A 67605-nucleotide genomic window follows, 5' to 3' on the forward strand; every position below is an offset into this window, starting at 1 on the left:
GCATTTTACACCTTGGAAAGTCTTTAGAGTCTGGCCTGGATAGCTGGTCACAAATATCCATCAGCAAAGTGACACACTCTGTCACATGGTTGCCCTCTTATGAAGCTGCTGTCTTTTACTATATAACTATTCCTCTGCCGCTAGTTCGTTCCTCGCAGATTCTTCAGTCTCATCAGCCTCATCCTTCCATCAGTCCCAGTCAACGCCTCCAGCACACTTCCAGTGTCTGACTCCATATTATATTGTCCTGATGCTGTAAGGGTGACGCCCCATGATCACAACATGACCCCTCTAGCGTCTGAGTGCCAACCCCTGCGAAACGTAACCATGGTCACCATGGTATTCCATTGCCAACCATGGTAATACTATGGTTGACCACAAAATACCATGATGGTCACAGTACCATGGGGAAGAAACCATGGTCTACCATGGTGCATGGTTGACCATGGTGGACCATGGTCAGCCTGCCATGGTCACAGTACCATGGGGAAGAAACCATGGTCTACCATGGTCAACCATGGTCAGCCTACCATGGTCACAATGTCATCTCCAGAAACCATGGTCAACCATTTGAATATTTGAATCATGGTCTCAAGAAACCATGGTCTACAGAAACCATGGTCGACAATCATTCTAATGAGGCTCATACAGGCACCGTCACCTGATGAATGTATATAAAATAGTCTTTACATTTTCACCAACTGTTTAATGAGCATTTAATGAGTGTGTGTGCTGTAGATTAAATTAAGTGCAATTAACATGATCTATACAAATATTTTAAAATTAAATGCTTGAAACTATTGAAAAGCTTGTATTAATTTATATTATTTCCAGTATGATGGACCATGGTTTATGTCCATGGTACTGGTGGACCATGGTTTATGTCCATGGTAGACCATGGTTTATGGTGACCATGGTAGACCATGGTTTATATCAGTGCTCTACCATGGTTGACTGTGGTGCCATATCCCAACCATGATCAACCATGGTTATACCATGGTTAAATGAACCATGTTCTACCATGGTAGACCAGTCTACCATGGTCTACAATGGTTAATTTTGCAGGGGAAGGACCTCATATTATGTCTGTCATTAATGTCATGTCAATGTCATGTCATCCCATTATAACAATTTTCTTTCCTTTTTTGCTCTTCTCTTAACTGAATAGTCCTGTCTTTAAGTATAACCCAATGTAAAGCCCTGCACCATTTTAAGGCTTCATAACAGGCATTTGTACATGTGTTTGGAGAAATAACACAATCAATGGCCCAGAATTGTACTTTATAAACTATGAATCTTGTGGTGCTTGAAGAAATACACACTGGTTAAGCCGGCCAGGTTATACTGTATATATGCCTTTTTGAAGCCATTTTTTGCCATATTTATTAAAATGTCACTAGTTATTTGAACAAACCACTATCTGAGGATAACAAACAACGATAAAATGCCCTTTATCTAGAGAACCATTGAAGCCCATGAAGACATTTTTCTTTCCACACATCTGTCCATCTGCTGTATTAATAAAGTTGCCACATGTTTTCAAATTCAAGTTAATGCACTATCTGTGCAGAACATTACAAATATTCTTCATTTTAAAAGTGTTCAGAAAGACTGCATACATTTTATGCTATATATATATCTATATAATATCAATATTATATATAACTTATATGGATGAAGTGCCAAACCGCTTTAATCCGCTTTACCTAGCCAAGACAAGCTGCTGGGGTTCAGATGCGCACACACAGACACACAATGTGTTTTTGGTCTGTTGCTGTATTCTCAAGACGTAAGATTTAAGATACATCTTTAAAGGTGTTTCCGCTGATAAACACGCGTGACACACACCTGAAAGAGATTCACACACACACACACGCGCACACACACACACACACACGCACGCGCACACGCACGCACACACACACACACACACACACACACACACACACCACACACACACACACCACACACCACACACACACACACACACACACACACAACACATTGAAGATTATTATCATCTGATATTTAAGAAGTGTGTTACATTTGAAATGGCAGAAAGTCTTGTTGCAATTTCCAGATATTAAGAGGTCCCTTGAGTTTCTCTGGTAATTATCAATAGTAGCAGTTAAGTGAATACTGTTCAAACAATACCTGTGTTTGTGTTTTATATTGATTTCTCTGTTTTATCCTTTCATAAATGTGAGGACTAAAATGGCTATAAACATTCTGGGCTGGTTGGAGTAAACAGGGTTTTATTGCTCTGTGGGGGAGGTGTAGGTATGCAGGACAGGGGGCTAGGTGGATGAGAGTATATTCTGCTTAAGATCTCTAGCATGTCATGTTTCAGGGAAATCTACATATCTTCAATAGTATATGTGTGGGTTTAATTACTTTGTATTAATAATAAGCAGTCTGTGTAACCAGAAGTTGGAGATATGAGAGATGAAATCTTTGTGTTATCTTTGTGAGCAAGGGAATATCCTTTAGACACAACTGAGGTCTCTGGACTGTGGGGGGATGTGTGTGTGGAGGCTGCAGAAATATGAGACAGCGAATGCCAGATGTGTTTGTTTTGCTTCAAACTGAGACTGTTTGCGGGTCCTCTGCTGGCACGCGCTGATTCACTGTGACACAGCATCTTTTGCATCTCCCAATGAGATGACCTGAAAAGATGACCAGCTGACCCAACCCCTCCTGTTTTATTCTTGTATGTAAGCCTGTTCGGCCTTGGGTTCGCTCTTTTTCCTGCTGCCGTCAAGATGATAAGTTCTCCCGGCATTAGGACCAGAGCAGGGGGAGGCCTGACCCCTTTGAGAAGTGTATTGTATTATTACCGTTTATTATTAAAACAGATTATTGTTTAACCCTCGTCCTGGTTGTTATGAGTTTTCCTTCTTTTAAAGCAAACTCATATAGGATCGGCGCAGAGCAGAGATATCTACTCCAACAACACACACACACACGCACGCACGCACGCACACACACACACACACACACACAGTATCTTACCCTCTGTCACAAACTCACACGTCGCTGTGTGACTCAGCTGTGTCACTTTCACAGTTGAGAGGGAACAGAGCGAGGAGTGCAGAACTAAAGCTCGGCTGTCAGGTTTATTTCTGTCTCAGACTCTCGCCTGGGCCACGCTGCAGCTTCATGCTCTGATCTGCTGCTGTCCCACTTCCTCTACAACCCTGCATGATGGCAAAAATAGAAATAAAGAAAAAGTAGAAAATAACCTGCTGACTGCTGCAGTTTTTAGGTAAGGCATCTACACAGCCTAAAATAATACAGTTAGCATTAACTTTGTCAATCAATGAATTAAAATGCATTTATATCAATCAACAAACAATGCAACATGCAATATAAACCCTGCTTCCCAGTCCATAGATAGAGCAACACATGATTAGGTGATTCATAAAAATATGCATAATGAGCAGCTGGGCTCTCATTAATAAAAAGAAAGACCACCGATGGTGATAAGGATCCTGACGCAAAGCTTATTACACCACTAATACTAAACAGTGTTGGGTGTAACCATAGACTGTATATATAAATGGACGTAGGGTCCGTGACGTCACCCATAGGATTCTGCAGAGTTGCCGTGAAGCCCTTAGTAGGCGGAGTCGGCCACTAACGGCTCAACAGTGACGTCAGAGTTCAACTCCCGCCTTCTCCAGCCTGCTCCAAATAAGGGCAAAGAGGCGGAGCCGAGGCGGGACCTGCTGCCACCCAGCTGGAAGTTCCAGAGCTAGCTGAAGCTACCAAGCTAAGCTAACATGCTCCCCATCTGCACACTGCCGTCGCATTTTACGTTTCTAAGGTAAGCGGCCATGAAACTATTCAGCAAAACTATAAATAATAATCTAAGTTATTGAGTTTTTAGCATAATACTTCAGAATCTTAAAACCCCTTAACGTTTGTATGCAATTGTGCTAAATTCAACTCTGGAATCAAGCAAATATTAATATGTTTGCATGACATTAGTTATTTATATTTTGATATCACTTAACCATACGTTTAATACATTTAAGTCAAGCTAAGGTACATGTGATGGTAGCTAGTTAGTGCTCTTACCTGTGAGGCCAACAGCATAATAACCAGACTATCATTAAAAATAAGTACCAGTTCTAGATCCTTGACTTTAGACAAACAATTCAAAAGACAAAATGTATTTAAAGACCAATCTTTATTTGAATGTGCCTCTTAACCTGAGATATTAGTTATACAGTAATAGTATTGACAATCTAAAAAAACTGAGCAACTCAACCGTCAACTTTATATTTCTTATTGTCTAAAGCATTTATTATTTTCATTTCCCCCTCTCATATTCAGTGTGGACGGATTGAGACAGCATGGTGTCCAGAGGGCTGCAGAGACTTCAGGGAGAAACCTCTGTGATGGACGTCCTGTCTGTTGGTGTGGAGAGGACTGAGGGTCTTTCCTCTGTGAGGAGGACCAGGCCTGATGGAGGAGCCCATGCTGGGCAAAGCTGATACCAACTGCACAGGCCTAGTCTGTCACTTTATTTGACTAAATGTGTTTACTTATACATTTAATAGGTTTACACCTTCTGTCCATATGTGCTTTTATTTAAAACATTTGATTAACTTTTGGTTCACATTTCAATAAACTGTATTTGTATTTGCTCTCCTTTCGTCCATTATTCTTACTGAAAATGTTAAATTACACATTCACATCTGACTGAAGATTGGCCCCATTTATTTGTGACGTTGCAAACTCTGCGGTACAAGGCACAAGCGATGTGAAGCTCATAAAGTGAGGCAAATAGAAATAATCAGCTGATGGAGTGTAGATGTGGAAATAGCTGCATTCGATCAGCTGACTGTTTTTACAATAAAAGTTGTTTATAGTGAATGTCCTGTACTGGTCTTAACATCTCATAGCATCATTACATTACATTACATTGCATTTAGCTGACGCTTTTATCCAAAGCGACTTACAATAAGTACATTCGACCAGGAAGACACAACCTTGAGGAAAACAGAATCATATAAGTACATCAGGTTTCATAGAGCCAAACATTTCAAGTGCTACTCAACTGGCTATAGATAAGCCAGTCCTTTATTAGCATATAAGTGCTCTGTTAGCAGTTCTTTGTTAGTCATTCTATCGCTCTAAGTGGAGTCGAAAGAGATGAGTTTTCAGTCTGTGCCGGAAGGTGTGTAAGCTTTCTGCCGTCCTGATGTCAATGGGGAGCTCATTCCACCATTTTGGAGCCAGGATAGAAAACCCACGTGTTTTTGCTGATGGGAACTTGGGTCCACCTCGCAGTGAGGGTGCAGCGAGTCGTTTGGCTGATGCAGAGCGAAGTGCACGCGCTGGGGTGTACGGTTTAACCATGTTGTTACGTGCCAGGCAGGCTGTACATGTGTGGTTTTCCTTCCCTCCTGTGTTTTTCTCTTCTCCCTGTCTTCTGCACAGCTAATCAGCAGCTGATCGGTATCTGCCTGTGCACCTGAGTCTGATGGCTGATTGGATCCTCTCACCCTCAGCTGGCCTATCAGCAACCAGGGCCGACCATAAAGGAGGCACCCAGGAAGTCTTCTCTCTCTCACTCTGGGCCTGTTGCTGAGGAAGGAACATGGCTGTGTTTAGCAACTAAAGCTCTTTGAATACACTGACCTTTGTTAATGTGTGTGTGTGTGTTGAGAGGTGGAGGAGTTAGGGAAGTCTGGGGTACCCTGTACATTTCTCACCACCGAGCTAACTATTGTTTAGACACACTAGGTAAGCGGATTGTTGCCACCCCTGTATATTGTTTTGTCAAATTCTTTGTAGTTAGTTAGTGAGGGTTTTTGTTTGAGTTTGGTTTCAAAGGATAGATGTAGAGATAGGCCTGGTTTTGTTATGCTTGTTTCTTTTGTTTGGCACAATCCTTTGACTCCTCCTCCTCCTCACCAACAGAGTGTTTCTGTTTAATTGTATGTTATGATAGGTTACAAGGAATAAACCTCTTGTCAACCTTTACTCTGACTCTCTCATAATTATTGGTTGTACGTTATTGTCTCCAGATCCCCTAGACCTTAGTGGGGACGTAACACATGTCCTGGATGTAGGAAGGGCCAGATCCATTCGCAGCATCGTACGCAAGTACCATTGTCTTGAAGTGAATTCTAGCAGTTATCAGCTTTTAATGATCCTCTTGGATGTTCTTCTTGACCCTCAGAGAAGGAGAACATGTCGTGTCTTTCAGGCATGTCCTTTCCTAACAAAAATGACAGGAAACATAAAACATATTATTGCAGAACAAGTGTGTTATTTATGAAAGCGGTGTGTTTGTGTGTTTAGGGGCTGTAGATATCATTATTTTGTAATTGTAATGTTTTTTTTTATTTAAACAATGAGCTACAAAGACAATCAGATTATGAATGAACAGTATGAAGCTCATCAACATTGAAATATATGTTATTATCAAAATAATATTTAACTGTTATCAAAACGTAGTGCAACTGTAGAAGCTTGCTCTGTTGTCTCACTGAAAGAATAACTTTTACCACGTTTTTTACAGACAATATTGAGAGAGAAATCTTTGCCTTCAATACATTACATTAGAAAGCTGACAAAGTCATATTGCTAAATATCTAAATGTAACTTTTTGCATGGAAAAACCCCTCAACTTAACTGATGTGTAGGTGATTTAGTATTATTTATTGGAATGTATATCAGTGTATTCAAGTCAATACTTCATTCATTTAAACCAATATCTTTCTTGATTCTTTGTACAGTATGAAAAAAAGAGTACCTGTGCTGAAGTTCACTGCTGTGAGGAGTCCAGTTCTGTCTCTCACTCTCTGGTCCAGCCTGTCTGCATCACCTGGACACCTTAAACAAACAGATATATATGTAAAGTACCATGTGTACAAACAATATAACTTATTATCTTGTGTTGAACATGTTGGATTGTGTATTGTCCGAGTCAGGGTCCTTTTTATTTTACTGTAACTTTGGAAGTTGTGTTACCAATGCTTACTGTTTATTTTATATCAATTTGTAATACAATTAATAAAAACAACAAGGTTTGGGTTCGTTCTTCAGATGACTGACGTTAACGTGTAAGCTCGATAATGAACTCCAGCTCAACCAACCATATTGTAATATCTAAGTAATCATCTTGAAATATGACATTAATATTTGTAATATACACACATCTTATTGTGAGGTTGATTTCACATAACTACTTCGACATTAACTTGTCTACATACTTGAGCATAGCCAATTTAAATTAACCTTAGCGATGCATACAGTTCCTCCTACATAATAAAATATCTCTAAGTTACAAGGATGTAACCTTATTTTATCAACCTCAAACAGAAGCCGTTTGTTCAACAATTTTATCCCACTTAACACTTGTCTATTTCGTTTTAACCTTTATATATACAGTCTATGATTTTAACTTGGAGGGTACGATTACAATCGTTACCACTAGCTTACATGCTAACCCAAGCCTTACCATTCATTACGTAGCTGATTAAAATCATTAACACAAATAAAGCACTCGAATTTCACTTACCGCATTCATGCACCGTCTGTTTTAACGGCAGAGCGAGTCACAATACTCCGATATATAAGCATGAAGAACAAACAACCACGGCCGGCTACAAGTTGTGTTTCCTGGATGAGTTGAGCAGGCAGAGTCCCTGTAGCTAGCTTCACGGAGCAGCTAGCAGAGAGACGAGAAGCTAACAGCGGCAGGCACTTGACAGAGCCGTCACTCAATGTGACCACGCCCTAATTTATGCACACACTTTAAGGCTGCGGCCACACGAGGACAAAAACGGCTAAACGCATAGGATTAACGTAAACGCAATCGCAAACAAGCTTCCGTCCACACGCAATAGTTATCTGGATAGTGTCCATATCCATAATCATGAAGGTGGAATCTAACTATATCGATAATAAAATGTATGGAGCCAGGGAGAGAAACATGTTTTTTTCTGCTGTAAAGTTGGGCATTTTAACATGGGGGTCTATGGAAATTGCTCCTTTCTGCAGCCATCGCCTATCGGCCAATATATGAACTGCAGTGTGTGACACTTCCGTATTGGCTTCACGGCTCTACCCCACAGTTTGCCGCTTGGGTGTAACGCGTTACAAAAGTAACGGAGTTACAGTAATATATTACTTTTTAATGTAACGAAGTAATGTAACGCATTACTAATGACATTTGGGTAATATATTACCAGTTACAATGCTCACGCAGTTACAACACATTTTAACCCAAAATGACATGAGAGGCTTCTCAATACTCACATTTCCCCTCCTCGACTCCCCTCCTCGACTCCCCTCCTCGATACTTAGACCTGCCCACAGGAGATGCGAGCGGAGGACCAAGGAGGGGAACCGAGGAGAGAGGAGGGGAAGCAGCAGACGTTTAAAGAAATGAGAACTCCTCTCCTCTGAGCGGTCATATTAAAGCGACGTCCGTTCATTATTACGTGGCAACAGCTGCATCAGCTGTCGAGTGTTTTGTCATATTTTATAATCTCTGTTAGATCAGCTGAACATTGTTCCCCCACATATTTACTTTGAATTCATTGAGAGTGCGGTATAATGAGACAATAACAGGCTACAGATGCGGGGACACACAAATATATTTATATAAATATATGCAATTTAAAGTATGAGAGCACTCTCATAATAACGTAACACAATCAGAGACTGGATATATCCCCCCCTCTCTCTCTGGTCGCTGAAATGGGGAATTGAAATTACGGGCCAAAAGTTGTATTTGCAAGTATTAAAAGTAAGCAGAGGACACCAAACCAACTGAGACCTGTCTGTCCGCCGCATCTGCGCACTGTACAACACACACCTACACACTGTACAACACGCACCTACACAGTACCACACACACCTACAGCTCCTAACGCATAATCAGGCTTCAGCCGTTGTGTATTTTATTATGTGAAGCACTAAATGGTCTTAGAAAAATATCGACTCTTTGTAGATATCTACTAAACTAAAGCAAATAAAGAGAGTAGGTCTGTTATACTGAGTGATATATATTTTACACACTGCTCTGCTTTCTGCACGGACCTCACAGATGTTGTCACGAGTCGAGGAGTTGAGGAGGGGACATTTGAGTATTGAGAAGCCTCTATGGTGTTTTGTTGAATGTACTAACATAGTGAAACATTCCGACACCAGAGACAAATTGTGCGGGTAGATTAGTAAACCTGGTGTGTTTACCCTTCAGGCTTCGCGTCGGGATCTTCGGGGCAGTTGAATGTTATGCACCCTCTATTCAAAAAAGAGAACGGAGCGAAAAATACAAACAACAAATTGTGTCAGGTGCGCGTGACCTGCTCCGCTGCGCGTGCATCATTTCCAAAGTGCTTCCACAGCAGTGACACACATCTGAGGATAATCATTTATACGAAAATGGTTAAAGCAACCATCACTAAACGCCAGCAACACTGCATCTACTGCAGACAGTAGCAACAGGTCTGATGGGGACATCACGTTACCCTCCGTTGTGGACACTAGCTTACTCCCGCCTGACTTGCCGCCCTCGCCCCCGGAGCAGCAGTCTTCGTCGCTCGAAACTACGCCGCCCCTCTGCGGCCCGCAGGTGCCAGGATACCACGGCAAAACAGAGCCTGCCCAGATATATCTAAACAAGTACCCGCCTGTACAGTGGGGTTAGGCGGCCATTTCCCCCCCACTTTTTAAAATGATTAGTTTAGACCCCCCCACTTTTACTATGCGGAAAGTTCGTGAATCGGTCTATCCACTCGCCGCACTTTGTAGAGCGCTGTGTCAGTGCTTCACTATCAAATCCATTCCACTTGCTTATTGAGAGAATGCCCAAATCAATGAAACTCCATACCATGTTTTCACTGCTACTTTGTACCAAGGCAGATTCTCCCATAGCGTGCGCATGTTCAAGGAGCTTTCATAGTTGGACAGCTCAGATCTGTTGTATGAAGCGATGCCGGTAGCGGAGGTAAGGCACACACACCAAATGTTCAGGAAATGGTTAATACTACGGGATGTAACGATACCAAAAGCTCACGGTACGATAATATTGCCATACTGTATTTATCGCGATATTGAATAATAAAGGGGGGGAAAAATTACTTTTTAAAAAATGTTTGTACTCGGAAAATGTTTCTTTATTAAGTAATACATCTGATTTGTACATCATTTTAGGAGGACAGCAGTATTTTAAAGTGTCAAAAACAAAGTGACAGTAACAGACTGGAACAAGAAAACCAGTGCGTTTGTACCTACTAGTACTACCAAACAAAGTAGGCATTTTCTTTGTGCCACTGCATCTCACAAATAAACAAGGACATTTAAAGGGAAATGGAAACACTTTTCAAACTGCTTTCCATGCGACAATATTACCATTAGGAAATGTATTTATCTAGTCTATTTCCAATGTAAACGATCGAGATACGCGAATTTACTTTTTGAAATACGTGCCTAATGACCATGGGCGCTTCCATTGCTCCGGGACCTTCCCAGTGACGTCACTGATTGGGTACGGCTTCCTGGGCCAAAGCTCAATAACAAACAACATGGCGTGCAATGCACCAGTAGTTTACATTACAAGAAAACGGTCGTCGTCAGGAGTTTATTGTATTGCCCCAGGCTGCACAAATGGATTTTATACAAAGAAGGAAGAAGTACATTTCCATAGGCTGCCACTAAAGGATGAGAAGCTGCTCAAAGTCCAGTCTGGATGCCTGGTTCAATACAAAACATTGGATTTGAAGCCAGGATCTGTTCCCACAATATTCGATTTCTCAACGTATGCAGTCGGGAACACCGACCGTCCCAGCACGTCGGCCGCGCAAGACAATGACAGTGTCAACAAACGTGAAGTTCGAGCCACCAAACGAGTTGCTTCAGCTGCCGAGAGAGAGGTAAATATTGCAGCACTACCAGATTACTAGCTCACACATGTATTTACTGACACAGTGTGACCTTATTAATTAACGCAATCGCGTCCAAACTAAATGGTAGCTATTATTATGACGCACAATAGAGAATTGGGGGTGTTCTATAGCTCAACTAATTAAACTGGCATACACACGCTCATCTGTCGAAAACAGCCCTAAAAGGGCTAGTATTGCTATTGATGGATGGTATTGCAGGACCCAGAGCGCACGGAGCACAGAGCGGACAGCAGATAACGGAATTGCAGTTGTATTGCTTATAGATTATCAGAACATTTCAAAGGGGACACAGCCCCATTGGATATTAACCTATGGATTAACTACATCATCGTTTTTATCGTTGTAATGCCATTGAAGACCAGTTTAGACCAGACAATGAGGAAGGTAAGCCGTTAGCCTGGCGTATGTTAGTACCTAGCGCCACTTGTTTTGATGTACGCTTTTGTGGATAACCTCGCGAGTTTGTATCTTCCAGTGTTGAGGTGGGCACCGTTAGATTCTGTGTCTCCTTGCGATCATAAACGATGTGTTGGATGTGCGGCTAGGATAAGTAATAAGGGAGCTATCGGTGCAGTAATAGGTTAGCATTTTCGCTCGGGGCTAATTCAGAGGCTCACTGTTAGCATTGTGTTTTTTTAATTTTTTTATTCCGGATCGTATGCCACTCTATTCGACCGAATCGGTTCATAAGCATAGGCCATGGGATGCCTGGTAACTGTAGATGCTTCCACATCAATGTCATCTCCCGACGAATAGTCAAATTCATCGTTCAAAACGTCGATCTCATTGCAAAATTCCTCCATCGCTGCCATATCTGCTACGTTGTGTTGACTTCTGGTGGAGCGAAAACACAGCCAGTGACGTCACCATTTGGGACTCCCCTAATGGCGGCGGCCTGGTCCCGGAATTCCCCACCCGGCCGGCGGATAATTAATTTTCTTTTGGCGAGTAATATCATATAATAAATATTACGATCAATATCCATTGTAAAATGAATAAACTACCGGAATATTATAACTGTAATTGGTGTTTCCTTTCCCCTTTAATAATCAGACCCTGCAATAAAATAAATCAAGTTTCACTTTAGTTTTTCAAGTAACTCAACTCAAACTCACTAGTCACTCACTCGGCATCATCAGACAGGTTTTTAGGAATATCAGAATGTCCACATTTCCAGGTATTTATAAGCTGGGATGTTTGGGCATTATATCCCCTGCTCTGGAAAAAACTGTCTCGCTTGGTACAGCAGTGGTCGCGTTAACCGAATATTTTACAATATTTTTTTTTTAACAAACTTGGAACAGCGCCAACGTTTCCCTGCAGCGAGGCTCTGGTGTTATGCCGTGTTATGCATGCCCTCCAAAAGGAAATTATATAGTTTCCAAACCGTACTTTGCCGTACAGATCAATACATGTCTGGGAGGTTTTGCTTTACGCTGTGCGCGCTCCCGCGAGGTGCATGCACACACGGCATAACACCGCCCCCGTTGACAGTTCACGAGCGGGCTCTCTCGTGATCTGTTCAGACCCGACGGGTAATAAGGGATTATGACGGACATTTTCATGGGAGCCTGCCTGCAGACCTCCACTCTCAGGACAGTTCCGGTGCAGACCTCCACACTCAGGACACCTCCACTGTCAGCACAGGAAGTGACGATTCTGACGCGTTTTTTTTCCCGCCCACCGAAGGACTCGTTTGATGGAAGTTTTCAAATCACAATGGAGACTCATCACGGAGGTGATGAGTCCGCCCACCGTGCACTTTGGGTCGGCCTTGGTCAAGCCTTGGTTCTCGTAAAAGTTTTTAGCTCAAATGACACCATGGAGGAATGTAACGGGAGTTGACAGGGGACTCTGCCCGCCTCACGAGAGCCTACTTTTCCCCGGTTTTATTATTTTTTAGGCTATTTCAACCGGTTTCTACCGGGGACATTGCCCGGTCTCGGGTCCCCCCCCACGGCCTGTGTCCAGCCCCCCACTCATCCATATATTAACGGATTTTGACAATTTTTGTTGCATTAATCTCTTCTCCTCTCACTGATCGAATGGCAAACGCGACCCACTGTCGGAGGGCCTCCACGCCGGCCCGGCCTAGTGCCGGTGCTCTGGCAGTCGGTTCCTCCGAACTGCGGGTTCGACTCTGATGGCCGGGAGGGTGTGCTGCGTTGGGGTGGGGGACTTCCCCCACTCTGCGTGTCTCTTCGTTCCCGGGCCGGCCGATATGAAGCGTGACCAAGACGCACCTCCCCACCGGCGGAGGGAGGTACCCAGCTGGAACCTCCCCACCTCCGCCGCGGTGCACCCGGCAAGCACGGTTGTTTCTCGAACCTTCCACTGTTGTCTAGCGGGTGTAACTAAAATACAAGATGTCGTATTTATATAAATAAATATATATCTATATATATAGATAATAAGTGTCAGTACGATTTTATTTTGTATTTGCGTGCATTTCCTGTTTGGAAAGTGGCATTGCACTGATAGTGGTGATTTTATTTTGGAATTCTTAGCGTGCACTTCCTGTCCTGAGAGTGGAGGTGTCCTGAGAGTGGAGGTCTGCACCGGAACTGTCCTGAGAGTGGAGTTCTGCAGGCAGCCCCCTCTCGACACTTTACGATCCTGTCTGTCAAAATGACGGACATCGAAAAAATCTAACGCCACCTCAGTGGGACAGAGAGATATGCTTTGGCCATGGGTGACAGCAGTGGGTCAAACTGTGCATTGTCTCTCCACCACTTCAAAAACAATACAGTTTTTGCCAAGAAGGTGAAGCTTATTGACAGGGCGAGATATAAATATACTGTTGGTACTGTCTCTAGGTGTGTAAATGTAGCCCTGTCAATACGATGTCCTTTTGTGTTCTGTTGTTTTATGTTCATGTTGTAACCCACTTGCTGCCATGTTGGACAGGTCTCTCTTGAGAAAGAGATCGATGATCTCAATGGGACCACCTGGTTAAATAAAGGTTTAATATGTTTAATGTTTACATTTTTTTTTAAATCGCGGTAGATTTGGTCAGTCTCACGACGGTATTGAGACGTTTATTTACCGCGATACCGCGATATTCGGTATATCGTTACATCCCTAGTTAATACAGCGAAAATCAAAGCTGACGATCTCTTGGTTTGATATGTTTTCTCCCCCAGACAACATGGACATAAGAACATTTGTTTCAAAGAAGAGGAAAGTAAGTCATCAGTTGGTAGCAGTTAATCAGTTAACAGTGATGGCGGCGGCGGTGTCTCACTTCTGGAGAGGAGTTTTGTCTTTATGTCATGATAGAGAGATACAAATACTGAATAGTTTAGATGAGAAAAGGCATCGAAATGCCAGGTTACTAGTATTTATCATGTAAACAGGGAACATGAATAACCGATCTCTCTGTGCTCACGTAAACACCATGATGTCCATGTAGAGACGCAGTCAGTGTGTTTTACTGGAGCCTCAGTTCGATATGAGATTATTTTCTGAGTTCTTAGGTACTCTCTCTCAAAATGGTAATGTGCATTATGTTTTAATTATACTTCTTATCATTCAGAAGCTTTTTGTGTGTGTTTATGTTTTACTGAGTGCTTATAGGCCATTTCCATCCCAGTATTCAGTTAACTATTTATTTTCTGTGCACATTACATAGATAGCTAATATTCTACCGACTGCTTGGGACTTTGAGTCTTCAAAATGTCCAATGTCACAGACTGGGACTTACTTTAGTGTCAGTTGTATTTACATTCAGTATGACTTGTTATGATTCAATGTGAAACAGTATACTGCTCAATAAATAATGATCACTTCACCACCTCTCTTCCCCTGCGAAATGAACCATGTTCTACCATGGTAGAACATGGTTAATTTAACCATGGTATAACCATGGTAGACCATGGTTGGGATATGGCACCACAGTCAACCATGGTAGAGCACTGATATAAACCATGGTCTACCATGGTCACAATAAACCATGGTCTACCATGGTCATAAACCATGGTCCACCAGTACCATGGACATAAACCATGGTCCACCAGACTGGAAATAATATAAATTAATACAAGCTTTTCAATAGTTTCAAGCATTTAATTTAAAAATATTTGTATAGATCATGTTAATTGCACTTAATTTCATCTACAGTATACTGTCACTCTATAGTTGCACACACACTCATTACATGCTCATTAAACAGTTGGTGAAAATGTAAAGACTATTTTATATACATTCATCAGGTGACGGTGCCTGCATGAGCCTCATTAGAATGATTGTCGACCATGGTTTCTGTAGACCATGGCAGGCTGACCATGGTGGACCATGGTGGACCATGGTTTCCGGAGTTGACATTGTGACCATGGTAGGCTGACCATGGTAGACCATGGTTTCTTCCCCATGGTACTGTGACCATCATGGTATTTTGTGGTCAACCATGGTATTAGCTGTTTAATCTCTATTTTAAGAATGTTGCAAACTAGTTAAAACCTCCTACCAGAGGAGAACCCTCAGAATTGATTTGGCATCTCAACCTGTGTCAACTCGTTGCTCATGACATGTCTTGTGAATTCTCCGGCCAAAGCTCCAAATAAACCGTCAGTGTTTGCCATCAGATTTCCAGCTATCCTCGTGTCTCTCTGAGTCCTGTTTCCAATTGCTTCAGAAGTTTCCATCAAAATCATGATTTACAATGATTTAAAAATGATCGTATTGTTACCGCTAAGAAGAGAAAGTGCATACCTCTGCGTACAAGGGGCTGGAGCTGCGATAACAACAGCGTAACTTAAAATGACGGCAGCACTGATCGAGGTTTTCTGTAACTGTCCAATTACAGATGAAGCACCTAATTTCGCGCGTCCCTACCGCAGTGGGGCCGTGACCGGCACGGCGTCGGCCCTCGCTGAAAGGAAAAACCCCCGCATGACATAGTGAATACGTTTCAGACTTGATACGCCCCTTGATAAATTATAATGAAACCAGCTGCAATGGATCATGGATCCACCAGGTGGAGCAGTGATTAAAAAGCTGCCACACTGGCTCTCATGTGAAATAAACAGCTGATAGATTTATGTCTGATTACTAGCAGATCTTTGTTAAGATCCATATGTCACGGATAGGATCATATTATGTGCTAAATAAGAGACATGTAATTATTTACAAAACATCACCATGTTTTTATTTAACAAAATAATGTTGTTTAATCCACGTTGACGTTTACAAAGCTACAACTACAAAAACAATCAGTTAGTTTTTTCATCAGGAAATGCAGCCCGGCTCAAACAAATAACTTGTAATAATCATCGTCACGATCATTTAGTGTGTCATATGTTCGGCGAATTGACATGAAAGCACTAACAAATATGAATTTGCTGTAGTCAACTTCATTACAACTTATTATTATTATTAACATGCCTGAACTCAGTAATTCACCAAAAAGAGGTTTCTTTTTAATGGAGCCTCGTCATCTCACCACGGGCAAACAATAATATTTACAGTGTTAATAGTTTACTGAATTATTACTGTTTAATATTACTGCTATAACAATCACACATAGAGTTCATTGTTGTGCAATGATACAATCAGACCGTTGTTTTTACAAATAGTCTGAATGAAACTCGGCAGATCTAAGGCCCCGGTCACACGAGGACGAAAACGGCTAAACGCATAGGATTAACGCAAACGCAAAAAAGCTTCCGTCCACACGCAATATTTACCGGATAGTGTCTGTCCACACGAGACCGCTCCGTTTAGCTCCACCGCTGGAGAAGCTGCAGTACATATGCAGGAGCCTGTACGTGGCGCTGTAACTTCCTCCACAAAAGCATCGAAGAAGCATGGTTGTCATGGTTGCCCTACTGTTTATTCTCCGCGGTGGGGGCATGGATGTATAATAAGAACTGGATACAGCGTGGGAGGCGGGGCCTCATTCATTCCTATGAGAGTTGCTCATTGGCGCATTATGATAAAATTGCCCAACTTTTGAGAGAGTGAAACGTCACAGAATACCCGGCATGCCTGAGAAGTACCCGTATGTGAACTCATAGAGCATGCGCAACTTTAACCAAAATGCTCGTTCACATCAAGCACGTCAATTTGCGTACACGTAACAGCACCGTGCGTTCATGACAGCATGGTAATGATTTGTTATTATGATGGATTTGATATTAACGAGGCAGCAGTTAGCAGCTAGCTAGTCATTATGCTAATGTGCACATCAATCGTTATGTACTTATATTACGCTCTAGCAGGATCTAGTGATATCCAAGCAACAGAGCTTCATTTAGCATGAAATAATTATTGCACCGTATATATATATATATATATATATATATATATATATATATATATATATACACACAGTGCAATACGAAGCTACAGGGACGTTAATAACGTCGGTAATATTAACTTTATTTAATACAACATTTACGGTACAAGATTTAATCATACAGCCCATGTAGTATGATAATGAATTACAGCAAAAATGTGCAATATATCCATTATTACAGCTCTGTGGGATGGCAGTAAGGCGATATGGGTCCGTCCTTATTGTGCATCCATGGGTAAAGATAAACGCAACTCACATTGGTTTTTCAAACAGCATCTCTGTAATGGCAATTTCCTGTTCCTATGTCCTATGTATTGTTGCCATTACTTCACAGAAGGGCTGAAGAGTGATCCAGACGCAGACACATACAGATGACTTTCCGGTCCTTTGTTGCAGTTTATAATGAGGTTTATTCAGCGTTTAATTGTACAGTTTTGGTTGTTATGATGAGCATCTGCCGGGCTGGCGGAATCGGTATGCTCTCTCCTTCCGTGTCCCTCCCTCCCCTGTCACCTATGACCTCTTTATATACACCCGGTGCAGCTAAACCCCGCCACCCAGTGTTCATAAATAATATTGCACTATACATATAACTTAAATAAACTGACACACCAACAACACCCATAAAATGGCTCCTACACACCGGCCCTCTAATTGGCTTTAGTATAAAACAAAAACAATTACCAATAAATAATAAAGGAGCTATATAAATGGTGTGTATGTGTTGGCATGTCATTCTTAAAGAATGTTTCCTTTCCTTTCTTCTCCCTTATTTTAAGGGTCATCAGTCTTTGCTGTTCTTAGGTTGAAGCAGTCGTGTTGCCATCCCGTCCAGCGCTTAGAGAACCTGTGGGTTTTATTTTCACCCAATTCCAAGCTTCTCCTTATAGGGCTCCTGCATTGATGAGTCAGTCACTTCTTCAGGTCTGTCACTTGGATTCAGTCGCTGCCCTGGTACCATAACTGCAACATCGCAGATGAGCTGCTCGGTAAGGTGTTTGTTGGGCAAGCTTGGATTTTCTTGTCTGAATGGCAAGTCTAGGCAGTAGTGTCCATCTGACATTTCCACTTCTGGTTCGGTCTCCACTTTCACTTCTGGCTCGGTCTCCACTTTCACTTCTGGCTCGGTCTCCACTTTCACTTCTGGCTCGGTCTCCACTTTCACTTCTAGCTCGGTCTCCACTTTCACTTCTGGCTCGGTCTCCACTTTCACTTCTGGCTCGGTATCTGCTACAACATGTCCATCCTCTTTGGCGTCTGCTACAACATCGCCATCCTCTTTGGCGTCTGCTACAACATCGCCATCCTCTTTGGCGTCTGCTACAACATCGCCATCCTCTTTGGCATCTAACATTTTTTCAGAGTGATTCATAATGTTCAGTAATTGTTTGTCTTCTCTGGACATTTCCTCTGTTTCCTTGCTTGTATTTTCCTTGAAGTCATGATTGTATTGTTTGACCAATAGCTCCTCTAGGCGTACAATGGTTATCCGATTGACAGCAACAGCAGGGTGGCCATTAGCATCTCTGCTGTCGTTGCTTCCTTTTAGGGGACCATAGAAGACCCACCCCAGTAGGGTCTTTGCAGCATACGGTCCTTCTCCTTGGCTATTGATCAGCTCCCAAGGTTCCAATACCTTCGGAGAATTTGTCCCAATGAGTAGGTCAATGCCAGAAGCAATGTCATTAATTTTGATGTCCTTTAAGTAAGGCCATTTTTCCAGATCTTCTTGTAGAGGAATATTGTGCTTGGACACAGGCATGGTTTTATGTGTGAAGACATCGGATAGTTGCAGGAAATTGTTTTCGTTCAGACTCGATATTTCCAAACCTGAGATATGATGACTTGACACAATTTGTTTCTGATTCATTGTCTTTAAGAGAATGTTAGTCCTTTGTCCTGTAAGGTTTAGCCTCCTCATTAAACTTTCTGTGCAAAAGGTAGATGAACTTCCATGGTCCAGAAAGGCATAAGTTTGTAACACTTTGTCTCCTTTGTGGCTCTTTACTTGTACTGGTACAATGGAGAAGATGGAGTTTTCATCACCGGCCCCAATGTGCCCACATGTATGAGGTGAGGTGACACTATTACTTTCCATTGGCTTCTCATTCTGTTTTGTGTGTTCTGCTTCCTCTCTTTTGCCTTTCTGTTCAATGTGGAGTATTTCAGGATGACTTTGATTGCACACATAACATGTCAAACGACTGTGGCAGTGTTTGCTCATGTGTCCTATTTTTAAGCATCCAAAACACACCCCTTTTCCTTTCAAGAAGTCCATTTTTTCTCTGTGTGTTTTCTTCAGGATGTGTGGACACTGCTCCAATGAGTGACCACTTCTTCTGCAGAACAAACACAAATGTAGGGAGTTGGTGGTTGATGGAGGTATTTTCATTCCATTCGTTGTTGCATGTTCTAGCACTGGTGTTCTTGGGCGTGTAATACTTGTTGCAAAACTACTTCCTCTTCGGCTTGGTTTTCCCCTTGAAAAGGTAGAGATAACAGTTTTGATAGCTGCAGTTGGTTTATCATCCTGGATGCTTCCAAACAGAGGATCTGACAGTATCTTCACTTGCTTTTCTATAAAGTTGACCAGGTCAGGAAATGTAGCTCGATGCCCACGCTCTTCCTGTAGCTGACATGCTCTATTCCTCCACTTGTCTCTGAGTTTGTAGGGTAGTTTCTGAAGTATGTGTTTCATGTTTGAAACAACATTCATTTCATCCATATAGGTGAGATGTTCCATTGCATTGCAACAACCTCTTAGGAATAAAGAGAAGGCTTGCAGTGCTTTCACATCTTCGGCTTTCACCATTGTCCAGGTAAATGCTTTGTTCATGTATGCAGTGGCAATCTTGTGTTCATTACCAAAGTGCTCTTTAAGCAGCTGTTTTGCCCTTTGGTAACCTTGAGCTGGAGGCAGATGTTGGCAGCTGCGCACTAGGTCCTTTGGTTGTCCTCTAGTGTATTGCTCTAGGTAATGCAGGCAGTCACTTTCATCGTCAGTTTTCCGCTCTACTCCTCTTTCAAATGCACGGATGAAGGCTTCTAACTGCAATGGGTCACCGTCATAAACAGGAATGTCTCTTGGAGGTAAAGTAGAAGTGAGATGTTGTTGAGCCAGCATAGCAGTGATGTCATTTTGCCTCTGGATTAGGTTATAGATGTCACCTTGATTACCATTGTTGATTCCAGGTGGTGTGATGTCAACATGTCCCTGCACATGTGTCTGCATACTTTGTCTGGGAATAGAGGTTTCGGCTTGATGAGGCAAGAATTCAGTTGCATGTAGGTTAAATCTTGCTGTAGGGTTTCTGAAGTAAGAGCTCATCCCATCTGATGCTCTAGAGGTGTGTCTTGATCCCATACTGAGCACATTTAGCCTGGCATTGGCTTCTGCCAGTTTAGTTTGTATATCCGATTGTTCCTTTTTCCGTTTCACCTGTTCTTCCTGTTGCTCCAACTGTTGTTTCTGTTGCTCCAACTGTTGTTCCTGTTGTTGTTTCTGTTGCTCCAACTGTTGTTCCAACTGTTGTTTCTGGTGTTTTAATTGTTCCCCTTGTACATCAAGCTCATGTTGACTGTTCAGTGCTGCCGCCCTTTCGATTAAAGCCGCCCTTTCTGCCTGGGCTTTAATTCGAGCAGAAGAGGTAGATGATGCATGTGATGAACCAGTGTTGTGTTTTGACTGAGGGTGTGATGCCTTTGAAACGCTGTCATCAGGTCCGATGTCATCTGAGCTGACACTTTGTTCTATGGCACGTCCCACAATAGACTGTCTACTCTCAGATAACCACACATTTGCATCTTGTATAAATCCATCAAATATATGCATCTTTTCTTGCAGCCACTGCTTTTGCCTTCCCATTTCTTCTCCAGGCAGTTGAAGGTCGGTTAATGATTTGTGATTTGCTTTTAATTCATCACACAGCTTCATAAAGTCAACCAGTTTCAACTGTATTTCCTTTGCATTGTCCTTTGAGCTCATACGCTCTTTCAGTCTTTCCATTAACTTCTTTACTTGCTTGTAGCTGAAGTTTCTTGCTTTTTGACAGTTTGCAATAAACAATTCCAATCCTTTGGCAGTGTGAGTGATAATCCTTTTTTCTCTCACAGATTGCAGTCCAACAGCGCCATCTTGTGACGTGACGTCAGATTTCACAGACATGATTAATGTTCACTGTCCCTTTAAGTTTCGTTTTCAGGAATTGTCCGTTAGCGACAGCGCGCTGTTTCAAACAGCTGACATCGTTGCAGCATTACATCCATTTACTAAGCCATTGTCCAATACAGCTTAATATCTCCAATACAATCCTCTTATCCTGCTGCACAGAGCACATACCTGGCCGCTTTCCCAATCTTGGCTCTCCGCCTCCCCGGTGAGCGCAGGTGGGAACAATCTCCAGCTGATTGTGGCGTGTGCAGCTGATCCGTGATGACGATGTCGATTGTGCAATAATCCAATTGTTTGTTTCCGGTGAAAACGATCCTTAATCCATGGTGAAGTGATTCTTACTGTCCAGTTTTACTCCGAGAGTACGATTCCACTTAATGTAATGGCAATTTCCTGTTCCTATGTCCTATGTATTGTTGCCATTACTTCACAGAAGGGCTGAAGAGTGATCCAGACGCAGACACATACAGATGACTTTCCGGTCCTTTGTTGCAGTTTATAATGAGGTTTATTCAGCGTTTACATACCAGGGTTTAATTGTACAGTTTTGGTTGTTATGATGAGCATCTGCCGGGCTGGCGGAATCGGTATGACCTCTTTATATACACCCGGTGCAGCTAAACCCCGCCACCCAGTGTTCATAAATAATATTGCACTATACATATAACTTAAATAAACTGACACACCAACAACACCCATAAAATGGCTCCTACATCTCTGTAAACTACGTGTATTCACTGAATTTCACTCTCTGCCTTTAACGGCTCGTCGTAGCTCCAATAGCTCCAGCCCCCACCCTTCCTGTGAGCACAGTGTGCTCTGATTGGTCGGGACAAATAGTCGGTACACGTAACATGAACGTGCCGGGCGGCGCGGTCCCGTGGGTTGGATGCGCGTTCATAATGCAGAGGGAAATAACTCTCAGAATAACGTTATTAGCACATTTGTACAACTTGAGGAACGAATGTTTTTAATATGGGCTATACAAACGTTCATACTGGGTAGTTTATTTAGTTTAAAAAAAATGATCCAACAATTTACAGACCACTCTTTCCCCATGTTAGTCAATGGGAAAAGTGTTTCCGGGCCTGGCAACCAAACGGAAGTGTAGTACCGCCGTTTGGCCTGCACGAATATTTTCATCTGAGTCCGGCGCACTTCCTGGGGGCTTGGGTGGGGGCCGAGGCAACCGGGCAGAGTTTTTCGCCTGTCAACGTGTATTAAAGTTGAAATCTTCCGACAAAATTATAAAAGTGCCGGTCAAAGGTCTTCTTTGTTATTTATTGAGCTTTAAAATAAATGAATAACGAATCTATATAATATAATAATAAAATACACGGAGCCTCTCTTTTTCCTCCCTCTCTTCGGACAGCGTCAGTTTCATGCAGCAGCTGATCCAGTAATGAGTGACCCGGCCGACAGTAAAAATAAACATATTTATAACTAGTTTAGGTAGTTTGAGAGGTGTCTCCGTCCTGTCAGATTAGACTTCACTCGCGTTTATGTCCATATCGAGAAAAAGATAAATAATCTGAATTCAGTGTGCAGTTTACTTTGACGCGGGGGTGAGCAGCAGAGGTGGGGAGAGGCGGGGCTATTGCCTCATCATTATCAGAAAATGGTCGTATAGGGCGTACACACGGAGCCGTTGGACCCCCCAGAGCGTTGCGTATGCCGTTCTATCCACCTTGGGACCCGTTATTATTAAGAAGTCGAAAATAATAATATTATACATGTTAACCCCGTTCACAGGTGTTTGTGTACTTGGTAGCTTAGCTTGTTACTTATTAGCCAGCTAAGGACATAACCCTTTATACATACATATACATTTTAGTTTATGATTCAGCCTTGGGTAGACTTGTATAGTCTATGGCTATGACGCCCATAATGCTAAACAGGAACAAATGTTAATAGGGACCCAATTATCCCAGTGGTGGCCGCCGGAGCTAACGGAGCCGCAGGGGGCTAGCTCCAGCCGGTGTCCCGGAGCTAGCCCACTGCGGCTCCGTTAGGTCCGGGCGGTGGAGTCCGTCGTTATAACTGGAGATCAAGGAATGCAGCGAAACGCAGACTTGGTTCCCCTGCTGTAGTATTAGCTAAATAAATTATGTTGAATAAGGCTTATTAAGCTGAACATCGCCACAATTTCTCTGCTATGTATCGGTACTTCTTTTCTTAACGTGTGAATGACAAGCATTAAGAACAACAAAATAAAGCTAATTCTCTTGCAGATTGTCTCATTTGATTATGAATGTAACGTTTATATAGGGGAACTACACTGGTTAACTTAGCAGTAACTTGGTATGCATGTATTTCATGTTTAGCTTAGCTTCTTAGCCTGAGCTAGCTCTGTTTTACTTCCAGTTCGGAGGCAGCAGGTCCCGCCTCGGCTCCGCCTCTTGGCCCTTATTTGGATCCGGCTGGAGCAGGCGGGAGTTGAACTCTGCTGTCGCTGTCAAGTCGTTATGGCCCGTCCACACAGCGGCGTGCGTTGAAGCTTCCAACGCTTCTGCCATTCACTTTGAATGGGTGACGTCACTTTTAGCAGAACTGCATTTTGGGAAGCGACGTGGAGCGTTGCTGGCGTTGCTCGCTTCAAAAGTTGAGCAATGTTCAACTTTTGGCGCCTCGGGAGAAGCGTCAGCCAATGAAATCCCGTTTATGCAAATCTGCCAGTACAAGCGCTAGCCAATCAAACAGCGTGTATGCTGGGAGAGACTACGCAGGTCATTTCCTCATATTCCAAAAAATGGAAGGAAAATTCATTATAGCGGTAGTGAATCACCCGGTGCTGATATGATCAGTCTCTGTTCATCTACCGGGATACAAACCGGAGGAGCGAGGCATGGAGGGAGGTGGCAGAGACAGTGGGATGAAACTGGTAGGGTTTTCGCCTGTTTGGGATTTTATATCCAGTTACTTCGTTTTACATTGCTAGCTATTGCTTTGTATGTCGGGGGCGGGAGATTCAGGTGATTGGTTGTTGGTCCCCAAATCCCCAAGCTTCAGACACGCCAAGCGTCAACGCACGCTGCTGTGTGGACGCTCCCTTAGTGGCCGACTCTCCTACTAAGGGCTTCTCGGCAACTCTGCAGAATCCTATGGGTGACGTCACGGACACTACATCCATTTATATATACAGTCTATGGCTGTGACTCTCTGTTTCAAATCTAGTACCCAGCTGAAAAAACCAGCATCGACCAGCATATGTTGTGTTTTGGTGCTGGTCTATGCTGGTGATGGATGGATGACCAGTATTCTATGCTGGTCATCCATCTATCACCAGTTTATGTTAAATAATAGTATTAAATATACCATGCTGGAAGCTTACCAGGATTCCAGGTGACCAGCATATATATAAAATACTGGTATGACTATTTAAACCAGAGAACATAAATATATTACAAAGATTCATTGTGTCATGCATTCTGGTACCAAAATAAGACATTGTGCAGGGTTGCCAACTCTCACGCATCTAGTGTGTGACACACGCTTTCACTCTCAATCTCACGCTGCCCAAACTATTCTCACGCCAAAAACAAGATGAACCGGCGATCGTTTTTGGTTGGTTATTTACAATGTTGAGTTGCCAGCTGCTCAATCTGTCGATCCGCTCCCTCCCCGCCCCAACCACTCTTAACAACGTTAACAGACAGCAGAGCGGTGGGAGCCGGTTGGTCAATCCCCGACCCGTATTGCGCATGCACAGATCTAAGATCCAGTAGAAATTATAAAAAAGTAAAAGTCTGCTGTTTATTGTTCTACTAGGCCAAAATAGAGTCAAAGAGTATATGAGAGTAAGAGTGTGTTAATTAATATATTTGGCAATTTGGAGTAAGTCTGTAGATTTGTTTGTGTGTGTGTGTTTCAAGGCCTCTCACGATAATTAATTTTGTTGGATACATTTTCCCGTAAATTATTGCGATAAACGATAATATTGCCGGCACCGTTGTATGACCATTTTAGACCACTGACATAATGACAATATATAATAATAATTCAAGTACATCCTTTCAAACTGCTAGTCACATCCTCATGTAAATGGAAATGTATCGAGGTCAGAAAAGTTATCGAGTTCATTTTTATTTATCGTACGATAAGTCAATTAATTGCTTATTGCGAAAGGCACACAATAAAACAGTGGAAACAAACATGTGTTTGACTTTCATTAGTGAATACAACTTTTTTCTTGTTTATGTCCATCATTTTTCTGTTGTGTAGCGTCCAGCCTTTCCCAATCTGGCCTGCATTTATGTCTGTTGAAGCAAACTGAAAATGAATGTACAGATATAAGAACACTGTAAAAAAAGACACATCGAGTTTACGTTAAAATTCGGGCAGCTGTGGTTGCCGGAACTTGATGTTAAAAGTAGAGTAAAATACATTACAAATTACAGTTGGTTGGCATAGACGTTACAGTCAACAATTGCTTATGGTGAATTACAATGGCAAAAACCAATAGAACTAGTGTACACGGTGCAGCTGAGCTGTATTATCTGGGAAATAGAAGAATCGGATCAGGATTCGGTATTGGCAGACAATCAATATCAAATGACTCGGATCGTTATTAGCATCAGCATTTGATCACCTTTGTCGACTTGCAGCCTAAATACAAAGATAACTCCACTCCTCTCCTACCACTCTTACCTCTAATAAGCCTTGGTTGAACTAGACATGTCCTGTAATGGTCTTAAAATCTCATAACATTGGCTTTTAATGTTCCTCTTGGATGTTCTTCTTGACCCTCAGAGAAAGAGAAAATGTCCTGTCTTTCAGGCATGTCCTTTCGTAACAAAAATGACAGGAAACATAAAACATATTATTGCAGAACAAGTGTGTTATTTATCAAAGCGGTGTGTTTGTGTGTAGGGGCTGTAGATATAATTATTTTGTAATTGTAATTTTTTTTTTCAACAGTGAGCTACAAAGACAATCAGATTATGAATGAACAGTATGAAGTTCATCAACATTGAAATATTTTATTATCAAAATAATATTTAACTGTTATCAAAACGTAGTGCAACTGTAGAAGCTTGCTCTGTTTTCTCACTGAAAGAATAACTTTTACCACGTTTTTTCAGACAATATTGAGAGATAAATAGTAGCAGTTCTCACTATGTGTTAAATATCTTTGCCTTCAATACATTAAATTAGAAAGCTGACAAAATCATATTGCTAAATCTCTACAGTAAATGTAACTTTTTGCATGGAAAAAACCCTCAACTTAACTGATGTGTAGGTGATCTAGTATTTAGTATTGTTTAATGGAATGTATATCAGTGTATTCAAGTCAATACTTCATTCATTTAAACCAATATCTTTCTTGATTCTTTGTACAGTAAGAAAAAAGAGTCTTTGTACCTGTGCTGAAGTTCACTGCTGTGAGGAGTCCAGTTCTGTCTCTCACTCTCTGGTCCAGCCTGTCTGCATCACCTGGACACCTTAACAAACAGATATATGTAAAGTACCATGTGTACAAACAATATAACTTATTATCTTGTGTTGAACATGTTGGATTGTGTATTGTCCGAGTCAGGGTCCTTTTTATTTTACTGTAACTTTGGAAGTTGTGTTACCAATGCTTACTGTTTATTTGATACCCATTTGGTAATGCCATTAATAAAAACAACAAGGTTTGGGTTCGTTCTTCAGATGACTGTGACGTTAACGTGTAAGCTCAATAATGCTCCAGCTCAACCAACCATATTGTAATATCTAAGTAATCATCTTGAAATATGACATTATTATTTTTAATATACATGCATCTTATTGTGAGGTTGATTTCACATACACTACTTCAACGTTAACTTGTCTACATACTTGAGCATAGCCAATTTAAGTTAACCTTAGCGATGCATACAGTTCCTCCTACATAATAAAATATCTCTCTAAGTTACAAGGATGATTAACCCCAATTACAATTTATTTTATTTCAACTAAATTCTTTTTCTTATTATTATTATTATTATTATTATTATTATTACTGATATCATTATCGTTATTATATATGTAATATGTTTCACTTTTTATTACAAACATTTTTTTTCACTTTTACATTTTTTCCCCCCGCTTTTAATTCAAATGAGAGTGCATAACGACTCAACTGAGGGTGCAATGCACCCTTATGCACCCCCGTAGAACCGGGCCTTGGCTGCAGTGAAACAGGCCACATCACAGACTGGCCCACAGAGCAGCGTCCATGGCAGTGAATGCGACATACCCTTTTTTTAGGAATCTGGTGCCGCTATCTGTCTCAGTGTACACAGGAAATAAAAGCACACATGTGCATCACACACAGTCGGATGCATGTGAGTGAAACAGTATACTGCTCAATAAATAATGATCACTTCACCACCTCTCTTCCCCTGCGAAATGAACCATGTTCTACCATGGTAGAACATGGTTAATTTAACCATGGTATAACCATGGTAGACCATGGTTGGGATATGGCACCACAGTCAACCATGGTAGAGCACTGATATAAACCATGGTCTACCATGGTCACAATAAACCATGGTCTACCATGGTCATAAACCATGGTCCACCAGTACCATGGACATAAACCATGGTCCACCAGACTGGAAATAATATAAATTAATACAAGCTTTTCAATAGTTTCAAGCATTTAATTTAAAAATATTTGTATAGATCATGTTAATTGCACTTAATTTCATCTACAGTATACTGTCACTCTATAGTTGCACACACACTCATTACATGCTCATTAAACAGTTGGTGAAAATGTAAAGACTATTTTATATACATTCATCAGGTGACGGTGCCTGCATGAGCCTCATTAGAATGATTGTCGACCATGGTTTCTGTAGACCATGGCAGGCTGACCATGGTGGACCATGGTGGACCATGGTTTCCGGAGTTGACATTGTGACCATGGTAGGCTGACCATGGTAGACCATGGTTTCTTCCCCATGGTACTGTGACCATCATGGTATTTTGTGGTCAACCATGGTATTAGCTGTTTAATCTCTATTTTAAGAATGTTGCAAACTAGTTAAAACCTCCTACCAGAGGAGAACCCCTCAGAATTTGATTTGGCATCTCAACCTGTGTCAACTCGTTGCTCATGACATGTCTTGTGAATTCTCCGGCCAAAGCTCCAAATAAACGTCAGTGTTTTGCCATCAGATTTCCAGCTATCCTCGTGTCTCTCTGAGTCCTGTTTCCAATTGCTTCAGAAGTTTTCCATCAAAATCATGATTTACACTGATTTTAAAAAATGATCGTATTGTTACCCGCCTAAGAAGAGAAAGTGCATACCTTGCGTACAAGGGGGCTGGAGCTGCGATAACAACAGCGTAACTTAAAATGACGGCAGCACTGATCGAGGTTTTCTTGTAACTGTCCATTACAGATGAAGCACCTAATTTTCGCGCCGTTCCCCTACCGCAGTGGGGCCGTGACAGGCACGGCGTTCGGCCCTCGCTGAAAGGAAAAACCCCCGATGACATAGTGAATACGTTTCAGACTTGATACGTCCCCTTGATAAATTATAATGAAACCAGCTGCAATGGATCATGGATCCACCAGGTGGAGCAGTGATTAAAAAGCTGCCACACTGGCTCTCATGTGAAATAAACAGCTGATAGATTTATGTCTGATTACTAGCAGATCTTTGTTAAGATCCATATGTCACGGATAGGATCATATTATGTGCTAAATAAGAGACATGTTATTTACAAAACATCACCATGTTTTTATTTAACAAAATAATGTTGTTTAATCCACGTTGACGTTTACAAAGCTACAACTACAAAAACAATCAGTTAGTTTTTTCATCAGGAAATGCAGCCCGGCTCAAACAAATAACTTGTAATAATCATCGTCACGATCATTTAGTGTGTCATATGTTCGGCGAATTGACATGAAAGCACTAACAAATATGAATTTGCTGTAGTCAACTTCATTACAACTTATTATTATTATTAACATGCCTGAACTCAGTAATTCACCAAAAAGAGGTTTCTTTTTAATGGAGCCTCGTCATCTCACCACGGGCAAACAATATATTTACAGTGTTAATAGTTTACTGAATTATTACTGTTTAATATTACTGCTATAACAATCACACATAGAGTTCATTGTTGTGCAATGATACAATCAGACCGTTGTTTTTACAAATAGTCCTGAATGAAACTCGGCAGATCTAAGGCCCCGGTCACACAGAGGAACGAAAACGGCTAAACGCATAGGATTAACCGCAAACGCAAAAAAGCTTCCGTCCACACGCATATTTACCGGATAGTGTCTGTCCACACGAGACCGCTCCGTTTAGCTCCACCGCTGGAGAAGCTGCAGTACATATGCAGGAGCCTGTACGTGGCGCTGTAACTTCCTCCACAAAAGCATCGAAGAAGCATGGTTGTCATGGTTGCCCTACTGTTTTATTCTCCGCGGTGGGGGGCATGGATGTATAATAAGAACTGGATACAGCGTGGGAGGCGGGGCCTCATTCATTCCTATGAGAGTTGCTCATTGGCGCATTATGATAAAATTGCCCAACTTTTGAGAGAGTGAAACGTCACAGAATACCCGGCATGCCTGAGAAGTACCCGTATGTGAACTCATAGAGCATGCGCAACTTTAACCAAAAATGCTCGTTCACATCAAGCACGTCAATTTGCGTACACGTAACAGCACCGTGCGTTCATGACAGCATGGTAATGATTTGTTATTATGATGGATTTGATATTAACGAGGCAGCAGTTAGCAGCTAGCTAGTCATTATGCTAATGTGCACATCAATCGTTATGTACTTATATTACGCTCTAGCAGGATCTAGTGATATCCAAGCAACAGAGCTTCATTTAGCATGAAATAATTATTGCACCCGTATATATATATATATATATATATATATATATATATATATATATACACACAGTGCAATACGAAGCTACAGGGACGTTAATAACGTCGGTAATATTAACTTTATTTAATACAACATTTACGGTACAAGATTTAATCATACAGCCCATGTAGTATGATAATGAATACAGCAAAAATGTGCAATATATCCATTATTACAGCTCTGTGGGATGGCAGTAAGGCGATATGGGTCCGTCCTTATTGTGCATCCATGGGTAAAGATAAACGCAACTCACATTGGTTTTTCAAACAGCATCTCTGTAATGGCAATTTTCCTGTTCCTATGTCCTATGTATTGTTGCCATTACTTCACAGAAGGGCTGAAGAGTGATCCAGACGCAGACACATATAGATAACTTTCCGGTCCTTTGTTGCAGTTTATAATGAGGTTTATTCAGCGTTTAATTGTACAGTTTTGGTTGTTATGATGAGCATCTGCCGGGCTGGCGGAATCGGTATGCCTCTCTCCTTCCGTGTCCCTCCCTCCCCTGTCACCTATGACCTCTTTATATACACCCGGTGCAGCTAAACCCCGCCACCCAGTGTTCATAAATAATATTGCACTATACATATAACTTAAATAAACTGACACACCAACAACACCCATAAAATGGCTCCTACACACCGGCCCCTAATTGGCTTTAGTATAAAACAAAAACAATTACCAATAAATAATAAAGGAGCTATATAAATGGTGTGTATGTGTTGGCATGTCATTCTTAAAGAATGTTTCCTTTCCTTTCTTCTCCCTTATTTTAAGGGTCATCAGTCTTTGCTGTTCTTAGGTTGAAGCAGTCGTGTTGCCATCCCGTCCAGCGCTTAGAGAACCTGTGGGTTTTATTTTCACCCAATTCCAAGCTTCTCCTTATAGGGCTCCTGCATTGATGAGTCAGTCACTTCTTCAGGTCTGTCACTTGGATTCAGTCGCTGCCCTGGTACCATAACTGCAACATCGCAGATGAGCTGCTCGGTAAGGTGTTTGTTGGGCAAGCTTGGATTTTCTTGTCTGAATGGCAAGTCTAGGCAGTAGTGTCCATCTGACATTTCCACTTCTGGTTCGGTCTCCACTTTCACTTCTGGGCTCGGTCTCCACTTTCACCTTCTGGCTCGGTCTCCACTTCCACTTCTGGTTCGGTCTCCACTTTCACTTCTGGCTCGGTCTCCACTTTCACTTCTGGCTCGGTCTCCACTTTCACTTCTGGCTCGGTATCTGCTACAACATGTCCATCCTCTTTGGCGTCTGCTACAACATCGCCATCCTCTTTGGCGTCTGCTACAACATCGCCATCCTCTTTGGCGTCTGCTACAACATCGCCATCCTCTTTGGCATCTAACATTTTTTCAGAGTGATTCATAATGTTCAGTAATTGTTTGTCTTCTCTGGACATTTCCTCTGTTTCCTTGCTTGTATTTTCCTTGAAGTCATGATTGTATTGTTTGACCAATAGCTCCTCTAGGCGTACAATGGTTATCCGATTGACAGCAACAGCAGGGTGGCCATTAGCATCTCTGCTGTCGTTGCTTCCTTTTAGGGGACCATAGAAGACCCACCCCAGTAGGGTCTTTGCAGCATACGGTCCTTCTCCTTGGCTATTGATCAGCTCCCAAGGTTCCAATACCTTCGGAGAATTTGTCCCAATGAGTAGGTCAATGCCAGAAGCAATGTCATTAATTTTGATGTCCTTTAAGTAAGGCCATTTTTCCAGATCTTCTTGTAGAGGAATATTGTGCTTGGACACAGGCATGGTTTTATGTGTGAAGACATCGGATAGTTGCAGGAAATTGTTTTCGTTCAGACTCGATATTTCCAAACCTGAGATATGATGACTTGACACAATTTGTTTCTGATTCATTGTCTTTAAGAGAATGTTAGTCCTTTGTCCTGTAAGGTTTAGCCTCCTCATTAAACTTTCTGTGCAAAAGGTAGATGAACTTCCATGGTCCAGAAAGGCATAAGTTTGTAACACTTTGTCTCCTTTGTGGCTCTTTACTTGTACTGGTACAATGGAGAAGATTGGAGTTTTCATCACCGGCCCCAATGTGCCCACATGTATGAGGTGAGGTGACACTATTACTTTCCATTGGCTTCTCATTCTGTTTTGTGTGTTCTGCTTCCTCTCTTTTGCCTTTCTGTTCAATGTGGAGTATTTCAGGATGACTTTGATTGCACACATAACATGTCAAACGACTGTGGCAGTGTTTGCTCATGTGTCCTATTTTTAAGCATCCAAAACACACCCCTTTTCCTTTCAAGAAGTCCATTTTTCTCTGTGTGTTTTCTTCAGGATGTGTGGACACTGCTCCAATGAGTGACCACTTCTTCTGCAGAACAAACACAAATGTAGGGAGTTGGTGGTTGATGGAGGTATTTGTCATTCCATTCGTTGTTGCATGTTCTAGCACTGGTGTTCTTGGGCGTGTAATACTTGTTGCAAAACTACTTCCTCTTCGGCTTGGTTTTCCCCTTGAAAAGGTAGAGATAACAGTTTTGATAGCTGCAGTTGGTTTATCATCCTGGATGCTTCCAAACAGAGGATCTGACAGTATCTTCACTTGCTTTTCTATAAAGTTGACCAGGTCAGGAAATGTAGCTCGATGCCCACGCTCTTCCTGTAGCTGACATGCTCTATTCCTCCACTTGTCTCTGAGTTTGTAGGGTAGTTTCTGAAGTATGTGTTTCATGTTTGAAACAACATTCATTTCATCCATATAGGTGAGATGTTCCATTGCATTGCAACAACCTCTTAGGAATAAAGAGAAGGCTTGCAGTGCTTTCACATCTTCGGCTTTCACCATTGTCCAGGTAAATGCTTTGTCATGTATGCAGTGGCAATCTTGTGTTCATTACCAAGTGCTCTTTAAGCAGCTGTTTTGCCCTTTGGTAACCTTGAGCTGGAGGCAGATGTTGGCAGCTGCGCACTAGGTCCTTTGGTTGTCCTCTAGTGTATTGCTCTAGGTAATGCAGGCAGTCACTTTCATCGTCAGTTTTTCCGCTCTACTCCTCTTTCAAATGCACGGATGAAGGCTTCTAACTGCATGGGTCACCGTCATAAACAGGAATGTCCTCTTGGAGGTAAAGTAGAAGTGAGATGTTGTTGAGCCAGCATAGCAGTGATGTCATTTTGCCTCTGGATTAGGTTATAGATGTCACCTTGATTACCATTGTTGATTCCAGGTGGTGTGATGTCAACATTGTCCCTGCACATGTGTCTGCATACTTTGTCTGGGAATAGAGGTTTCGGCTTGATGAGCAAGAATTCAGTTGCATGTAGGTTAAATCTTGCTGTAGGGTTTCTGAAGTAAGAGCTCATCCCATCTGATGCTCTAGAGGTGTGTCTTGATCCATACTGAGCACATTTAGCCTGGCATTGGCTTCTGCCAGTTTAGTTTGTATATCCGATTGTTCCTTTTTCCGTTTCACCTGTTCTTCCTGTTGCTCCAACTGTTGTTTCTGTTGCTCCAACTGTTGTTCCTGTTGTTGTTTTCTGTTGCTCCAACTGTTGTTCCAACTGTTGTTTCTGGTGTTTTAATTGTTCCCCTTGTACATCAAGCTCATGTTGACTGTTCAGTGCTGCCGCCCTTTACGATTAAAGCCGCCCTTTCTGCCTGGGCTTTAATTCGAGCAGAAGAGGTAGATGATGCATGTGATGAACCAGTGTGTGTTTTGCACTGAGGGTGTGATGCCTGTGAAACGCTGTCATCAGGTCCGATGTCATCTGAGCTGACACTTTGTTCTATGGCACGTCCCACAATTAGACTGTCTACTCTCAGATAACCCACACATTTGCATCTGTATAAATCCATCAATATATGCATCTTTTCTTGCAGCCACTGCTTTTGCCCTTCCCATTTCTTCTCCAGGCAGTTGAAGGTCGGTTAATGATTTGTGATTTGCTTTTTAATTCATCACACAGCTTCATAAAGTCAACCAGTTTCAACTGTATTTCCTTTGCATTGGTCCTTTGAGCTCATACGCTCTTTCAGTCTTTCCATTAACTTCTTTACTTGCTTGTAGCTGAAGTTTCTTGCTTTTTGACAGTTTGCAATAAACAATTCCAATCCTTTGGCAGTGTGAGTGATAATCCTTTTTTCTCTCACAGATTGCAGTCCAACAGCGCCATCTTGTGACGTGACGTCAGATTTCACAGACATGATTAATGTTCACTGTCCCTTTAAGTTTCGTTTTCAGGAATTGTCCGTTAGCGACAGCGCGCTGTTTCAAACAGCTGACATCGTTGCAGCATTACATCCATTTACTAAGCCATTGTCCAATACAGCTTAATATCTCCAATACAATCCTCTTATCCTGCTGCACAGAGCACATACCTGGCCGCTTTCCCAATCTTGGCTCTCCGCCTCCCCGGTGAGCGCAGGTGGGAACAATCTCCAGCTGATTGTGGCGTGTGCAGCTGATCCGTGATGACGATGTCGATTGTGCAATAATCCAATTGTTTGTTTCCGGTGAAAACGATCCTTAATCCATGGTGAAGTGATTCTTACTGTCCAGTTTTACTCCGAGAGTACGATTCCACTTAATGTAATGGCAATTTCCTGTTCCTATGTCCTATGTATTGTTGCCATTACTTCACAGAAGGGCTGAAGAGTGATCCAGACGCAGACACATACAGATGACTTTCCGGTCCTTTGTTGCAGTTTATAATGAGGTTTATTCAGCGTTTACATACCAGGGTTTAATTGTACAGTTTTGGTTGTTATGATGAGCATCTGCCGGGCTGGCGGAATCGGTATGACCTCTTTATATACACCCGGTGCAGCTAAACCCCGCCACCCAGTGTTCATAAATAATATTGCACTATACATATAACTTAAATAAACTGACACACCAACAACACCCATAAAATGGCTCCTACATCTCTGTAAACTACGTGTATTCACTGAATTTCACTCTCTGCCTTTAACGGCTCGTCGTAGCTCCAATAGCTCCAGCCCCCACCCTTCCTGTGAGCACAGTGTGCTCTGATTGGTCGGGACAAATAGTCGGTACACGTAACATGAACGTGCCGGGCGGCGCGGTCCCGTGGGTTGGATGCGCGTTCATAATGCAGAGGGAAATAACTCTCAGAATAACGTTATTAGCACATTTGTACAACTTGAGGAACGAATGTTTTTAATATGGGCTATACAAACGTTCATACTGGGTAGTTTATTTAGTTTAAAAAAAATGATCCAACAATTTACAGACCACTCTTTCCCCATGTTAGTCAATGGGAAAAAGTGTTTCCGGGCCTGGCAACCAAACGGAAGTGTAGTACCGCCGTTTGGCCTGCACGAATATTTTCATCTGAGTCCGGCGCACTTCCTGGGGGCTTGGGTGGGGGCCGAGGCAACCGGGCAGAGTTTTTCGCCTGTCAACGTGTATTAAAGTTGAAATCTTCCGACAAAATTATAAAAGTGCCGGTCAAAGGTCTTCTTTGTTATTTATTGAGCTTTAAAATAAATGAATAACGAATCTATATAATATAATAATAAAATACACGGAGCCTCTCTTTTTCCTCCCTCTCTTCGGACAGCGTCAGTTTCATGCAGCAGCTGATCCAGTAATGAGTGACCCGGCCGACAGTAAAAATAAACATATTTATAACTAGTTTAGGTAGTTTGAGAGGTGTCTCCGTCCTGTCAGATTAGACTTCACTCGCGTTTATGTCCATATCGAGAAAAAGATAAATAATCTGAATTCAGTGTGCAGTTTACTTTGACGCGGGGGTGAGCAGCAGAGGTGGGGAGAGGCGGGGCTATTGCCTCATCATTATCAGAAAATGGTCGTATAGGGCGTACACACGGAGCCGTTGGACCCCCCAGAGCGTTGCGTATGCCGTTCTATCCACCTTGGGACCCGTTATTATTAAGAAGTCGAAAATAATAATATTATACATGTTAACCCCGTTCACAGGTGTTTGTGTGCTTGGTAGCTTAGCTTGTTACTTATTAGCCAGCTAAGGACATAACCCTTTATACATACATATACATTTTAGTTTATGATTCAGCCTTGGGTAAGACTTGTATAGTCTATGGCTATGACGCCCATAATGCTAAACAGGAACAAATGTTAATAGGGGACCCAATTATCCCAGTGGTGGCCGCCGGAGCTAACGGAGCCGCAGGGGGCTAGCTCCAGCCGGTGTCCCGGAGCTAGCCCACTGCGGCTCCGTTAGGTCCGGGCGGTGGAGTCCGTCGTTATAACTGGAGATCAAGGAATGCAGCGAAACGCAGACTTGGTTCCCCTGCTGTAGTATTAGCTAAATAAATTATGTTGAATAAGGCTTATTAAGCTGAACATCGCCACAATTTCTCTGCTATGTATCGGTACTTCTTTTCTTAACGTGTGAATGACAAGCATTAAGAACAACAAAATAAAGCTAATTCTCTTGCAGATTGTCTCATTTGATTATGAATGTAACGTTTATATAGGGGAACTACACTGTTAACTTAGCAGTAACTTGGTATGCATGTATTTCATGTTAGCTTAGCTTCTTAGCCTGAGCTAGCTCTGTTTACTTCCAGTTCGGAGGCAGCAGGTCCCGCCTCGGCTCCGCCTCTTTGCCCTTATTTGGATCAGGCTGGAGCAGGCGGGAGTTGAACTCTGATGTCGCTGTCAAGTCGTTATGGCCCGTCCACACAGCGGCGTGCGTTGAAGCTTCCAACGCTTCTGCCCATTCACTTTGAATGGGGTGACGTCACTTTTAGCAGAACTGCATTTTGGGAAGCGACGTGGAGCGTTGCTGGCGTTGCTCGCTTCAAAAGTTGAGCAATGTTCAACTTTTGGCGCCTCGGGAGAAGCGTCAGCCAATGAAATCCCGTTTATGCAAATCTGCCAGTACAAGCGCTAGCCAATCAAACAGCGTGTATGCTGGGAGAGACTACGCAGGTCATTTCCTCATATTCCAAAAAATGGAAGGAAAATTCATTATAGCGGTAGTGAATCACCCGGTGCTGTATGATCAGTCTCTGTTCATCTACCGGGATACAAACCGGAGGAGCGAGGCATGGAGGGAGGTGGCAGAGACAGTGGATGAAACTGGTAGGGTTTCGCCTGTTTGGGGATTTTATATCCAGTTTACTTCGTTTTAACATTGCTAGCTATTGCTTTGTATGTCGGGGGCGGGAGATTCAGGTGATTGGTTGTTGGTCCCCAAATCCCCAAGCTTCAGACACGCCAAGCGTCAACGCACGCTGCTGTGTGGACGCTCCCTTAGTGGCCGACTCCTCCTACTAAGGGCTTCTCGGCAACTCTGCAGAATCCTATGGGTGACGTCACGGACACTACATCCATTTATATATACAGTCTATGGCTGTGACTCTCTGTTTCAAATCTAGTACCCAGCTGAAAAAACCAGCATCGACCAGCATATGTTGTGTTTTGGTGCTGGTCTATGCTGGTGATGGATGGATGACCAGTATTCTATGCTGGTCATCCATCTATCACCAGTTTATGTTAAATAATAGTATTAAATATACCATGCTGGAAGCTTACCAGGATTCCAGGTGACCAGCATATATATAAAATACTGGTATGACTATTTAAACCAGAGAACATAAATATATTACAAAGATTCATTGTGTCATGCATTCTGGTACCAAAATAAAGACATTGTGCAGGGTTGCCAACTCTCACGCATCTAGTGTGTGACACACGCTTTCACTCTCAATCTCACGCTGCCCAAACTATTCTCACGCCAAAAACAAGATGAACCGGCGATCGTTTTTGGTTGGTTATTTACAATGTTGAGTTGCCAGCTGCTCAATCTGTCGATCCGCTCCCTCCCCGCCCCAACCACTCTTAACAACGTTAACAGACAGCAGAGCGGTGGGAGCCGGTTGGTCAATCCCCGACCCGTATTGCGCATGCACAGATCTAAGATCCAGTAGAAATTATAAAAAAGTAAAAGTCTGCTGTTTATTGTTCTACTAGGCCAAAATAGAGTCAAAGAGTATATGAGAGTAAGAGTGTGTTAATTAATATATTTGGCAATTTGGAGTAAGTCTGTAGATTTGTTTGTGTGTGTGTGTTTCAAGGCCTCTCACGATAATTAATTTTGTTGGATACATTTTCCCGTAAATTATTGCGATAAACGATAATATTGCCGGCACCGTTGTATGACCATTTTAGACCACTGACATAATGACAATATATAATAATAATTCAAGTACATCCTTTCAAACTGCTAGTCACATCCTCATGTAAATGGAAATGTATCGAGGTCAGAAAAGTTATCGAGTTCATTTTTATTTATCGTACGATAAGTCAATTAATTGCTTATTGCGAAAGGCACACAATAAAACAGTGGAAACAAACATGTGTTTGACTTTCATTAGTGAATACAACTTTTTTCTTGTTTATGTCCATCATTTTTCTGTTGTGTAGCGTCCAGCCTTTCCCAATCTGGCCTGCATTTATGTCTGTTGAAGCAAACTGAAAATGAATGTACAGATATAAGAACACTGTAAAAAAAAGACACATCGAGTTTACGTTAAAATTCGGGCAGCTGTGGTTGCCGGAACTTGATCGTTAAAAGTAGAGTAAAATACATTACAAATTACAGTTGGTTGGCATAGACGTTACAGTCAACAATTGCTTATGGTGAATTACAATGGCAAAAACCAATAGAACTAGTGTACACGGTGCAGCTGAGCTGTATTATCTGGGAAATAGAAGAATCGGATCAGGATTCGGTATTGGCAGACAATCAATATCAAATGACTCGGATCGTTATTAGCATCAGCATTTGATCACCTTTGTCGACTTGCAGCCTAAATACAAAGATAACTCCACTCCTCTCCTACCACTCTTACCTCTAATAAGCCTTGGTTGAACTAGACATGTCCTGTAATGGTCTTAAAATCTCATAACATTGGCTTTTAATGTTCCTCTTGGATGTTCTTCTTGACCCTCAGAGAAAGAGAAAATGTCCTGTCTTTCAGGCATGTCCTTTCGTAACAAAAATGACAGGAAACATAAAACATATTATTGCAGAACAAGTGTGTTATTTATCAAAGCGGTGTGTTTGTGTGTGTAGGGGCTGTAGATATAATTATTTTGTAATTGTAATTTTTTTTTTTCAACAGTGAGCTACAAAGACAATCAGATTATGAATGAACAGTATGAAGTTCATCAACATTGAAATATATTTTATTATCAAAATAATATTTAACTGTTATCAAAACGTAGTGCAACTGTAGAAGCTTGCTCTGTTTTCTCACTGAAAGAATAACTTTTACCACGTTTTTTCAGACAATATTGAGAGATAAATAGTAGCAGTTCTCACTATGTGTTAAATATCTTTGCCTTCAATACATTAAATTAGAAAGCTGACAAAATCATATTGCTAAATCTCTACAGTAAATGTAACTTTTTGCATGGAAAAAACCCTCAACTTAACTGATGTGTAGGTGATCTAGTATTTAGTATTGTTTAATGGAATGTATATCAGTGTATTCAAGTCAATACTTCATTCATTTAAACCAATATCTTTCTTGATTCTTTGTACAGTAAGAAAAAAAGAGTCTTTGTACCTGTGCTGAAGTTCACTGCTGTGAGGAGTCCAGTTCTGTCTCTCACTCTCTGGTCCAGCCTGTCTGCATCACCTGGACACCTTAAACAAACAGATATATATGTAAAGTACCATGTGTACAAACAATATAACTTATTATCTTGTGTTGAACATGTTGGATTGTGTATTGTCCGAGTCAGGGTCCTTTTTATTTTACTGTAACTTTGGAAGTTGTGTTACCAATGCTTACTGTTTATTTGATACCCATTTGGTAATGCCATTAATAAAAACAACAAGGTTTGGGTTCGTTCTTCAGATGACTGTGACGTTAACGTGTAAGCTCAATAATGCTCCAGCTCAACCAACCATATTGTAATATCTAAGTAATCATCTTGAAATATGACATTATTATTTTTAATATACATGCATCTTATTGTGAGGTTGATTTCACATACACTACTTCAACGTTAACTTGTCTACATACTTGAGCATAGCCAATTTAAGTTAACCTTAGCGATGCATACAGTTCCTCCTACATAATAAAATATCTCTCTAAGTTACAAGGATGATTAACCCCAATTACAATTTATTTTATTTCAACTAAATTCTTTTTCTTATTATTATTATTATTATTATTATTATTATTACTGATATCATTATCGTTATTATATATGTAATATGTTTCACTTTTTATTACAAACATTTTTTTTCACTTTTACATTTTTTCCCCCCGCTTTTAATTCAAATGAGAGTGCATAACGACTCAACTGAGGGTGCAATGCACCCTTATGCACCCCCGTAGAACCGGGCCTTGGCTGCAGTGAAACAGGCCACATCACAGACTGGCCCACAGAGCAGCGTCCATGGCAGTGAATGCGACATACCCTTTTTTTAGGAATCTGGTGCCGCTATCTGTCTCAGTGTACACAGGAAATAAAAGCACACATGTGCATCACACACAGTCGGATGCATGTGAGTGAATTTACTTGACTCCCACAGTAAAGGAAAACTCAGTTTGGTGCCACACTGCTCCCAGAAACCTGCAGGTCCGCTGCAACTCTTACTACTTTTAATTCCAGGCTGAAGACTTTTCTTTTTGTCGCTCCTTTTAATTGAACTATTCATATCTTAGAATGCACTGTAACTTTTATCCATGTATATTTTCTTTTTAAGTTTATTTTATTAGCTTTTATTTTTAATGACTGATTTTAAATGCCATTTTCTTAATGTCTTTCGTTGTTTTTTTTGTAAAGCACTTTGAATTGCCTTGTGTTGAAAAGTGCTATATAAATAAACTTGCCTTGCCTTACAGAGCAACATTTGAAAATGTAGCACGAACACCACCAACAAAAAAACTCTTCTGAACTACTTGCCCCACTGCCACATGTTTTATTCAAAACGGTGCATTTCGCCAGCTGTTAACTAATTTGAATCAACTACTAAACCACTAAGTATTACATGTTGTGTGTGCCTCGTCCATGAAAGTAGGCTAAATTTGCTAGCACGCTAACTAGCTAAATTGCTAAGCTTAAACACTGACGTTAGCTAACGTTTGTTTGATATCCACATTAAGCTGACACGCTAACAGGGATGTACAGAGTTAATAAAGTACAAAAATATTCATACATGATTCAAAATCCACGAGTATTCATATTAGACGAGGGTCCATGCTCTCTCTTCTCTTCAACTGGAACCGTCTGCTTTTTTTTCAAATGTCTGGACCTTGCGCAAACTCCTCTGACGTCATCGGAGGGGTCGCCCACCTTTACTCACATTGCCCAAGTATATTTTACTTGTTTTTCACAGGTTGTAGATCAACCCATTACTTTAGTTACCATTTACTTGGTGCTATGATTTAAATGTACAAATCAAAATGAAGATCCAAAATTACTGAGAGGGGTCTGCCTGCAGACCTCCACTCTCAGGACAGTTCCGGTGCAGGCTGCGCTCTCAGGACACCTCCACTGTCAGTACAGGAAGTGACGATTCTGACGTATGCTAGCTAATAGTGATGCTAAGGCTCCCATGAAATTACTTGCAAATTCAAATTCATTAAATAAAAGGAGAGATTTTGAGTAAAAGAAAATTATTAGTAATTTCTTGTATAATTTAAACCAGGGGTAGCCAACACGATGCCCGCGGGCACTCAGTCGCCCGCAGGGGCAACGTGAGGCGCCCGCCGGGCACGTTCTAAAAATAGCTCACCAAGAAAATCCAAAATGTATAAAATTAAAATAATCTACCCTATGCATAAACAAAACTTAAATCATAGCGAACTCTATCTACTTACTACAACTCTATATCTATCTAACACCCCTCCTCCCCCCACTCCCACAATGAATATCGACCAATCACGTTCTTGCTTGATTTGCGGGACCAGCGTTGCAGTCGGGAAGAAAAGCAATGTGGCACCTCCCCGTTGATTTTCCTTCTGGCAGAATCGACACTACACATCATCCCCATTGAACAGCCTAGTCATGCCAGCCTATACAACACATGAGGGGCAGAGTTTTACTCTGTGGGTTGTAACTTGCATATATTTGTTCCACTTGACGCACAAACGCGCATGGCGTAATCTCCAGGGGAGACCTCTCCCCCGCTCTTTTCGAAATCCCGTTTGTGTCCCCCCACTTTACAAATATGTTTATTATTTTTTAACGCAAGCCGTCATCGCCACGGAAGAGCACACAGCCTGTGTGTGTGTGTGTGTGTGTGTGTGTGTGTGTGTGTGTGTGTGCGTGCGTGCGACCTGAAAGTATAGAATTACGTATGTGTTTGAGAATGTGTGTGACTGAGTAAGTGTTTGAGTGTGTTTGAGTGTGTGTGTAAGTGTGTGTGTGTGTGTGTGTGTGTGTGTGTGTGTGTGTGCGTGCGTGCGTGCGTGCGTGCGTGCGTGCGTGCGTGCGTGCGTGCGTGCGTGCGTGTGTGTGTGTGTGTGTGTGTGTGTGTGTGTGTGTGTGTGTGTGTGTGTGTGTCTCACAGGCTGTGTGTTTCTCACTCTGCCAGGACTGGCACTCGGTCCAGCCAATAATGAGATCACTCCTGGCTCGCTCTGCTGCAGCAATGGCGTCAGCGGACACAGGAAAAGACACCCTCCAGTACACACATATATCTATTATGTAGAGGTGGAAGAAGTACTCCGATCTTGTACTTACAATAAGTAAAAGTAAAAGTACCAGAGTGTAGGAATACTCTGTTACAAGTAAAAGTCCTGCATTCAAAATGTTACTCAAGTAAAAGTAAAAAGTATTGGCATCTAAATGTACTTTAAGTACCAAAAGTAAAGTACTCATTATGCAGATTGGTCCATTTCAGAGTCATATATTCTATATGTTTTGGTTATAATTATTGATGTATTGTTGTGTTTATCAAACTGGTAAAACTAGAACTAATTTCAATGACTTTATGTGAATTCAATCCAGGTGTTGATCTTAATGTTTATCATTAAGCTATATCTGCAAAGTAAATAAATGTAGTAGAGTAAAAGTACAATATTGACCTAAATATATTGAATATACCCTAACCCTAACCCTCAGATAAAAGAAGATACAAGTTTACTGGCATGTTAATAAAAAATCATCAAAAGGCCACAGTAGAGGAATATTATACACAGGCCTGTGGAGTATGAGATGTACGGAGCCCCTAAAGGTTCATGGAGAAAAAAAAAAAGTATCTTGTGCGCACGATATACTTTCTCGTTCGCACAAAATACTATTTTGTGTGCACGAGATAGTATTTCGTTAAAGTTACCGGTGCGCCAAGTAGGAAGTGGAGCACAGAGGAGACAACCGTTTCATTCCAGACTGTTATGTTTATGTGGAGAAATGGCAGTGTATACATTATTTGATATATATTTCAAACTCAGACTTAATTTAGGGACATTTTGGCCAGGGGTGTAGAGCTATTTGTTTAAGCACCGGATTCGCAAAACAGAAGAGTCTGTAAACCAGTCTGCTTTGATCTACACTGAACAAAAATATAAACGCAACACTTTTGTTTTTGCTCCCATTTTTCATGAGATGAACTCAAAGATCTAAAACATTTTCTATATACACAAAATAACCATTTCTCTCAAATCTGAAAAAATCTGTGATAGTGAGCACTTCTCCTTTGCCGAGATAATCCATCCCACCTCACAGGTGTGGCATATCAAGATGCTCATTAGACAGCATGATTATTGCACAGGTGTGCCTTAGGCTGGCCACAATAAAAGGCCACTCTGAAACGTGCATTTTTGCTTTATTGGGGGGGTCAGAAAACCAGTCAGTATCTGGTGTGAGGGGTAGGGTTAGGGTTAGGGTAATGTTGTGAATCGAGTGGCCCATGGTGGTGGTGGGGTTATGGTATGGGCAGGCGTATGTTATGGACGACGAACACAGGCCACTCGATTCACAACATTACCCTACCCCTACCCCTCACACCAGATACTGACTGGTTTTCGGACCCCCCCAGACCCCCCCAATAAAGCAAAAATTCACGTTTCAGAGTGGCCTTTTATTGTGGCCAGCCTAAGGCACACCAATAATCATGCTGTCTAATCAGCATCTTGATATGCCACACCTGTGAGGTGGGATGGATTATCTTGGCAAAGGAGAAGTGCTCACTATCACAGATTTTTTCAGATTTGTGAACAATATTTGAGAGAAATGGTTATTTTGTGTATATAGAAAATGTTTTAGATCTTTGAGTTCATCTCATGAAAAATTGTGCTTTAGCACGGGGATATTCCTGAGCTGGATTTGGGTTTTTAGAGTATTGCTGGGTTCTTTGATCTTTCTTCTTGCTGAGCTGCATTTTTAGTTTAGCCACCTGCTTCCTTAAATCTTCTGTTTCTGTCATGTACTTCTGGAGTACATTAGCATCATAAGGAAAAACCTCTGGCACAAGCTGCATATTTACAGATGATTTTGTTTTTGTTCCCCCAAAATGACGATGCATACGATCAAGCTTAGAAGCTCTCCTATCTTCTTCTGTACGCAACTGCAGTAAGAAGTCTGAAAAGTCAGGTGGTGTTGCAGAGTTAATTTCTTGCTGTAATGCCAGAAGAAGTGACTGATCCCAACATCCACGACGAAACTGTCTCAACAAGTGTCTGTTTGCTTCTGCATTTGAAATGCCACCTCTCTGTATAGCTGTGTTCAGCAATGTTTGCAGTCGCTGCAGAAACTCAGAGGCTTTCTCTTCTGTGTTTTGTTGTGTGCCAAGACACCTTGCAAAGATCTCTTCCCCATCCTCAACTAACCCATATGCTGAGTCGAGAAGTTTGACATAATCAAGGGGAGTTGCATGTGGACCTAGCTGTCTTACTAAGCTAGAAGCGGGTGGAAGCAGGCTCTCCAAAATCTTACGTCGCTGGATATCAACAGTGGGGTTATCATGCATCATAAGCTCCACATGGAGAGACCATGTCTCAAAGTCCACTTCATTTGGGGGCTTAGGATCTCTTCCTAAGAAAGGACGAAGCCATTTGGATCCTGGATTTGATGCATTGGAGCCATCATTCTTAATAACATGCTCTACGATGATCCTTTGACTCTCAGGGGGATTGACAATGCTGTTGTCTGATGCTGCTTTGTTGAATGAATGAGCTTGCTGCAATGATTGTGTCCTACCTCTAGCTTTGGAGGCAAGTTCTGGAGAAGCACCTTGAGTAAGCTTGGTGTGTCTGCGTATCAAAGGAGTCCGACTGTCATCAGAGTCTGCATCACTCTCAGAGACTGAGCTGTCAGAGGCATCAGTTGTCTTCAGGTGCAGATCCAGGAGCAATCCAGCCTGTACCTATTGAGTGCCTGGCAATTGATGGCACTGCCATACCAGCAGGTTTCCGTCAAACTGATGTGCTTGTGTCCTGTACATTGCCACACATGTCACTTGAAGACTGGGTACGTGAACAGGGACAAGATCAAATCATCAGTAGAGTAATTGCCATCTTGAATTCAGGAAACCGTCTGACATACAGAACAAGGCAGCGGGAAGACAGAGAAGTCCAGCTGATTGGTCATGATCGATGGAGTCTTATACAGAAAACGCATCAGCCAAGGAGAACCTTCCTATCAGCTTGTCCTTCCAAAGAGTCAGAGAAAAACATCTCTTGAAAGCCTCCATGATGCTGTTGGGCACATGGGTGTGGAGAGAACCCTTGACTTAGTTCATGCCCGATTCTATTGGCCACAGATGGCCGTAGATGTCAATGAAAAAATCAGGACTTGTGAGAGGTGTGTCAGGAGAAAGGCACGAGCTGAAAGGAATGATCCACTGGTGAATATAAGAACTTGCCGCCCTTTGGAGCTAGTCTGCATGGACTACCTTTCCCTTGAGCCAGATGGAAGAGGAACCAAGGACATCTTGGTCATAACGGATCATTTCACAAAATATGCTGTTGCAGTTCCTACAGCAGATCAAAAAGCAAAGACGGTAGCAAAAGCTCTATGGAACAACTTTTTCAGCCACTATGGATTTCCTGAACGATTGCATAGCGACCAGGGTCGTGATTTTGAGTCAACCCTGATCAAAGAGCTTTGCTCACTTCTAAGCATCAAAAAGACAAGGACTACACCTTATCATCCACGTGGAAATCCTGTGGAGCGATTCAACAGAACCCTTCTTGTTGGGAACACGTTGGGAACACTTGAAGAAGGAGACGAAGTCAAATGGAGGGATTTTGTGCAACCCCTCGTTCATGCATATAATTGCACAAAAAATGATACCACAGGCTTTTCTCCCTATCAACTCATGTTTGGCCGGCAGCCAAGGCTTCCAATTGACATTGTCTTTGGTCTGAGTCCAGAGAGATCCAAACTCTCATTCAGAGTATGTCAAGAAGTTGACCGAAAGTCTAACTGAAAGCTACCGTTTAGCTACTGAACATAGTCGGAAAAATGCTTTTCAGAACAAACAGAGGTATGACAACAAAGTAAGAGAATCTACCCTGGCAGCAGGAGACCGAGTCCTCGTAAGAAACGTCAGTTTCAGGGGAAAACATAAAATTGCTGATCGCTGGAGTAAACCCATATACACTGTGGTTAAACAAATCCAAGACTCACCTGTCTATGTCGTGGTGCCAGAGAACACAGGAGGACCTGAACAAGTGTTACACAGAGACTTGCTTTTGCCCTGTGGATTTCTACCGTCTGATGTTGAATGAGTATGCCCTCAAAAATCTAAAACCAGACAAGAACCAAGTACAGTTTCACTTCCTGATGTTCCTGAAGCTCTCGCTGAGGTTGAATATGAAATACCTCATATGGAAGATAAAGTTGAGTACTACTCCCACTACGACACACTGATGGAAGAGACAGCAGTCACATTGATGGACAAGGAACAAAGTAGCCCGATCACACAAGAGAATAGTGGATTCGGAGGAGAGCCTCACACTGAAGGAACAGCTGGAAGAGACTTTCACATGGAAGACCAATGTCTCTCTGAGAGTGAGGAAGTGGATTTGAGTTTTAATGTGTCTTCTCTCAATCCTGAAGTTCCAGCATTCCAACCCAATGGAGTTAAAGTTGAGGAAAACTGGGAAGAAATCCAACATAAAAAAGGTTCGTTAACAAAAAGCGAGCTTTATTATAAAAAGCCGAAGGCATGAAAAAACAAGAAACTAACAGAAACAAAACCGGGGAGCACGACAGACGGGAACAAACTTACATACGGGAACAGGCAGGAGACATGGACAAGTATGGGTGACAGTGACATGAAATGATGACAAACAGACATGGAGCACAGGGGAAGACAAGACTAAATACACAGAAGGGTAATCACAGGACAAGACACAGCTGGGCAGGGGAGGAAGAAACACAAGGGCAACAGGTGAACACACTCAGACACACCAGGGAAACTAACGACAGGGAGGAAAAACACAGGGAGAGGGACCAGACATTATACAAAGAGGAAAACATAAATCCAAAACCATGACAAAATTGTCAGAAAAGAAAAGCCTCTCTCTTTTCCTCCGTACCAACATCTCTAAAAACGGGGGTACAACAGGGCTGATCCAGATTTGCGGCTAATATGACGTATCGGATATTTGGGCTGGCTTTACGCCCACGGACCTATCAGAAACTAGACCCTCCAGAAAAACGCGGGCAAAAATCCTTGATTATGCGGGCAAAAATCCTTGATTATGCGATCAAACATGCGGGGTTTTATGTGATTTTATGCGGTGAAATTGCGGGGAGTGTGCGGAAAAAATGTGCGGAAAAAAAAATGTGCGGAAAAAATAAATATTGGGCTGTCTTATTTATTTATTCTCTCTCACACACAACCTGCCACTAACGTTAAACCTCTTTACTATTCAATTAAACACATTCAATGTGTATTTATTGTAAAAGCAATTGGGCTATTTTAATCACACTCTCTCTCTCTCTCTCTCACACTCACACACACACACACACACACACACACACACACACACACACACACACACACACACACACACACACACACACACACACACACACACACACACACACACACACACACACACACACACACACACACACACACACTTCTCCGCCCTCATTCTGTTTTCATTTACTCGTTCGTTATCTGACCAGCTTCAATCTTGTAGGCTTCTCACCTCGTTTCTTGTAGCCCTCGAAAGGGTTTTGGAGGTTGATGCCTCGGTGAACGTGAGTTGTTTGGCTTTCTTGTCCGCAGCAGCAGAAAGCATTTTCGAATGTTTGAATGAATCGAAGTGGGTCGTCACCGTCGATGTTCTCTTATGCTCCAACACACAGTTGCACGGGGTGCAGAACAGTTTCCCCCCACTTTCGTGCAAGACATCGGGGTACTGCTTTGCCCGGTCTTTAGCAGAAACGTTCGTCGGTAAATGAGATGGATTAGATTTTTTCATCTTGGTGTTTTCTCTCTCGTGTGAGCTCCACACGTTCACTCTACGGTGTTGTTTACCTTCTGTGATGCGCGGGTTGATGACGTCGCGGCAACATCATCACTTCACGTCAAGACGAGTTAACTTTTTTTTTTCTCAACTTTGTGTGGAAAAATGCGGGGATTATGCGGCCTTTTGATAAATAAGCGGCCTTTTAAAAATCTGCGTCATTTTGCTGATTATGCGGTAAATTCTGCGATCGCAGAATCGCGTTTTTCTGGAGGGTCTAAGAAACAATGCGCTACGTGTTTTGGAAGTAATATGGTCTTTGTTTACATTAACAAGCATCGCTAACACTCAGAGCTAACCTGTACTGGAGAGAGTATGTGTAAAAAAGCAATATATAAAAAGTAACTCATCTTGTAGTAAACCCGCACGAGAAAAAGCATTTGAGCTCCGTACTGTTTCAGAAATAATGCTTGATGTGGTTTGGAACATGATATGGCGTTTAATCACGGCAGCGTTTAGCAGAGTATCTGGGTAGAATTCTCCTGCATGAGCACTGTCTTCTATTTTTAAAGCTACGGACCCAGAATCAGCACTTCTCTAACAGGGCTGAAATAGATTGGTATGAGGGATGTCTAGAATGGGTGATGACTTCAGAGACATGTTATTTATATATCTGAGACCTATAATATATGCCTAAAAATAGTATAATAGGAGACTTGTCTATCCCCTTTATGTAGTCATGGTAGATAATATATTTGTTTATGAGCACAGTGGGAGAAATTGCGTTTATTTTTATTTTCTAAATACATATATTCATGTATTTATGTTATAATATTGCTCCTGGGACAATTTATTTAAGATTTGTTTACTTTGTTTCCAAAACTAACTAAGATAGTCCTAATTTCAGTATGCTTACAAAAGCAGGACTCAGCATTATTATCCAGGCAGTAGCTCATGGCTCACAAACCTAAAGTATAAGAAGTATTTCCTCTGATGAAGTCATGTATAAATACTTATCGTTACTCTCTGTGCGTACACCTTCGTCACAGCTTTCAAGTGCCGCCATGTCTATTTCTGTGCAAGCCTGCTGTGCACAGTGAGCTGTGGGAGCGTGCACGCGAGGCAGCGGCTGGCATGAGGTCGGGAAACTGAAACGCACACACGCACGCACACACGCACACACACACACACACACACACACACACACTCACACACACACACACACACACACACACACCAGGAACCTGAGCTGGTGACCGCTTGGCCCCTGCTTGGTCGGTTATTTTAGTCCTCAGACATGCAGAACACTCATTGGGCTTTATCTATCTGCGACACAGATACAAATGTTTAAGCAAGACTGGTAATTCACTCTCACGGACAGCATCATACTCAACATTTTCTATAATTATGCTTTGGTTTAACAGATAAATCTATAGCACCTAAAAGGATCATCTTTAGGATGCATTATGTGTCTGATGCTGATGCAATAAGGTCAAAGGAAATGTCATAAACAACACCAAACGCTTTACGTTATTATATTTCATTTATGTTTTTATATTTTAATATGGCTTGAAAAACTCCCCAGCCCTGTACATGAAAGAGAAAGGATTAAGTGTTATTATGGGCGTAACAAATATAACAATAAGTTCTCACATTAAGTAAAAGCATAAAGTGAAGCCTTATTTAGTGACTGCGTATACTTTGGCTTTTGGGTTGTTGTTTTTTTTGGTTTGTGTTGTCTTTAGAGTAGGTGTTTGTAATGTATAATCTTATGTTTGTTGAAAATAAAAAGAATATTAAAACAGATGTGTTTTGGCTTTACATGAATATCAAAATGTTTCAGCTATATTTATTTTTAAGGAGGAATATATGCGGAAGTATTCAGAACTCTTACTTATAGCAAAGTATAATATCAAACCTCAAAAATATCAAGACTTGCATTCAAACTTACTATGGCCCATTTGAGAATAATATATATGACAGGATTGTATTATAATTATTGGTGAATTAATGTGTTTATCACATCTCCTCCGGAAATATTTTATTTCTTTGATTACTCTTTATGTGAAGCGTCATTTTTGAATGTTACTAATGTGGCAATAGTTGTATCTTACCTATGAAATACAACAACAAACAATTGTTGATTATATTTTGCATAAACGAATGTGAATATTTAAATAAACTACAGCTGTTCAATGAAAATGTACAATATGTACAGATCATGAAGAAATACCACTCAATCTTAAAGCTCTGATCTCTACATGTGAGACAGCGATTCTATTCCAGTGTCTGTTGAATTCCAACACAGAGAAAGGTTGTCAGTAGTTTGTAGAATAAATAAAAATTCATTTTACACCAACACATACCGATAAATAGGAGATCCAAAGAAACTGATACTGCTGCAGTGGTCTTTTTTTTTTTTTTTTTTTTTAATTAACATTACTTAGTATTGTGTGTATAAATGCATAATGACAACAGCAGAAATAACAAAGAATTAAAGAGATTACAGTAGAACCATAGTTTAAAGACACAACCTAATACAATATGAACACTAATAACTGCATGAGGTTTATTAATCATTCATTGCACCATAAATCTCTCCGTCAATCTGTCACTCAATCCATATTAATGTTGCTGTTTTTAACACACTTTCCCCTGTGCTCATTATAATGACTGTCGCTAATGAGTTTTTCCACGGAGAAAAATGATGTAACAAGCCGTATGAGAGCAAATCTCTGGGGTATGTGCTGAAAAATAAATCATTAGTTCATTAGATTTATGGAAAAGTATAGCTTCTTTGTTCATTACAAACGCAAACAAACTAATTTCACATTAACATAGAGATGCAGTCAGTTTATTAAAATAACAGTAGAGATGCGTCTGATTATCTACTCGGAGAAATGCACCGTTTGAGATAACTTGAATACAAAATCTTTGAAAACATGATTTAACAATCAATAGTAACAGGATTTTTTGTATTTACCATGTTCATGATTTAGAATATGTGGCTCAGAAAGTGTATTGTAAATATGGGTGATGCTCAAAGACTTATTTTAGTATTATTATAAGAAACATTGAATTTTGCCAGTACTTTTAAAACCATGGGAGATGAGATAATACAACTTTATAAAGATAAATCTAAGGCCAATAGCTTTTATTTTTGTCCCCCTGCTGTTTATTGTCCAACCTCCTACGGGGGCCGACACGTGCAAAAGCGCCACAACGGCCCAAAACACTTACATTACGAGAAACGCGCTGCAGTTTCAAAAACGATGCAAATATAAAAACACAAATGTGCCATACAAATTGCAAATGAAGAAACATCTTCATAACCCCTGGAACAAAAGCGCTGCATTAACAAAACGCTACAAAAGAAAAAACGCTGCAAGAAGCTCAAAACACAACGGTAACCAGGGGACACTAAAAAGCAGTGGCGAACCGTCAGGGCCTTCAAGGTATTCAGAGAATACCCTGGAACACTCAGATAAAACAAACAAAAAATGCGGGGTGTGTGTGTCAACAGAAATTCCAGCCACGGTTCGCCACTGCTAAAAAGTGACGCACAAAGCTAGGACCGGAGCACTTATTGACGTTCGGGGGCTTTAAAGTTGGCCAACTGTCCCTGTCGGCAGAGTCAGTCTGTTACATATTTTCTAACTAAGTATTTTGTCAGTTTATTTGAAATAACTAGTTTAGCTACAATAGCTAGCTAGCAGATCTGCAATCATATCATAAGGAATCATGTGATCACATTGTTAAATAAGCCGATAAGACATTTTAAGTACGCTTTCAGTGACAGAGATTGTTGTGCAGCGTGTACCGATGTCAGTGTTTTAGGCCATTGTAGCGCGTTTGCCCGTGATAGCCACCATCATTATTTGATCTTTAGCCCATTGAAATGTAGTTTTAAAGTTACCATCAGCATGTAATAATAGGCTAAATTAAATGTTAAATATATTAATTTTTGAATGATCCATCCATCCATCTTCTCCCGCTTATCCGTAGTCGGGTCGCGGGGGTAGCAGTTCCAGCAGAGAGCCCCAAACTTTCTTTTCCCCTCATCAACCAGCTCCGACTGGGGGATCCCAAGGCGCTCCCAGGCCAGCGAAGAGATATAATCCCTCCACCTGGTCCTAGGTCTACCCCTTGGTCTCTTCCCAGCTGGACGTGCCTGGAACACCTCCCTAGGGAGGCGCCCAGGTGGCATCCTAACTAGGTGCCCGAACCACCTCAACTGGCTCCTTTCGACGCGAAGGAAGAGCGGTTCAACTCTGAGTCCCTCCCTGATGACCGAACTTCTCACCTTATCCCTAAGGGAGACGCCAGCCACCAGGCGGAGGAAACCCATCTCGGCCGCTTGTATCCGCGATCTCGTTCTTTCGGTCATGACCCATCCTTCATGACCAGAGGTGAGGGTAGGAACGAAAATGGCCCGGTAGACAGAGAGCTTCGCCTTCTGGCTCAGCTCCCTTTTCGTCACAACGGTGCGGTAAAGCGACTGCAGTATCGCTCCCGCTGCTCCGATTCTCCGGCCCATCTCACGCTCCATTGTTTCCTCACTCGAGAACAAGACCCCGAGATACTTGAACTCCTTCACTTGGGGTAAGGACTCATTCCCTACTTGGAGTGGACAGTCCATCGGTTTCCTGCTGAGAACCATGGCCTCAGATTTGGAGGTGCTGATCCTCATCCCAGCCGCTTCACACTCGGTTGCGAACCGATCCAGTGAGTGCTGAAGGTCGCAGACCGATGAAGCCATCAGAACCACATCATCTGCTAAAAGCAGTGGTGCAATCCTTAGTCCACCGAACTGCAGACCCCCTCCCCCATGACTACGCCTCGAAATCCGATCCATGTATATTACAAACAGGATTGGTGACAAAGCGCAGCCCTGGCGGAGGCCAACCCTCACCGGAAATGGGTCCGACTTACTGCCGAGGACCCGGACACAGCTCTCGCTTTGGGAGTACAGAGATTGGATGGCCCTGAGTAGAGACCCCCTCACCCCATACTCCCGCAGCACCTCCCACAGTAACTCCCTGGGAACTCGGTCATACGCCTTCTCCAAGTCTACAAAACACATGTAGACCGGATAAGCGTACTCCCAGGCCCCCTCCAGGATCCTTGCGAGAGTAAAAAGCTGATCCGTCGTTCCAAGACCAGGACGGAATCCGCATTGTTCCTCCTCAATCTGAGGTTCGACAATCGGCCTGACCCTCCTTTCGAGTACCTTGGAGTAAACTTTCCCAGGGAGGCTGAGTAGTGTGATGCCTCTGTAATTGGCACACACCCTCTGATCCCCCTTTTTGAAAAGGGGAACCACCACCCCGGTCTGCCACTCCTTCGGTACTGTTTCCGACTTCCATGCAACGTTGATGAGACGTGTCAACCATGACAGTCCCTCAACACCCAACATTTTTGAATGATGTGTATTGGCAATGATTGCCGTTATATTAAATAATAATAATAATGTGGCATGGGCCAAATGCTCAGCATGACACATAAGTAAAACATAATAACTGATTGATGACATGGCAAATAACATACCAAGACCCCAGCAAAACAATATTCAGTGAAACCAGCCAACAAGCAACACAAATATAATTAATGAAAAAAAGGAACTACGTCATATATCAGATAAGGGCTGAGAGCAAATAAGTAATTTTGCTTTTGAAGCCAATATTGAGTCACTTTAATTGCATCCATCACCGAGAGCCATGAGCCAGAATGTCTCACTCACATACTCACAGATAAACACAGACTGGACGCTTCACATGCATGGACACACACACACACACACACACACACACACACACACACACACACACACACACACACACACACACACACACACACACACACACACACACACACACACACACACACACACACACACACACACACACACACACACACACACACACTCAGATGCTTTTCATGTGACCCGCAATCTAGAAATTCACACTGACACTGCCATCAAAGTGATTAAAGTATGTTTTCGTTCCATAAAGGAAAATTGCATATTTGAATGAAAACATTGCTATATATACACAATGAACACACACACACTCACACTCTGACTCAGAGCAAAAGCCTGTTTGACAGAAACCCCAGTCGCTAAAAACACTGGCACCTGTTCCCTGGGAGAAATTCCACTCCTCAGTGTGTGTGTGTGTGTGCGTGCGTGCGTGTGTGCGTGCGTGTGTGTGTGTGTGTGGGAACTTGTGAGAATGTTGACACTGGACTTTCCTGTCTCACGTGGCCACGGTGCAGCATCACTTCCTTTACGACCCTCACCCTATTTAAAGGCCGGTGTTGGGCTTCAGCGGGGATTAAAGTCAAAGTCTTTGCACTCTTCACACCAGCAGCTCACCCACTGACCGACTGACAATCTGGAAAGGGTCCTGGAGCTTCTGTGGACGTCCACAACGGTTTTAAAGGCTACGTTTTTGTCTGTGATCACCTGGAAGTTTCAAGCGATGAGTTTCCAATATTGAAGTCTTCATTTGGAACCAATAACTGAGTATTTGCTCAGAGAAAAGCAAGATTTACGTCAACTATTTTCACCCAAAAGAGATTCAAAAACTTTGAAGACAACTCCAGGAATTGCCACAATACACCCTGCAAGACTTTACCAATCGGAAAACACAAGACAAGAGAAATACCAATTTCTGGAAGCTCTTCTGGTATCCTGTCACAATGAGCAGCGGTGGGACCAGCACAGTTTCCCCACAGGAGCCCCAGGCTTTCAAACGGGCCGTACGGAAAATAAAATGTGCCGCTATGGTGGCCAACTTGGCTAAGAGTTGGCAGGGCTGGGCCACCGAACACTCCGACATACAGGACGCCATCCCCAGCGGCTGGATGCCGGACTCTGTCGAAGGGGTGGACGAAAAAGCGCGCAGCCGGGAGGTCAAGCTCACCAACCCTCCTCGAGTGTTCACAGCCGATGCTAGCGACAGCAGCGGTATCCGGACCGGTTCTGTGGCCAAGTCCGTGCAGCCGAAACGCAGCGAGTGCAGCAGCAGCTCCGTGGTAAACGCCATCCGAGGGAAGATGGAAGCAGGGCCTGAAGAAAGCAAGCCTTTCCTGGGTAATGAGTCGCCGACAAGGAGGCGCCAGATGAGGGCGCTGCAGACCGCTGCTGACGGAAGCATCCGAGACAAGACGCGTCTGCTGCAGGACAAGAAGCTGGGGTCGAGGAGCAGCAGTTTGGACACGGAGGACAGCGGGCTGGGAGAGGAGGCGGGGCTCAGCGACAACAACGAATCAAAAACTGAGCTGGGCGACATCCTGAGCAAGAAACAGACCAACAGGCCCAAGGTAGAGTGCTTAATCACAAAGATTGGAAAGTGGATGCAAACACATTAAAAAAGTTACCAAATATCAAGCTACCAAAATAATTCAACATTGAAATGTAAAACTACACCAAGCATTGTTTTTTATATTAACCATGGATCGTCGAAGGAGAAGGGGTCCCTCACAGTAATGAACAGATCATATAAACCCATCTTTTAGCCCCTTTTATCCTATTGTTTTAGGTAAACAGTCTCTACAATTTAAACCAAGTCTTCAGCAAGTTGTATACAAATGTTCCTGCCCAGTATAGTTAGCCGAACATAATGGAGAAATTAGCCACTTAAACCCAAACATCAGTGAATTGAAAACATACAACGAATGTTGGAATACAATGTGTCAGGTAACAAAAACCCAACTCCAAATAAATATAAATGTATGGTATTCCCTTAGCAAGATTGGCAGTTGTTTGCTTAAACATTAACAACTTTTAAAAGTGATGAATATCAAAAATATAAATATGGCTGGGTCGAAGCTGCTAGAGGTCCCTTCTCCAGGTTTGTGCAGAAAAGAACATGTATACAGGCAGATTGTGGAAAAGACCAACACACATAAACCTATTATTTTGTGATAGAGGTCGTGAGAGAATTGGTCATTTGCACATGTTATTGTTGTTGGTGACAGGCTTGTATACAACCTTATAAGAGCAGATTACAGCTGTACTGCCCTTTAATTAAACCCTTACGAGTTTCTCCTGCCTGCATTTCATACAACCACAATGTTCCTGTCCCTGAATAAAATACGAAGTGGAGGACCAATACCCTAAAATTAGAGCGTACATGTTCCCACACAAGTCCCACAGCGTGAATAAACAAGTTTAAGCAGAGATCGCATTGATGTTAAGACATCCGACTCCCTCATGGACACCAAACTGAAAAACAGTTGCATAACTCTGATGCTAAACATCTTTCCTATAAAAGGGCAAAGGAGGCGGCCCGAGGCCCCCTTGACTTGTTGAGGGGGCCGCCAGAGAGCCAACCCATAAAAACACAAGCTGGAACACTGCGCAATGGAATATATGAAAATAATTACAGTCATGCTCTGCAACGTGCTACCTGACCTTCGGGTCTGAAGAGCCGGGGAGGGGGAAATTAGGTGAAGGGACACGGAGAGAAATGAGAGGCACACACTGTTACACAAACATTAAGAGAACAATTATAAATGAGACAGAGAGAAAATATTATATAACTGTATTGATCTTTATTTGGATTAATTGGCAATGGTCATGTAATGTCAATTCCAACTGAATTAAACTAGTTTGATTGTATTTCTTTTTTTGTTACAGGAAAACTGATATGTTGGTTGAATACAGATTTGCACTGAAAAACTGAAACGTTAACTTTAATGAAATGTATTATGTCAACACATTTTACATTACTGCATTAGGTTAGTTGAAAGCAATAATATTAAGTTGAACCTAATATTTTTATTTTAGTTAATATTATTGCTTTTAAAAAATAATTATTATGACTCTAAGGGTTCACATGGTGTTGTAAAAGATCCCTCTGTGACACATCTTTACTTTTCATAGCGCAAATACCAAAGAGATATGGTGACACTGATCTGAAGGCCTGGCAATCTGAGGAACACACCCAGGGAGGTGGGGGGGGGGGAAGTCAGGGTAGGACAACAGATGAAAGGGAAAAAATTGTGATGAAGAAAGTATAGCGAAAGCAAGTATGACAACAACAACAACTAAAAAAGAAGGAACGGAGGAAAAAGAAGAGATGAAGAGTTTAAAGTTTATATGTGTTAATAACATCTATTTTGTTTTACAAATCTCTATAACCAAAATGTTGCAGATAGTATACCATGATAAACCAGGATATGAACCACAAAAGTATTATAAATCAGCTTATAAGCCTTTCAATCTCCAAGAGAATAGGTTTGAGAACCTTCACTTGATCCTCGCGGTTTATATGAGCATACACACAGCTAGCAAAGGCCAAGCAGCGGATCAATTACACCTTCTGGAGAAGAGGTTATTTGAAGGCATCGTTAACATTTACATATAGACACAGATGGGGTCTGATGCAAAAATGTTAAGCAGGTCTAAAGGACAGGAAGCGAAAAAAGGAAAAGTTGACCAAATGTTAACAAAAGCTTAAACACTAGCAAAATAGCCAAACATATGGGAATAGCATGCACGGGAGGCTGAGATGTCCTGACTGGAAGGTTCCAGTATGGGTCAACGCTGGATCCTATATTTCCCAAAGTGAAACTCATTAGAATCTTGCATTAGACCTGCTGCCTTGTAAAAGCCTTTTTGTCAAACTCCACATTCTCAGAAATGCAGATTTTGTATATTTAAGTGTTGGGGTATCAAGGCGATTACATTTTTAATTCATCAGGGTTATTTTCCTTCCAAAAGAAGAGTTTACCTAAAAAGAATATAAATCATGTGTAGTACTCTTCTTCCTGGAATTTCAATGGTCCTAGAAAAATATTTTCCATAGAATGTTACATTTGCCGAACAGACACAATTGAAAAATGTAATCTAGTGCTAATATCAGTGCTAACCGACTTCACTGAACATTGCTTGGTCTTAGACCTGGTCTTGACTTGTAAATATGCAAGTCCAGGGGATAAGTCCACACCAAATTAGACTTTGTTCGAATGAAAGTCAGCAGAAAATGTTGTAAAATGTCCATAAAACTTAAAATTCCAGCAGCATTAGCCAAGTGTTTCTCTTAAATCATGGTCTTTTGGCAGACAAACACAACTATTACTACAAATGTTGTTAATAAACACACATGCTCCACTCCCCTGAATAACATTTGGAAATAAAACAATTTTTCTTGGACCATAGAGAGCTGGGGAGGTGACGTTTAGACACATCTCCATCCAATATTTTGTATCAGGATCGATTCAGGTGTTTTATAACTGGTATTCTTATGAATTGCTTTATTGAGATGTTGAGCCTGATCCATCCGTTGTTGTACATCAGCTGTAGCACATGTGTTTTTATTGTTATTCAGTAGGACTAACTTCGATGAGGAATCTTTCAAATGTAGGTGCCTTTTTAATGGACAACATTATTTATACATACGTTTCCCTTTGTTGGAGTCCGAAGTTAACTTGCCTGCCCTCTTTGATCTCCAGATTAAAATCACAACTACAGGTGATATCAAGAACCGCTGGCAGCAGTGGTCTCAACAGCACATGGTGGGCCAGAAGCTCAACCCCTTCAGTGAGGAGTTCGACCCCGAGTACGCCATGGCTCAGCGGGTCCGCAAGGGCGAGGACGGATACGGGCGACCCAAAGACGGATCGAAGACGGCGGAGAGGGGCGACCGGGCCCAGAAACATGTCCACAGGGAGATGGAGGAGATGGTGTGGATTATCAAAGACATGGGCATTAAAGACAAGGAGGGGAGAACCATGATAACCTTCGGCCGCCTCTTCGACCGCTACGTGAAGATCTCAGATAAGGTGGTGGGCATCGCTCTGCGCTGCCGCAAACACAAGATGCTGGACTTTGAGGGGGAGATGCTGTGGAAAGGACAGGACGATGATGTGATTATTTCAGTGAGAGACTGAGGACAGACCCAGTGTTTTACAAACTGTTACACACCTACAAATGTCACCGCTCATCTCGAGAAATAACGCTACCCATGTTAGCGGCAGTGCTACATCATGTGCACAAAAAACATTGAGGAATATTTGGAAGAGAGCAACAAATATTAAAGTATGATAACTAAGTGTGTCAACCAATTGGTATCACTCACTTCAATTTGATTCAGGATTAGACTCCAGATTAAGTCAAAATTGCCGCTAATCTCAGGATCTACTCCACTCCGAGGAGAGCTAATAAGGGTAGTAATATCATAATGGAATTTTAAAGTGTTAAAAATATGATTGAGTTTTTGTTTTTAGGAAAGTTATACCAACTGATTGCAATAATGTTAACACACAAAGGCAAACATGATAACATTTGTGTTGGTTTCATTTAATATGCTAGCATTCGAAATTGTAAATATTTAATTTTAAACTATAAGAAGAACATTTTTTGAATTAAAATACACACAAACACATTGGGTTAAAATTATAATTTCAGTGATCAGCAAAATAAATTCAAAGAGACAAACTCTTGCACATTTTTATTTTAACATTACGCCTTTGATAAAAGGTACACACACACACACACACACACACACACACACACACACACACACACACACACACACACACACACACACACACACACACACACACACACACACACACACACACACACACACACACACACACACACACACACACACACACACACACACACACACACACACACACACACACACACACACACACACACACACACACACACCTCATTAGATCTTCTCATCTACCTGACAGGTCGTCCGGTGAAGGGAAGCTATCTTTAGCATGCTAACCATGCTCGCCTCACTAACTATGCTGTTGCTACATACCCTGAGACCCAACCATCCACCACAATGCCAGAACAACTAAGAAAGCTACTCAGAAACTTTGATTGATTTAAATTACTCACCCAAAGTATTTGTGTTATTCTCCTCCTCTTAAGTTTATTCAGTTAAAACAAGACAACATAAAGCGCAGAATAACGTTAGCATTGATGTAGAATATGTGTAGACTGTTAGGTGTATCATGCAGCCCTAATGACAGAACATTGAGAGTTGCAAAGAAATGTGAACAAACGTTTATTTCGACCGATCTTGCTCTCCGGGGCCTGCAGTCAATTACAAAACTGCAAAATTGCGCTACAATCCCTTTTATAGTACAGCGAGAAAATGTATTGGTGTGATAAACAAAAACTCAGTTCAGTCAGACAACTCACTTGTTTCTTGATATGTTTATTAGAAGCAGCATATAGTTTGAGTTTGGCGTCTAGGCTCGGGCATCATCACTCCTCAGATTTACAAAGAACATTGAGTGATGATTAGATAACTATCCCCCGAGCCTACAGGTGGAAGCTGGGTGGAGCTGGGGTGGAAGCTGGGTGGAAGCTGGGTGGAAGCTGGGGTGGTGGTGGGGCAGGCGAGCAGCAGCAACTTGAAACACAGCAGCAGGAACATGAACGCAGCATTAGCAAGTGAACACGGCGGCAGCATAGCGAGGCAGAGGCAGAGGCAGGAAGACCTGGCAGCTTAAATAGCACGGCATGTTTAGGAGAATGTGTTTGGTTGGTTGTCAGAGGGACGAGGTGCGTCACGTGTTGGTGTATGATTGGTGCTCCAGTTGACTGCCTGAACTAGCTCGCCGGCTTCGCCCCATTTAGCATTAGATTTTTTTTATCAGGTCATTATTATTATTATTATTAAATGTGCATTTTGTATGGTATTTAAATGTACAACGTTTACCTAAAATATTTCCTCTTTCACTGAAAGATTTGGTGAATGAATGTGGAGGAACCTTGAGTTTTCTGGACCACACTTAATATCTGTGAACTGTAAACTGACAAACAAACAAATGATCTCATTATAGTGACATGAGTACAGAAAACTCATGATCCGTTTCAGAAATCTTAACTTTGAACTTATATGTTTGAAAAAGACTTGTCTTTTGACTGAATGTTTAGTGTGTACGTAAACATATTGTACAATGAAATGTGTTTAACCTAATTTTAACATTTAGGACGTTTACTGTTGAATTGAGATAAATGAAAAGCAGACGTGTTTTAAAATGTTAAACCTTTCTTCTTTCAAAGTGAAAGCCTGTGAGTCTTCTTACAGAAGTACAAAGACTGTGCAGTTGGGTGTATCACGCACAGATTAAGATTAATGTAAATGTACATATATACCTTACATTCGGACACCCAATAAATATTCAGACTGTGAAGTTGTCAGAGTGTTAGTTTAGGCCACATTGAGGTCAATAATGATAACACAATTGGAAAGCTGATTTCCAGTTTTCCTTTAATAATCGGGATACTGTGCAATACTAAGCTATTTAGCAAATATCAGCAGGACACAAACGTTATTACTGTTATTTCATCATTAGTATTGTGAGGACATCAACAGCTCTTTTTGAAGGATTAGGTTCTATACTTTTCCAAAATGGAAACTTAACAAGAAACATTAAGCCAAAATGACAGAGGGTAAAACTGCAAGCTGCTGACTGTTTACTTCAAGTGTAAAACAAAATCACAAAACTACAGTTACACAAAGAAGTCCACAGGGATTTAAAACATAACAGAAATGTTGAAGTATATATTTGGCAGCGGACGCAATAAAAGGGTTGATGATGTATTTTAAGTACATTTCAGGTGAGAATATTTCCTCATCAAATAATCCACTAGCCAGACACTGTGATCATACTGAGAGGCAGGAGACGTGGTTCCAATTCATACAAGTATTACATTTAATTACAAAATGTCAACAACAACACTTTCACACAGGGCAGTGATAACAAAAGGGGGGCCTAATCAGGAGCTGAGGCTTAGCACTGTGGAATGGGTCGATGGAGAGAGGGATTCCAAATCAAAAATAAGACGCAGTCACACTTGAGCAACATGCACACAGACACACTTAAGAAGAAAACCAAGACCTGGGGGAGCACAGTACACTAAAAGGGGGAGACCACCCCCCAGGACACCAGCACCCCCACCATATTCAGCTCTCAGCAACTGAAATTCCATTAGCCGGGTCGAATCCAAAAGGATTCAACTAATGTTCAAATAAACCCACCATGTCCAAGAAAACAGAATCAGCCGCCGCCATTTAACAGGCACTCAATAGGCTCTGTGCACAAGATGGCGTCTACCAACTTCCGGCGGCTGGGTGTGCGGCTGAGTACTTCCGGTTTGAGTACAGTTTTTTTTGACAGTTTGACTGTTTGACAGCTTGACTGTTTGTTATGTCACACCGAGAGCAAGAATGAGCGGATTTCGGGGTAAAGAAAAACGATTGGCCTTCCAGCGTGTAAGAAAGTCGGCACTACATTGCTGTGGGCCCCTTTGTACAAATGTGTCCTGTTATCAGAATCAGAATACCTTTAGTCCCACAGAGGGGACATTTGCAGCGTTACAGCAGGAAAGAGCCACGGACAGCTTAGTGTTGAATATCTTACATGCGTTAAAAAGTACTAAGTTATAATATAATAAACAATATGCTAAAAAAAAAGATAAAAATCAAATCTACAAATCAAATCCTGTAGCAGTTCTTAGGATTTAGCAGCCCGGTAAATATATTAGTTATTAAAGATGTCATATGTATATAAAGTATATATTGCACATAAAGCACATATTGCACATAGTTTGACGGTATTTAACAGCAGCAAGTTACACAATGTTATAATCGGGAGATAAGTTTCCATTCATTTTGGCAAGCCTGGGCAACAACGATTAAAAGATGTCTTGCTCCCAAACCAATTGTGTATTTCATTACAAAAAGCAGTTATACCATACTATGTTTAGGTACTAATGAATTATATCCTCAAAACAAACGCACAGATAAATAACAGGAAAATACATAATTTAATAAATCCACAATATGATAACATTTTACAGATTAATTTAATAAACTTTTACAAAACATAGGTTGATGTTATATCGGGGGGACAAATACATATTTAAACATTTCAATTAGTCTCTGCATATTTAAGTAATGCTAGTTTATATAACAGATGAACAGATTTGCAATATCCAGAAAGTAGATAATATATATAATGTGTTTCCAACATATCCTCTGAAAGAGTGTTAGTCGTTGAGTTGAGTAGTGAGCCATTCGTTTTTTTTTTTCGTGGTGTGATGTCTGCTGAGAAGTCCTTGTATGCCTCGCTGACTTTGAGGACATCTGGGTCTGGCAGCTCCCTATTAATTACACAAAAGAATTGTCAAATGACTTGAAAAGGTCGTTGATGCAACATACTAAATCAGCTCTTGGCACAAAGGAAATACTCATTAAACCGTGGATTGGTTGTGAACACATACTGTTCTTACCATGGTTATTGGCTTGTGCCATGGCTGCTCTGTTTCAGTATAGCTGAGGACAGGGGGGACAGCAGCTGAGGACAGGGGGACAGCAGCTGAGGACAGGGGGTACAGCAGCCAGGTTTGGAGTAGTGTGCGGTCTGGAACAGCAGTGCAACATTGTGGTTGCAGAGTGCTGTTCCAGCTACACAGGAACACTTTGCCACTGCAATCTCCACAGGTGAACAGTTCTTAAAACAAAATGTCAGTCATTTTACATTTAGGACACTGCTTCAATACAACACAGACAAAAGAGAAAGCTGCGAGCAAGCTGATCAGGCAAGTAGTAGGTGTGGGAAAAGGCTAAACCATGTCAGGTTGTCAGTCACATCCAGGGGCGGACTGGCCATTGGGAATACCGGGAGTTTCCCCGGTGGGCCGGTGCTGTGTGTGCAACACACTCTCACTCCCTAAGCGTCCAATAGCGACGTTTGGTCAGTGTCCGTGGCGTCCAATTGTGACGCTCCTAGGCTCCTTCAGCGTCATAAAGGGACGCAAATAGCTTTCAACTGATTGCAATGTATTCCCATCTGCGTCGGGATTTGACGCTCATGGAAGCACGGCATTCGTTTATGTCGGCTGCCCTTAAAGGTAATGTGAGCGTCCATTCCCAGGAGTAAAGGATGGCAGAAGACACTACACTACCCAGAATCCCCAGCTATCGTTTGGACTACACCATGTGCTCTTGACAAACCCCGTGATAGTCCTCAAGCTCTGTGATTGGAGAGTGTGCTCCGAGGGTTAAGCCGATTCTCGAACAGCACTTGAAATGGGATGGAACCACGGCAGACTGTCCAAAACTGGATTTGAACGGGTCCACCGCGTCCCCCCTCCCCCACCCCGTCCCCAGAACTACACATGCTGGCTATTCTGTTTCGCAACATGTTCTCTATGGCACGTCTCTACTGGGAGTTGTAGTTTTAAAAGACGTTTTCGTATTTCCCATAATAAGAAGTTGCCAGTATTAAACTGTGTACATCCCTGGAGGTTTAGGGGACAGGAAACACTCACATTTAAAACATATCATTAATAAATGGGTGAAAATTGCTGGTGCCCATTATGGGCAGTATTAATATATATACCCACATGCCAGCTAAGGTCAGAAGAGCTTTATTTAACAGCTGGTCTTATGTGTGTGACCCCTGTGATAACATTACATTACATTAATTGATAAGCCTGAAACATGCACTTGTCAAGGTTCAGAGGCACATTTTGCAAATATGGCAGTAGCCATCGATCAGCTTAAGATAAGATATACTTTATTGATCCCAAGTTGGAACATTTGCGTTACATCAGCATGTGTAACAGTTAAATATGCAGTTGTGTTTATTTGAAAATCATTTAGTATAATCACATAAATTCTGTGTTTTATATTCAACAATTATGTGTTCTTTATTTATTGATTGTTCAATACCTGACAAGGCCAGATATTAAATATCTACATACATCTTATAAGAGTATAATAAATTATGTATAATATCAGTTAAAATAAGTGCTTCAACATAGTTAACATTGCTGGAGGTATGCACACATATTGATAGATGTCTTGTAATGCACTATTGAGGAACCTGCAACCCAAGTTTTTCATTCAGTGCAGAACTACACCACAGTTGTGTAGGCCTATATGATATGTCAATAAACCTTAGAAAATCTTGAAATCTTGAAAGGGATGTGCAAAATAGTCATTACATACAGTCTTTAATTAACTATTAGTAGAGAATAACGAGTAATGAATATACTTTATAGGGATCGTATTAATATCTAATAATAAAAATATTGAAATTCAATAACATGCTTTAACCACCAGGTGTCCCTTTATATCAGCTGTGCACCTTTATGGTGTAAATACAGCCTATCTACCAATTGGATCAAATATAAAAGTGAGCCGAATTAGTGTTGATACTGCAAGGAGACGTATTGTGTGAAAAGAAATGTAAGATGTTGTTTAATGGCTGATATATTTATGATCCACGTCACGTTTTCAGTTCCTCATGTTTGTCTTCTCATCAGGGCTCTATAAATACAGAACTACGGCAGATATGTAATATGTAATGCAGCCGAACCGTGTATTACAATGCCGTTATGTGATGACTTTCAAAGAGAAAAGCAAGCACACTCGGAATAAAGTATTATTATTATTTTGGTCTGTTTCCGGTATTTGTTAATGACGATGTGCTCTGAGATTTGAGACTGGAATTGCACAGGGGGGAAATAACGTAGGCTATCTTTAGATGCGGATTTTGTTAAACTAATATGTTTGCGCTGTGGACCAACACTATACATTGACGGGGAAGGGGGTAGCAATAAAGATAACACCATTAAACAGTTACACAACATAACAGAAATAATATCGATAGCAGCGTCCCTAGCAACCACCTTGGTAACAATGAAAACGTCGCGATTTCCTGAAGTAATCTTCGTAATAACTAGCAAACTAAAGATCATGTACATCCACTGCACACATAATCTGAAATAACAACTCATATTTCTCGCATCAAATGACATCAAAACGCATTTTAATGGCCAAACTAACTTTAAAATAGGCATTTTACACCCAGAATAAAACGAATTTCGGCCATGTTTTCTTTTTCTGCAGGGAGAAATTTGAAGATCACGTGACATAGACGCCAGCCATCGGAATGAATGGTGAAAAAAACGGGGTTTGTCAAACAGAGCACATGGTGTAGGCCAAACGATAGCTGGGGATTCTGGGTAGTGTAGTGTCTTCTGCCATCCTTTACTCAGAAAACATATTTGTTTTCTCCGAATCGAAGGGGAAAAATACAAAACCAATCAATGTTGTGTAATTAACAAGGATAATCTGGTGTTTTTTAGTCGATGAGTAGTGCAGATATCACTGTAAAATCAATCGACAGTAAGAGGAATACTTACTTCCGGGTGTACAATTCTCCGTTATCCAATGGGAATGGACGCTCACATTGCCTTTAAGGGCAGCCGGCATAAACGAATGCTGTGCTTCCATGAGCGTCAAATCCCGACGCAGATGGGAATACATTGCAATCAGTTGAAAGCTATTTGCGTCCCTTTATGACGCTGAAGGAGCCTAGGAGCGTCACAATTGGACGCCACGGACACTGACCAAACGTCGCTATTGGACGCTTAGGGAGTGAGAGTGTGTTGGTGTGTGGGCCGGAGGACCCAAAAAAAAAAGTTTATATTATATATTTTCTTTGCCTGAATCCTACCGGCCCACATTTGTAAGTGTTCCGGCCACTCCCTTTTCTTTTTTTTTGCTTACCTAAATCCTACCGGCCCACATTTGTAAGTGTTCCGGCCCAGCCCAGTGGGGTGTGGCCAGGGTTGGGTTGTAACGGAATACATGTAACGGCGTTACGTAATCAGAATACAAAAATCAAGTAACTGTATTCAGCTCGCGTTACATTTGAAAAACTAGTAATCTGATTACAGTTACTTTCGTAAACCTGAAGTGAATACATTTTGGATTACTTATTGGAATTATTGGTGGAAAGATTTCCTCACAACATTTAATATTCATTACTAAAGGTACAGCCGAATCATCACAGCGCACAAAACCGCGCAGATGGACCAAAAAGGGGAGCGTTTAAAAAAAATGTGCGGGTCAGCTCAGTGAAACAATAACAACGTAACATGGAGGAACCAAAGTCTGCGTTTAAATCGTGTGTGTGTG

The 67605-nt window shown here is 41.7% G+C and overlaps 1 protein-coding gene and 2 long non-coding RNA genes across 4 annotated transcripts; 1 reads left to right on the forward strand and 2 right to left on the reverse strand.

Moving 5' to 3' along the window:
• Positions 1–25497: 25497 nt before the first annotated feature.
• LOC139433898 (uncharacterized) lies at positions 25498–26834 on the reverse strand. Its single transcript, XR_011643292.1, has 3 exons — positions 26759–26834; positions 26045–26180; positions 25498–25653 (listed from the first exon to the last, which is right to left on the reverse strand). It is a non-coding gene; the product is annotated as an uncharacterized lncRNA (long non-coding RNA).
• Positions 26835–38545: 11711 nt separating this feature from the next.
• LOC139433899 (uncharacterized) lies at positions 38546–48691 on the reverse strand. 2 transcript variants are annotated; one of them, XR_011643293.1, is made up of 4 exons: positions 48371–48691; positions 39815–39894; positions 39095–39230; positions 38546–38701 (listed from the first exon to the last, which is right to left on the reverse strand). It is a non-coding gene; the product is annotated as an uncharacterized lncRNA (long non-coding RNA). The 2 variants fall into 2 exon arrangements; XR_011643294.1 differs by having other exon boundaries at positions 38546–38714.
• A 6258-nt stretch (positions 48692–54949) lies between these two features.
• On the forward strand, positions 54950–59688 carry abraa (actin binding Rho activating protein a). The gene is made up of 2 exons (XM_034082696.2): positions 54950–55954; positions 59090–59688. The coding sequence occupies exons 1-2, from the start codon at positions 55331–55333 to the stop codon at positions 59525–59527; spliced, it is 1062 nt and encodes a 353-aa protein (XP_033938587.1). The 5' UTR covers positions 54950–55330; the 3' UTR covers positions 59528–59688.
• Positions 59689–67605: the final 7917 nt, after the last annotated feature.

The sequence above is a fragment of the Pseudochaenichthys georgianus genome, chromosome 5 (genome assembly GCF_902827115.2).
Source record: "Pseudochaenichthys georgianus chromosome 5, fPseGeo1.2, whole genome shotgun sequence".
Classification (NCBI taxonomy): Eukaryota; Metazoa; Chordata; class Actinopteri; order Perciformes; family Channichthyidae; genus Pseudochaenichthys; species Pseudochaenichthys georgianus.

What these genes read in the sequence shown, in the direction of transcription:
- abraa (XM_034082696.2), top strand. Translation starts at nt 55,331, where the DNA reads ATGAGCAGCGGTGGGACCAGCACAGTTTCCCCACAGGAGCCCCAGGCT. An exon ending in AACAGACCAACAGGCCCAAG is followed by an intron (nt 55,955 to 59,089) that starts GTAGAGTGCTTA and finishes TTTGATCTCCAG; the next exon opens with ATTAAAATCACAACTACAGG.